At 38.2% G+C, this 55,642-nt stretch overlaps 2 protein-coding genes across 2 annotated transcripts; both read right to left on the reverse strand.

Annotated features, from left to right (window-relative positions):
• Nucleotides 1-1,943: 1,943 nt before the first annotated feature.
• On the reverse strand, nt 1,944-33,370 carry DNAAF11 (dynein axonemal assembly factor 11; the record flags this gene model as incomplete). The annotated part of the gene is made up of 12 exons (XM_080609735.1): nt 1,944-2,130; nt 9,691-9,776; nt 15,651-15,746; nt 16,597-16,666; nt 18,125-18,190; nt 20,421-20,498; nt 23,370-23,555; nt 24,721-24,920; nt 25,599-25,771; nt 27,994-28,071; nt 29,802-29,969; nt 33,127-33,370. 12 exons carry the CDS (start codon nt 33,368-33,370, stop codon nt 1,944-1,946), a joined length of 1,632 nt encoding a protein of 543 aa, XP_080465861.1.
• Nucleotides 33,371-41,664: 8,294 nt separating this feature from the next.
• On the reverse strand, nt 41,665-47,506 carry TMEM71 (transmembrane protein 71). The gene is made up of 8 exons (XM_080611538.1): nt 47,453-47,506; nt 45,964-46,021; nt 44,685-44,897; nt 43,737-43,906; nt 43,082-43,270; nt 42,488-42,563; nt 41,932-41,981; nt 41,665-41,749 (listed from the first exon to the last, which is right to left on the reverse strand). The coding sequence occupies exons 1-8, from the start codon at nt 47,490-47,492 to the stop codon at nt 41,673-41,675; spliced, it is 873 nt and encodes a 290-aa protein (XP_080467664.1). The 5' UTR covers nt 47,493-47,506; the 3' UTR covers nt 41,665-41,672.
• Nucleotides 47,507-55,642: the final 8,136 nt, after the last annotated feature.

A 55,642-nucleotide genomic window follows, 5' to 3' on the forward strand; every position in this document is an offset into this window, starting at 1 on the left:
GTCATCCTTTTTCCCCTTCTTGAAAATGGGGGTTATATTTCCCCTTTTCCAGTCATCAGGAACTTCACCTGATTGCCATGATTTTTCAAATATGATGGCCAGTGGCAAAAAACTATTTCAAATTCATTAGCAAGGTAATGCAGGTGATTCAGCTTGCTTTTTCCTTGAAGTTTCTCTTTGATTTTCTTTTTCTGTACCTGTGGCCTTAAAATTGATAAAAAATCAAAACATATTTCTTTACTGTAGAATTAATTGCCCAAATAAAAGGCCAAAAGACATTCAAGCGCATGTATATCATTACACCAACTCTTTTGTCGACAACAGAGATAACAAGGTTTGATTTCCTGTGGTTTTATATTATAGGACCATTTAGGTTGGAAAAGACCTTTACTTTCATCGAGTCCAACAATTAACCCGGCACTGCTGACTCCACCACTAAACCATATCTCTAAGCACCACATCTACACATCTTTTAAATACCTCCAGGGATGGTGACTCAACCACTTCCCTGGACAGCCTGTTCCAGTGCCTGACAATCCTTTCAGGGAAGAAATTTTTCCTAATATCCAGTCTAAACCTCCCTTGGCACAACTTGGTGCCATTTCCTCTCATCATATTACTTGTTACTTGGGAGAAGAGACTGAGAGCCACCTCACTCCATTCTCCTTTCAAGTAGCTGTAGAGAGCGATAAGGTCCCCCTGAGCCTTCTCTTCTCCAGACTAAACAACCTCAGTTCCCTCAGCAGTTTCTCATCATGCTTGTGCTCCAGACCCTTCATCAGCTTCATTGCCCCTCTCTGGACCAGCTCCAGCACCTCAATGTCTTTTTTGTAGTGAGGAGTCAGTGAGGAGTACTTTTTAGTGCTCAGTGACAATTTTCACTAAATTTAGAGGAGCTGAGTATTTCTTTTACCTTCTCTTCTGTCAAATAGGGTAAAAATAGCAGAACCGGCATTCAAAAGCAGAGCTGAGATGAGAACAGCATGAGCCCCGTTTTCTCAGGAAACCAGACCAAAAAAACCCAATACAAAACCAAAAGAAAACCAAAGAAATCTGGTCTTGCCAAATTGCAGTAATTTTTTAATGTAACTCAGTATATATTTGTTTTTTGATGCTGCCTGTTTCACTCATAGAGCAATCCAGCAGCTCTATGAGTGAAAAATATAATGGAGTCTTTGGTTGCTAAAAAAGGTCTGGAAGGCAGGGAAGGGGAAGCTCATCCCATTACAGCTGCTCAACCCTATTTTATCCAACTGCTAAAAATTAGCCTTGATATTTTTAGGGGATTCTGAAAAAGACTGAACAGTTGAGAGCCTCTGCATGATGAAGAGCAAGAATGGTCTGGCTGATTTCTCCCAGCTCCCATGGTGTCACATCTGAGGTACTGTGTTCAGCATTATTCTCTCCCAAAGTCTTCAAGAAGTGGCATTGTTATACCAGATCCAGAATCCAGGAGCTGTGCATTATGCTGGAAATTTCACTGCTGTATGATAGATTACAGCAATGTGTCTCACTCTCAGAATATATTGTTGTCTTTTATTGCTGCCCTTCATGAAAAAAGAAAACACCAGAAGAATACGTAGAGCTTTTTGCTATCTTCAGTTTAGTGAGAATAATCATAAATCTTGTTACAAGTGCTTTCTTCCTTCCTTTTCTCTTTTCCTACAGTAATATGTCATCTTTCAATCTAGACAGTAAATTCTCTGAAGAGACAACAATGACTGACTCCTATTCTGGTCTGAGACTAAGTAAACAATCTAGAAGGAATTTATATAGCAATATACTAACAGAAAATGCCACAACAAGCACAGATATGACAAAGTTATTGATAAGAAACGTAACAATATTTCCAATTTCAGCTATATTATATTTACTTTACACAGAGGATCATGAAAACACCTCAAGCATATACACCACATATAGAGGGACTATTTCAGAATACTTCAAATTAAGAGAGGAATATCTTCATTATCTTCAAAATCAGCGTAACTATTCTTAGTGTCTGCGGTCTTCTCTGGTTGTAGCTTAATAGGTCCCAGTCCAATTCGTTCCTTTTCTTGGATTATCTTTGTTATATCAGGGAATGAATATTTACTAGGATCCACTTCTAATTTCTCAACTTGTCTGCCCCTGAAACAAGAGGGAAAGAAATGGAAAGAACTTAATTTCAAATACAGCAGAATTATTTCGGGTGCCTGTTTGTAAACCTGTTGGCTTCTGTGTGAGGGTTGTTACTGAGTCCAATTAAACCAGGATTAAGGGTATTGTAACTTGAAAAGTGATTGTTATAAAAAATCTCAGTGTAAACACAGGAAGTACTACAAAATCTCTGAGATTTTATACAAAAGAATCCTTATATTACAAACATCAGAAGTTCATTTTTTAGCTAATTTGCTGTATATCAGAACATGGTGATTGCTGATATCACATTACAAAAGGTTGGCTTTGGATGTAAGACAGGGATGTTTTCATCTAATTGGGTATTTTGTTCTTTTTTTCTTTCTGTTCCTTTTTTAACACAGTTCCTTTCAACTAGCTCTCTATTCATTTCTATGTGACAGATTCGTCTTTGAAAGCAGAAATGCTTTTAAATAGTGAGAAAAAGTAATTATATGGAATTATTTGCTTTTATCTGCTAATTCTTATATTTTAGCAATATGAATCCTCACCATGTTTATGTTATGAACAAAACCCTAAATGAAAGTATAAGACAGGTCAGAGGTATAACAGCATTTCTAGATTCTGTTGCTATGAAGGTTTTTCTTTTAGATCACACTTAGAAACGTGTACAGGCAACTCAGTAAGGCAACCCATCCACAGCACATGATGATCAAAGATATGAAATATACTTTCTGACTTCCAGCATTTAAAGCCACTGCTTTTTTGTAGTAGAGGAGCTCAACAATGAAATTGAAAAACCTAGCCTGTTTTCAAGTAATTTGTAACTGTTTACATGAAAAATAGCAAAGTAGAAATTTAGCTGTATAATAATGTTCTCATTTCTGCAAATCCCAACACTATTCGTACGCCTTCATACTAATTTACATTTTATACTGAGTGCTACTTTGGGTCAAAGTTCCAAGCTCAACGTTATAAAAGACAGTGCATCACTCTTCAAAGATGTGTGAAAACTCCATGTTTACCCAAGAGATCAGAAAGGTGCATTATTAGAACTAGAATTGACAAAAAAGTGGCAAAGTCACTGGATGAAAGGATGCATTTCTTTGATGACAACACAGGTAATGAAAATATGTAAATAACATCTATTAAAAGATTTTTAACTGAAAGTACCCCATCTTCAGCTTTTAAAACAAAGAGAAAGGTTTGCAAAGCAGATTCCAAATGCTGCCAGTGCTTCTCCATCCAGGCTCTGTGATATATGAGCAGACATCCAAGCCCATACCTGTGTGCAGGATCTCTGTCCCAGAGAAGGAGAGATGCAGAGGGATTCCAGTGAGGTTTCATTCTCTCCTTCCATGCTACACTGAGGAAAGCATGACTAACAAAAGAAGCAGTCATCAGCCTAGCCACCTCATTCATCAGCCTTATGCCAGCAGATTTTTCTTGTGCTATGGGAATTATTTGATCATTTTGCTGAGTGGCAAACAACTACATAAGCACCCTGCTTTAATAATCATAGAATCATAGGATCATACAATAGTTACGTGGCACAAATGAAAACTACTCAGAGAATTTTATGGGTAATGAAGACAAATACAAGAAAACTCCTTTTTCCTTACCCTGAATGTTCTTCAATTTATAATACTACACAGTTTACTGAAGTAAAAGTGGATTCACTTTGTAGTAACATTTTATAAAATGTTCATCCCTAAAACATAAGAGACATTTTTGTTTCCTGTGTAATTTATGATATGTGCTGTGACCTGGAATCACTGCATCAGTGGCTTTTGAGGGAAATCACAAAGAATGCACACCCTGTCCATAATCTTAATCTAATCACTAATCTGATGCATCTCAAAAAAAGCTAAAAAACATAAATATGCAATGGAATTAGACTCATGTTCGAAAATATTTTCCTTAATTTTAAGTATTTTAATTAGTAGTGGTATTTTACAACTCTAAAATTGTACAAATTGCTGGTCATGAATATACAATAAACTATGGAGTTTGACTAGATTTTTGCTTAGGAGCAGACTAAATTCAGTACATGAGAAATTAATTAACAGTGACCATTGAAAGTAACAATCCACATCAACATGAAAGGATTATACACATCTGTCATTCTCAAAATGTAATTTGCACATGTTGTCTAGGAATATCTATTAGCAACAGGCAATAGGAAAGACTGAAAATCAAGCACAGGTGCTTTTTCTGCTGAGAATCTGCTCCTGTCTTAGAGTCATCTATGCAAAAAGAGGCTGAGTATTGATGATGTAAGACTAACAACCTGAAACTTCTGGGAAGAAAGAATGAGTTTTAGGTCATCCAAACATTTTTTATGTATAATTCTGCCTAGCGGAATAAAACTAATCATGTTGCTGAAACTCTTCTATGAGCCACGGTAGATGAAAACAATAACACTTCTTGAAGGACCAGCTACAGCACATCTCTGGAAATCTCAGTGTCCCCAGATTATTTCAATGGCAGGTTAAAAAAAAAAGGAAGTTCACAGTTTTTGGCCCTGTTATCCACAGCTGAGTGTTCTCCACTCAAGGGAAAATTATGGCCTCAAGATTAGAGCACCATGCAAAAATAAATAACACTGGATTAAATAATTTCTTTTTTCCTGGCATTTTTTCCCCTTAGGAATGCTATTTCTATCTCCACATAGTTCAGTGATTCTTTTAACAAAGAAAATGAAAAAACTCCACAATAAAGTCAGTCCTTCCATTTTGCATAACTATAGCAGGCTGCTGAACAATCTGGTGTGTGATTGAGCACATATCTGATAATTTGATATTTCTTGATAATTTACACTTTTGTTCACACAGTTCTTAATCCCCATATTTGCTATTTTAATGACTTGACAGTTACATTCCCCTGTTTCAGCTTCTGAATTTCAATAAAATTTAGATTACTAAAGCTTTCTCATATGTTTGATCCAGAATATGCAGTTTTTGACATCTGATTGAAAGTTTCCTTTCTGGCATCAGGATTTCCAAAGATATTTACAAGTCACAGCCAACAGCTTTGGAGAGACACTTATTTCAGTCTTCTAACATTGTGAATGAAATGGCAGAAAAGTCATTATCATATTAGAAAAAGTGTTAAAAAAACTTTTTCTTGAATAAGAAAATAAAGTTATTCCAGTAAATGGAATGATATCTTATTTGGGAGCTTCAAGAAAGACAAATCCTTATTTATGTATGTTGAAAATTGATTGTGAATGTGTGACACTTGCCATAGTCTGGCCTCAGCTTTTGAAAATACAGGCTTAGAAAAATCTACTAGGTAATCTAAGTAAATAATTATAGTTTTATAAATACTTGGAGTATTAATACATCTTTCATTGTATAACAAGCCTTTCAAATCTCCCTACATAGATGTAGTCTGAAATGCAGCTATGGCTGGAGTCTTCAGTCAGTGGATCATTGGGAAGATAGGAATACACAATGACTGGTAGACTCAAATTCTTTTTTCAAGGACTAAACTACAGTCAAGAAGAACTAACAAATCCTTGGTAAAGAATTCTGATTAAAGATAGGCTGATGATATCTAGGCCATTCTGTTCCAAAAGACAAATGCATCTCACAAATAGGATTCATCAGACTGAGAATGTATATAATACTAGCACCTACGTTTCTCAAAGTTAGACAGAAAATCACAGTCACTGTGACATTTTCAATTTCACTGTTCCATCCCTTAGCTTCTTTTGCACAATCACTTCAAGATACTGAATTTTGAACTGACCTTGTCTGTTAGCAAGAGATATGCTTTAACACACACCTGCATATGCAAACTGATCCTGAATTTCTCGGTCTGCCTATAGTATCATCTTATTTTCACTCTTTGATTAACCCAGAAAAATAAAAAGCACTGTTAAATTTGTCGAAGTTGAGTCCCTAATATGTAAAAAATAGTGAAGTTTACAGTGAAAACACATTTTGTTCTAACAAGGTGACAAGACTTTGTTTACAATGTTACAGAGTGTTACAAAGAGACTTTAAAGTATGTCTCTGCCCTCAGCCTGTTGTCCTTTTGTCCTTGTCACATATGCACAACTGGAAATTACTTTAGATTGTAATGATCAAGAGTTAACTGAACAGAATTTGTGAGAATACTTTTTTCCAGAAGGGCATGTTTCTGAAGTCTCCTCACCCTTATTACAGTTATGGATTTCTAGATGCCTTTGTGTGCAAAGTAATTTTTACTCACTTATGAGACACCTTTTGTTCTTCATTATTCAGATGATTGAGATGTATACCCTCTGCTTTGACCAGCTCCAGGCCTCTATGAGAATGTAAATGAATCTATACTTTAACAAGTAAAAACACCTTTTTAATATGTTGCTTAGCTCTACCTAACTCCACTTTTTGGTCAAGAAGTGAACTGATTACAACTCCTATAAGTCCTCCTTTCCCACACAATGTAACTTGCATTGTAAAAATTCTCAATATCTTCATGACAGTTATCAAACTGGCAGCCAGAAAACCTGACACAGAAAAAGGTATCTTTCATGTATTCTTAGGTATCTTTCTTTAGCTGAAGGAATTCAAGTGTGTGTATATTTACAATTAGAGATATTTTTTGGGTTTCTTTCCTTTTTTCTTTTCTTTTTAATTTCCAACATGTTAAAGGAAGAATAGCCTAAACCCAAGGGTATGAGACAAGGAATATTGACTTCATGTAACTGTCACTCTTAAGATTTCCAGTATGCCTTCAGAAAAGTCAGTTCCTACCTACCCCTGAATTTCACCTATGCGACTGTGATGAACCCAACTTCTGTACCTCAGAGATGAATTGTGAGGCCAGTTACAGTAAAGAATGGCATACTCAGCGACTACATAATGGAGGCTTTGTAAGTATAATAAATCAATCTGTCAAATTCCCCCCATAGGAACTTGTCTCTTTGAAGGTTTGAAATACAATTTTTTAAACAGCCACAGAAGAATCTCTCTCACATGGCAGAAGTAATAATAGTATCATCATGTAATCTAGCTAACAAGAGTTAAAGAGATTTAAAGCACTGCATTATGGTTTAGCAGATTATACGTCTGATAGCATTTAGCTAAGACATCTGTAACTGTCAAGTGTAATCACTGTAATGAATGTTCTTCTGTAATCTAAGAGACAACTATTCAAATTTTGAACATCTGGCTAGTCAGCTACTTTACAACTAAAAAGAGGTCAAAACTCACTATTTTTAGTAAGAACTGTAATTCAAAGGACTTTTTTCCTACTTCTATTTTTGTGATATATATTCCTGTAATATTTTAACACGAAGACTTGCATTTTTCCTTCAAAATCTGTGGTAAGCATATTCATAACTACATAAAACTGCATTGAAATCAAACAGAAATTCATGAAATATCACCATGCCATGGATTATCTTTAGTTCATCACTTAGCAGGAAAGGAGACCATTTCACATTATTACTTCCATTACTTCTACATTCCCATTATTACTTCTATTTAAACACTTACTGTGTAACCACAGCTAAAGGCACACTGACAGTTCAAAGAAAATTCATAATCCTAATCACAGGTTACCAACTCTTTTGTTTTTTAGCAGAATCCATTCTGAAAACAAATTATGTCAGTTACTTAACAAAGAAAAGTCTGATTTTCTCCTGGAAAAAAAACCTAAGACTTCTTTTTTTAGAACCGATTTCTTTTAATGTATCTAATGCTTTAGCTGTACTTCTGTGGGAAAGAACTATTCCTTTTGCAAAGTAGATTCATTTAATAAGACTATAGAACAGATTGGGTTGGAAGGGACCTTTACAGGTCATCTAGTTCAAGCCCCTGCAGTGAGCAGGGGCATCTTCAGCTAGATCAGGTTGCTCAGAGCCCATATGCAGCTTTTCATCCACCAGTACCCCCAGTCCTCCTCCTCAGGGCTTTTCTCAATCCTTTCATCCCCCAGCCTGTACTGATAGTGAGGATTGCACCACCCCATGTGCAGGACCTCGCACTTGGCCTTCCTGAACGTCACGAGGTTCATATGGGACCACTTCTTTAGCTTGTCCAGGTCTTTCAAAATGGCATCCTATCCCTCAGGTGTGTCACTGCTGCCTAAGAAAAGGGTACAGTGCTTGTGCTCATGAAGAACCTCAACAAACTCTTGAAGTCTCCCTGTCATTTTCCCATCATCTAGGCCATTCAAGAAAAGAAGTCATGACTGATCTTTATTAAAAATAAGACGTAATAGCAGTATACTAAATATTGAGACCCAAGATCCATGATGCTATTTTTTACTAATAGTTTAGCCTATCCATCAACATTCTCCACAAAGAAATCAAACAAGGAAACAAATACAACACTAAATATAAACGGCTTATCAAAATTTGTTGTTACCTTATCTTATTCTGATATGAATACCATTGCCTATAGCAAGAGGAAAGGGAAGATTAAGAGATATATCATAGTATTTGTACTTAGGTCCAGTCTACAGTCATTTTTAGTACTTCCTAGTAACTGGTGCAGTGCTGTGTTTTGACTTTTGGCCTGGGGATAATACTGATAAAACCGATGTTTTCAGTTGCTGGTCAGAATGTTTACCCTGACCAAGGACTTTGTGAGTCTCATGCTCTGCCAGGGAGGAGGAGAAGCCGGGAGGAAGCAGGGACAGGACGTCTGATCCAAACTAGCCAAAGAGGTATTCCATACCAAAGCACGTCATGCCCATGATGTAGAACTGAGAGTTCCCAGAAGGGCTGGATCACTGCGGGGTGGGCGCAAGGTACCAGTTGGTGAACAGTTGTATTCTCTTCCCTTGTTATTTCCTTTATCATTATTATTGGTGGTAGCAGTAGTGATTTGTGTTATACCTTAGTTATTAAACTGTTCTTATCTCAACCCATGGGAGGTGCATTCTTTTGATTCTCCTCCCCGTCTCTCCAGAAGCGGAGGGAAGAAAGGTGTGGGGGGGGGGGGGGTAGACTGCGTGGTTCTGATTTACGGCCTGGGCTTAAACCACAACATACATCTACAGCAATGGCTAATAACACTTGCTAAGAGTAAAAACAAAAAATAGTGCATCACTGATGTATGATTCTGGCAGTCATTAACTGTGAGACTTCAAGAGCAGGAGTTTACATCATATTTAAAAGGGTAGATCTATGTTATAAAACCTTGCAGAACTCCATTTCAAATGTACTTTTTAGTGCAGTAGCTCAACCAGTAGACTAGTGAGAAGCAATTCACGAGAGGGATTCATAATCATTGCTTTCTAAATGGTTTTCAGACTTGAGCTACACAGCAAGGAGCTCTGCAGATGTAATTCTCAGCAAGTGATTTAGTTTCGGTGTATACCAGCTTAATAATCTGAATAAGCTGATGGAACAAAACTGATAGGCAGAAATAAGTGCTCTTTTGGCTCTGCTGCTGGAGCAGATCGCTTTATAAACAGCACCAGGCAGGCTATTAGCTTTTAGACATAGTTTTACTCTATACAATTCAATATTTTCATACTTTCAACGGTAACATAATAAGAAGCATACATTTTGGCATGTGAGTAACACATGGAAAAAAATAAAATGAAATTAATGCAGAAGAAAAAAGGAATTACCTTCTTGCATTTTTTTGCAGTGCATTGCAGTCAGAATGCTTAACTGAAGTTGTTGCTTTTTGCTTAGGCAGGATTATTTCTTTAGCCTAAAATAAAAATAGAAGAATAATTCTAATAGAAGTTGATACTTATGCTCACAAGCATTTATATAATCTCCCAAAAATAGGAAAACTAAGAGAGTCTGAATAAATTTTCTCTTTTGACATTTACTTTTCTGTCAGATTTTAACACTCTTCACTCAGCATGAAACACATGCATAAGGCAATTTTAACCAAATCATCTGAATGGAATTATATTTAAGTATATATATGGGTCTATATATACATTTTTAAAATATATACATCTATTTGTATTTAAACGTATGCTGTCTTGTTTAGTACCATGTTAACAATGCACACTACTAATTTTCTCCACAGTGACTAACTGGTTCATGATGTGCCTCTCACTTGCATTTCGCTTCTGGTATCCATGTGCTAGATCAGACATTTTAATTAAAAACTCAGCTGCAGTCTGGACTCTTTAAAAAAGGGACAAGTGACCAGAAATGGACAAATGACCAGGAATTCCCTCAGCTCCTTTGCTAAAACAGAATCTCAAGTTCAAAATCCAAGTGAATTCTCCTTCTCAAAGAAAACATGTCCATTGCCATTTTTTGGAAGATGTGTTGTTGACAAAAGGGAATCTCATGGCAAAACCATATCTCTTTCCTCTCTTAACAACATCATAGCAGAGGAACCCCTTAAGCACTTGAAAGGAAGGAGAACAGGAACTACGCCAAATAGTAAATTTTATTGACTATTTCTTAGTGTAATTGATTTGAAAATAGTCTAGGTTAGAAGACCAGTGAAGTTAAAGTCGCTGTTCTGAAATAATAGGACAGAGCCTGAAGCTTCTGTTGTTCATCTCTGAAATCCATTGTGAAGAGGCTGAACCCCTCTGATTCTGTGTTTACTCTGAAGGAAAGACTATTTCTTTGGATCCTACCTCTCTTCTCAGGAGGCCCTTTAGTGTTCTGTTCTTTTAACAATAATTCATTCCTTTGATCCCCTTGAGATTAATTTTCCTTATTTTGCCCTCAGAGCACATCATCAAGGATGGTGAGTAAATTTGCTGATTCCACAACCAACAGAAAAGGTTTCCTTGACAAGAAGTGATCCTGGCACTTAGGGAAGGGTTAGGATTTGCCTACTAAAACATCTATTAACAAGTAGCTTAACATAGAAGTTCTGCACAAAAGCTGTCCTCTTACCTCTATTCAAGAAAAAAAATACAAGTTATATTCTCTAGTTATTCTTCTTTTTGAAACACAACTCCATATAAAACAATGGTATGTGAGTTTCACCACACCAGTAGCTGACTGATTGACATCCCTTAGTGATGGTGATGGTGATCAAGTGAGGACAACTGTTCTGGAAAAGAGAACTACCGTAGTTTCAACTGTGGCTGAAACCAAGATTTTGGGCTTAGCAGAAAGATAGCTGTCTGAAATATAAAGCCTGTGATATACAGGAAGATGGACTAAATTAATATAATGAAGCTGTCTGAAAGGTATTCTATGTAAATATTTCTAATATTAGTATCAATCAGAAAATAGAAAGAAGACCCCTTTTAACATCATTATCAGAAAATTCTAGAAATTGATGTGCTAAGTAGAATCTGGAATGATGAAAAAGAAGGAACAAAAAACCCTAGATTTTTAAGCTGAGTCAAGCTAAGCCATCTTTTCAGTCTGCATCTTTTTCCTACAGTGACTCTTTCCTACAACAGGAATTCCACTGAGCAACAGAGTTTCCCTGAAACATTTTTATTCTGAAGGATGAATAGGTTTCTAGTGTTCCACAGCTGTATATCTCCACATGCCTTTGATGGTAATGAAATATTACTGCATTTACCATACCTAGATAAGAGAGAATTACATAATGTAATTCTATCAAATAACCTTTCCACTGACATGCATAATATATACCACTCCAATTTTTAAATTAATTAAAGAATCTAGCTCTCATTGATCTTTAAATTCCTAAATGCTTTTGAAGGGCCAGGCAATAAAAAGCTGTCAAAATTCATTTGTGACTGCTTATATAACAAAGAATTAATCAAAAAGTCCAAATTTTTCTCCCTGATTCATTAAAATAAGGACAGTGAAATTTCAAAACATGTCATGGAATGTTTCAGAACCCTAAATGAAAACTGCCTGTTAGTAACCCTGGGTTTTGATGCTTTCTCTCAGACATTAATTAAAATGCTATTGGTGCAATCTACTGATGACATTTTACAAAATTGTTGATTTAATATGCCAATTTTGGTCAAAGTCTATTAAAGAAACTCTGAGGTTTTCATTTTCCTGCATCATCTGCAATGATGACACTGCCAGAGCCAAGAGGTTCAAAATTTGAAAAGCTTCATGTCACAAATATTTTTCCCAGAAAATGAGGCACGTCCAGGGTAGTCACTATCAACTCCTTATTCATGAAAAATCTCTGTAAGATGATTATTACAGTATAAACACTACACTTTAGAAGTGTCACTGTATCATTTCACTGAATGTTGTGTCCTTCAGTTTGTCTTGCTGACCTTGCAAGAAAACATGGGCAGATGTTGCCTCAGAAAGACACCCATTCTGCAGCGATTTGCTGTGCAGTAAATAGTACATTTAAGAAAAATGTTTCCAGAAAAGAAGGTGAAAATTATTTGCTTTCTTTTATTTCACATCAAATTTACGATCTCCAGCATTTGTGCTATGGCAAGGTTATCCAAGAGGCAAGGAAAGAGGTTTTTGTTTTCATTTTAAAGGCCAGGGAGTTGTGATCAGGCTGGAAGATGAATGGTGAAAGGTTTAGTAACCTGATCAGAAACTGACTAAAGCAAGTGAAAACCACTTATTGAATTCAGTTCACTTTCTGTTCTGCTACTGAGAGAAATCTTTTCTGGATAGTATTGCAAGCATATTGCAAAAGACTATTTTTAGTTTAAGAGCATTTTTAACATTTTAATTACCTGAGGAATGTACTAGGTCATTTATCTAGTTGCACATAATTTTATTTTGATACTAATTGTTTATCAGAAACAAAAAGGTTATATATGGTGCAATACAGTCATTAAGCTTGTCTTAACACTCATACAACCTGAAAGAACATGAACGCTGTATCTTAGTACCTTAGTAGAAGATTCACATTAAGTTGTTATCAAATTAGTGTTCTCATTATTGATGACCTCAGCCATAATGTTCTGGAAGAACAGTATCTTTTGGCCAGTTGTTGCTAATCTTCATTCATTGCACTTTGTTTCCCAGATTACATCCTATTAATACCAATAAAATTTCTAAGGATAGAAAGCCTCTGAAAAGGATATGTATCTCAAAAATATAACTCAAGCATTCTAATTCAGTCCTGGGGAAAGAGAACAGACTCTCTGATTGTAATAGTTAAGAGCAATAGGCTAGCATCTGCTACATGCAATTGCTGTTATATAGCATGAATCCAACCTTGGTCAGCAAATCCATGAAGTTCACGGGATCACAGACTCACAGAATGGTTAAGGCTGGAATGAACCTGTGAAGGTTATCTGGTCCAAGTTCCCAACCAAGGCAGGGCCACCTAGAGCACAGGACCATGTCCAGATGGCTTCTGAATATCTCCAAAGATGGAGACTCCTCAACCCCCTCCAGTGCTTGGTCACCTTCACAAGTAAAAATGTGTCCTGATGTTCAGAGGGAACCTCCCATGTTTCAGTCTGTGCCTCTTGCCTCTGGTCCTGTCACTAGGCACCACAGAAAAGAGCCTGGCTCCATGGTCTGTGCACCCCCCTTCAGGTATTTACATGCATTGGTAAGATCCCCTTGAGGTCTCTCTTCTGTAGGCTGAACAGTCCCAGCTTTCTCAGCGTTTCCTCATAGGACAGATACTCCAGTCCCTTCAACATCTTCATGGCCCTTTGCTGGATTCTCTCCAGTTTTTTCACGTCTCTCTTGCACTGGACACAGTACTCCAAGTGCATCTCACCAACTCTGAATAGAGTGGAAGAATTACCTCCCTCAACCTGCTGGCAACTCTCCTAATGCCACCCAGGGTACAATTAGTCTTCTTGGCTAGAAGAGGACACCACCTCTACAAGAGGCTCATGTTAAACTTGGTGTCCACCAACACTCCCAGGTCCTTTTCTTCAAAGCTGCTTACCAGGATCCAAGTTTTTGGATCCACTGACAATGAAGATATTAGACCACGCTGTATTTCATTCATGCATATCTCCCTGTGTCCCAGCTACACAAGCAGTTTTTAACCAAACCAAGGCAAAGCTCAGAACATCAACTCAGTTATTCTGTTCTCTCTCCTCAGGTCTCACAAGTATCTGTGAATCATGACATTCTGAGATGAAGCAGGTTTCAGACTCTCAGACTAGGTAAAATATGTAGGTGAAATAGAGGTGAATTATAAAGTTAGTAATGGAATACAGCCAGTTCTCAATCACAATATGAAGAAAGCATATTCATTTTGCTGATTTAGGTATGACTTTCTAGGAAGGCAGCAGAGTTTAATATATACAGAGGTTCTCTGAAACATTTACATTTTCTAATGTACTGATTATCAACAAAGAGACTAGTAAGATGCATGAGTGATAAAAGTATGTTATGGGATAGCAAACTGATAGTACTTAAAACATCCAAAAGGCAATTAAATTGTAAAACTGTTCAGCAACATTTGAAAAAACATTATCCAAAATGGCAAATGTCAAGGCCTCAGTTTCAAAGCAATAAATTTAGGAAAGCATAAATTATCATATGAGTGAATTTTGTACACTAACAAAATATGGGTCTTAACCAAATGAGTACAATTTTCAGCATTATTCAAGCTCCTGGTGAAACTGCGTGCTTGATGCTCGAGAGACAGTTTGTGATTTAATGAGAGACAGTCCATGTAGGGGAAGACAGATGGCATGGGACTGGAGTGTAGAATAAAACATAGAAGGTATAGAACCACAAGTGGAAAAAGACAAAAGCAGAAACCTGTGTTTTCAGTTATTTTTTTTAGTTCAGTTTTAGCTACTAGTTGCATAGTCTTAGAATTAAACAAGAGCACAAAGAACTGACCCCAAATAGTAGCTGAAGGTTCCTCCTTCAGAAGAAAATGCTGTAATTAATACATCTTGGCAAATTCATCTGTGGTACCCTGTCCCACTGCTACTACCCAGCAGAGAAACTTCCTAGAGGCCAGAAGGGTAAGCCTAGAGTTCCAAAACTTTATTTTTTTCCTGGAAACTATTGTTACTCTATTTCTGAAAACCAAAAATATACGATGTAGTCCTAGAGAACTTAAAAGCACCCCAATCTTACAAAGTAAGGGAGGAGCAAGGTGTTGAAGTTGATTAACCTCTCCCATCTTCCACTGGACCAGATTGCTCAAAGCTCAAATCAACCTGGCCTTGAACACTGCCAGGGATGGGGCAGCCACAATTAGATTCTCTTCTCATGAAGATCACCTGAGACATGAGAGGAGTACATCATACCTGTCTTTGACCCAAAATATAATCTTCATACATATATGTGCCACATAATTTTTAATAATTGAGTTGTATTTATTATTTCATAGGTGAAAAAGAAAAGTAGGTAAGTTGCTTATTTTCAATTATTTAAAAATCTTCTTATGCGGTTGCATAACACTGTGTGTTTTGCAGAATCTCTTTTTATATATAAAAAGCTGGTTTTGTTGAAAAGAAAGGAAATGGAAATGGAAATAGTTCTATTAATACTGATTTTCACAATGTTCCCTTAAAGGGATCTTAAATCCTAAGGTTTCACTCTATGATTAATATTTTCGGGAATGCTCCTTCCTTGGAAAATACATCCTGGTGGGAAAGGCTGGAGTGAATAACTTTAGCTAGCCAGATGTTACTTGTAACATTCCCAAAGTATTCACAACATTTAAGTATCTTTGTATAATGCCTCCTCAGATTATTTTACATACCTTTGGCATGCTGATAACTAAATGACCGGTTGTTTGTGATCTTTTAGCAGAGCTGCTGTCTGGCTTCACTTCCTCAGGGAGTACAAACTGAAATGGCTGTAAGAAAATGTGGGGTTGAAGTATATTATGCTACAATATCTGGGTTTTTTTGGTTTGGGTTTTTTTTTTACCTGCACAGAACACATGCAGAAACATCACTATCACATCCTTTGATCTTAAGGACAATAAAGGTCTAAATCCTCTCACTTTATATATAGTATTACTAACCCTAATAAATTATTAGCATGCTAAACAACTTTTACTTAACAAGTGTAGTCACATATATATTCCTGAATTGCTGCCATACCCAAAGTGACATTTCTAAAGAAGGTTATGAAATGACACTTGACTTATATTAGCAATTAAATAAGAAAGATTATCCAGTCTATTTTAGATGTAAAGTACTCCTGAAGTTTTGTTTATGCAGTTGGTACAGTCAAAAATAGGGATTTTGGTTTACTGTTTAAGTAACTTGGATTTTTCAAAAAAATTGATGGTAAAACCAGTGAGAAGGCAGACAAGTAGAAGGACATTTTAAATGCCCTTTCAAAAGAATATACATCCATTTGTTTCTGTCAGCTATGAATTCCAGATTGTGAAATCGCTAAATTCTAGCCTAGGGCAACCAGCAAGCTCTCTTCTTAAGTGAATTATGGTACACTGTGTGGGGGAAGAACAAGAGAAGGAGAGAAGAAGAGAGAGTGAAATTTCACTTCAGGCTTTGCAAATATTCTGGTTAGGACTTCCACAGTTTATGTGTGGTCTAAAATAATGCGAGTATGAAAGAACTTCTTCTTCATAGGTGCACACAGTTGGTAACTCATAGAAGTCAGACCCAGAGTTGTCTGAGTAACTACGATAAATGTTAACTCTTGGTTTGAAATGAATGTAGTAAGAAAACACTAACCTTTCCCTTCACCATTACACGTACATAAGTTGGCTGGACATCAATATCAAGCAGAGAAGTGTCCAAATGTCTTCAGGATGAAACACAAATAAATGAAGCAATTTACACTACAGTCCAGTAAATAAGCAGTGCAGACAATATAGCTCTTTCATGGTGATTTTGCAGTTTATAAGCCACAAACTTCAATTCCAATTATTATGTGAAATATGTGTACATTTCAAAGTGTTAACGTCTTTGGAAGAAAAACCTGATCTTCCTGTGTGTTCTCAGAATCTTAATTAAAATAACACTTGAATTCTGTCAAGTCTACTACATCAACTATTCTATAACTGCAAGAATTCAAAATCTTTGTGGCAAATGGTCTTTTCTCTATTAGTTTCGTGCTTTACATTACTATGAAAATTAATCTATTTATTATTTAAAATTGAAAAATTATTTTGCTACTTTTGTTTCGGAAGGCTTAACTAGCAAATGTATAGTAAGAGACCTTTTATTTGCACAGAATTTGTTGGACAACAATGAACAGAAATACTTTACATTTCTAGAAATCAGAAAATTGCAGGTCTGACAAACACAATTTGGACCTGTTAAAGCTCCACTTTAACATCTGCTCTTCATCATGCAACACATACAGTCATGTGAATGTACAAGTACGTATTCTTTATTTCCCTCCATTTATAAAGTTACCTCTCAGGTGAATTTTTCAAACCTTTTAGTCTGCATGTCTTATTAGTGAGCACAAAATATTATAACATGTCCAATATTTTATTGCACCTGAACAGATTTTCTGAGGCTTCAAAAAAGCTAATTCTTAGAATTCAGAAATAGAAAGCAGGACTCTTTTGAGGGAAACCAATAAGCTTTAAGGGAAGAACACCTGCATGAATTGTGTTTCTGTGCTGTAATACTAGTTCAAGCTTTAACAAACTCCTATTATGGGTAAATAAGCTTTTAGGTTTCCAGACGCTTCCTGAAGTCTGGGCAAGGCTTAGTAGCATATACTAGCAAATAGTGTTCAGGTTTCCTGGTTCAAGCATATTTCTTCCAGCCAATAGCCTGGCACACTTCAGGAAACAGCATGGACTATGGACTCTCTCCAGTAAGGAAGGGAAGTAGGACAAGGATACCCCATTCTGTCATAGGGAGGCAAAGAATTTAGATAGAAGGACATTAACTGTACTGGAGCACTTGGGGAAAAAATCCCTACAACCCTAATCTGCAAATAAAGAATGAAAAAGATTTTACATAAGTATAAAAGGAAAGGTGTGGAGGAAACCTGTCTGTGGACTGCAGGGAACATCAGCTGCAAAAAAACGACTGTTAAGAGTCCCTATTCACAGTGACAGCAGTCTGAAGGGTCTATGGTTTATTCAGATTCATTTCTCCTGCACAGACTTCAGGATTGATTTCGGTACCCTCAATATTATTTGTTTTCCTCTTGAAAATTCCCAGTTACAGAGAGGAATATAATTGAACACTGTGTATTGAGACTTCAGAATGGCAAAAATTAAGAGAAAATAAATCTGACCTGTAAACAGCAAGGTCCAAGATGATCTGGTTGTTTCCTTCATCATCTTTCAAAGAGAAATGAAGCCTAATAATAATAACAAGAAAACCTTCAGGATAAATACAATTGGAGTGAATAAGCAAACATCACAGCATCCTTTCACTGCTAGCACTTCTAGATGAATACAAATACCATTGAGACAATACATCACATGATCATTTTAGAAACAGTTGCAATTTGCCTCATAAACACAAAAATATACTGGCATTTGAACCAAAGTCATTCTTACATTCATTTTTTGTTCTCCTCACCCAACCCACAAGGAAAAGAAGACAAAAATACTGCTGAAGGTCAGTTAAAATTAAGCTCAGTCTGTCAATGCAGAAAGAGAGACATCTGCTGGTGAAATCTGCCTCTTTACCAACATCTTCATAGCAAAAACAGTTCATGAAAAGCATGAAAAGCCTGGAACTTGGTAATTCTAAACATATAATATGTTAAAAAAACCCTGCATCTTTGTTGATAGCAGTTAATTTGCCTAAAGTATACATATCTGCCTGTGCATTTCCAAAGTAATACATGATTCGTACAATATCCTTGATATTGTATTCTGATACAGTCAGAATTTGCAAGAAAGCTTATGAAGCTTTTGAGTTATGGGTATTTTTTAATGGAATACTGCAGAGAATCTTGCTCATGCTTTTTTCTTTTATTGCATCTTACTGCAAATTTTGAGAAATCACTAAAATATGAAGGGTGTAAAAGAGAAAAGAACTGTAAAATTTTCTAGGGGGAAATTTAATCAGAACTGAGGAAGTGAAATAGTCTGCTCTAAGCAGAGTTCTCTTGCTAACCTTCCCAAAGAACACTCAAGAAGCTTGGACATTGCTATGGGCATTAGACTTCTGCACTGAAGCAAAAGCTTTGGAGAATGCTATCTGTCTACTTGTATCTCTTTATTTATGTCTCTCTGATACACTGCCAGATTGCACGAGGAGCAGTGATATTCTTGTTGAAGCCATGACAGAAACTGATCATTGGTCTGGCTTTCCATGGCCACAGCCACAGACTAAATTCTAATCTAGAAAACTTGGGTGACACAAACAGGACTGCTACTAACAGTGAAGTCTAGGGACTGTATTTCTTGTAAAAAGATAGCTAGATCTTTATTCTAAATGCTTCTGCTTTTTAGAGGTATAATCAAATTCTATGAACTATTTTACTTAAACTATTTTAGACTTCTTTGAACTAGAAAATAATTTAAAGTTTTTTTCAATCAACACATTTGTTAAAAAAGAAGTACATCAATACAATGGTAAGTATGTCCTGGTGCAGATGGAATAAACAGGAGGTCTGCCACTACCTTTAGTTTTCCCTAACCCACTGAAAATTATGCACTCATCCTGGTTTTCAAATTCCTTGAATGTGCATGGATTTATAAATTTCTAGGATTTAGAAAGCATTTTTCACACAAATGATGAAGCATGTTCTGAGCCTTGATTTTGCAGCTAGATCGGTCTTAAGATGGAAAATCTTGTTCAGAGGACAGCAGACAGGTACGTGGCCCTTCGTATGCCGCTTTTTGATCACTCTTCTATAGAAGGCTCTTGGGGGAGCCGTTTATAAGGAAGCAATGTTTGCACTCTGTCTTCTGTTCTCCCTTAGAAAAGGAAAGGTTGATTCAAGAGAAACCAATGGTGACACACAGATGATATCCCTGGAAACTCATTTCGTAATACTCAGGTGCCTTTGTCAGTGATAAAATACAAAAAGACTTCTCTGCCTCTGTTGCTAGAGACCTCATTCAGTGTCAAAGGACCTCATGCCATAGAAGCTGATTACATATCCTTCCCAATTCTGAGAGGGTTTCATCTGTAATCAGAGGACTGAATAATTCTGTCCAGAAATATTACTTGGATGTATTTTCCCACATTTAAAGTGGCTACTCATACACATTTATCTTTCTTCAACAGTCAAACTGGTTAAACTTTTTCTGCTGTTAGCAAGATGCTCCAAGAGGGCCTTACCATAGAAGGGAAAAGAGTAAACCATCTTGTATCTTTTACGGAAAAACAAGTTCTTCCATCATCAAAGGCCAAGATGTTAAATTAAACAACCTTCAGCACCTCACTCACTGAAAACTAATTCTTTTACCAGCATGTGAATATAAATTCAGAAGTCAGATTCTACACCAGGAACCTAATTCTGGAACAAGAATTTGTCAGCACCCTTAATTTTATATTGCCACATATCTTGAAATAGTTGCCCATATCAGCTGTAAAGAGGATAGCCTGGTTAACCTCTTAACCTTACATACTTAGGCACATTCACATTCAGAACTTTTCCTTCTGCAGTGACCAATGTCCAAAGAGGCTTCTCTTTCTTTTTTGATTCCCTGAACAAAACAAGGAAAAATGGTTTAAGATTTGACATTCTGGTATTTTATTTCAGTAGCAAAAAAAAAAAAAAAGAAGAGGATGGTAAGAGGTAAGAATTATCTGGTATTTGATATTAAAGCTACAATTTATTTCAGAAACAAAACAGGTTATATAAAATGTCTGATTGCACATCAAAAGCATCATTTAAAGATGAGCAAATGTTTTGTAATGTCACGACTTGCATTGATAATAACTTCTTCTGCATGTTACAGCGTCCATTATTGAACAGTAATATATCAAATTTATCTGTATATCTTAAGAAATCAGTGGTTTGCTTAAACATATGAAATGAGATGTTTTTCTAGTTATAAATGGTCATACTAATTATGAAATATCATTACTGTTAGCTGATTCAATGCGTGTGCAAGCAATTCTAAAGACATTACGTACAGATTATTTGTTTAAAAATATTACTGCATTTTTTTTTGTTGTGTTCTTTCTTCAAATAATACAAAACATATTACTGATGGAGACTTCAGTCTTCACTATCCATGTCCAACTAGCAGCAATTAACCTATAACTGACTTTCATTTGGTGCAAAAATAAGCTACCTTAAATTTATCTGTCAAGTTCATTAAGTATGTGGCACTGGTGTTTTCCTGTATAAATGTTCAAATCATGAGCAAGGAGAGGAAGGGTAAAGAATCTTAGAAAAAGAAAAATCTGCTGGCACCTAGGTAAAAAATGGCTATGTTCTCTTTAAAATATAGCACTATAATTCTTGCTTTGCATTAATCCACTCTTCAGCTGGTCAATATAGTGTGTATGCCACTTCAGCTGGCATAGAAAAAAGTATTTCTCAAAAAGACAACAGCAATACATTGCTTTTTGTGTTCCCAAGCAATTTTCTTACTGCAAGTTCAAAATTAAGAGAACACTAAAGGTAAATCACTAATGAGGGAAATAAAGTATGTAAGATTTAGACCAACTTTGGGGGAAAAAAGGCATATAAAATATTTGGTCTATAAACATGATGGATTTGAAGAAGAAATAAAAACATTCAAATGGAATGACTACATAAAAACAACTTCTATTTAAGAAAGATTCACAACTACCTCTGTGTTCAAATACTATTCCATAGTATAAATCAGAGGTTTAATAGGATTTGTGGGCTAGAATTTTCTATACCTGAATACCTACTTTTGACATTGAAATGCAAAATGAACTTTGCTCTAAAGATGCAGTTTTCAGAAATACTTCAGGAAATTACATCCTGCCACCTTTTAGCCATTAATAATCTGTTTCTAGATGAAATCTGTCTGCTTATGTGAACTATTTCAAGGTAAATTCAGTTATGTCACAAGCATTAGAATTCAAGGTAAGTTCTTTAACTTTGTGAGGAGATGAAAGGCCCTGTTCTGGCAATGAGCAGCTAAAGGAGATCCTGGGCACCTTTCAGCTGCAACTGATTTTACACTTGTCTGAAGTTTCTTTGAATGAAACTGCAGGTACTCACTCATTTGGCAACAGCCAAAGCTGCTCAATTTATTATCAGCTGTGCAACTTTAACACAGCTGGCATATTTGATGTGTGCTAACATGTCATAGATAGGCTTAAATTTAGCACTGGTATGATTAAGGCCATGACCATTTCATACCAAACCCCTCATCCTTTTATACTGACCAACTGACATTAAAGTTACATTTCAGCTGTTGTCCACCAGCAAGACTTGAAATTGTCAGGGGAACTTTTCTGTTCTCACCTTTCTCATGCTACCTCAAAACCAATATAAAATGAACCATGAAAGGAATTTTAACTCCTTTAAATGACTTGGAAATTCAGAATCAAATTCAGAAATTAATTATTCTATCTTTATTGTAACACTATTTAAAATCTCCTTGAATATATTTAAAGGAAAGCATTTGGAACACATTTGGTTTTGACTAGAGTACGGCATCCCCAAACACAGCAAAATTCTAACAAGCTAGAATCTGGGTTTCACAGTAGTTCTTCTGGGAAAGTGCTAGACCTTGAAGTAATAATAGCAACAAGTTATGCAGATTTCCAGACTTCTGGGAGAGTTCCCTGGGACTGACTTTTTCAATACTTAGGCTTCATAAATCTTTTAAAAAGCATGCCTTTAAAAAGAACAGCTAGAAAAATCGCTGGCACAAATGTTGTTATATAAGCAAAAAATTAAAGAAGGAAAAAAAAAGACATTGCCTACAATGTTTGTGGAACTGATAAGCCAGCAGCAATAAAATAACTGATTTTTGCTGGTATCTGCATTAATTTTCCATGTTCAGCAAAACCAGTGACAACTTCAGGAAGTTTGAATGGCTTTTCAGGGGCCACACATCTTCAGATTCCAAATAGCATAGATAGCATGAAGAATCTTATTGCTTGGGATGAACAACTTTGATAAAGCACATGAAAAATTTCTAAGTCACATAGAAAAGGTGTCTGAACTGCCACTTGTAGCGTGGCCTGTAGGGCATCTGTATAATGCAATCTGCACCCTGGATAAATCCTTTCAGCAACAATATGAAACATCAAAATACGCTAAACACATTAACTAGCTGACACAAAAGTGAAAATTCTAAAGTCCATAAAATGGATTTGAAAAGAGAAATTCTATTTAAAAACAATATTTGAGGGTGAAAAAATACCATTAATTTCAGAAAATTAAGCAAAACAAAATGAAGAGTCTGAATATTTTGCTTATATTTTATGAGCATATTTGCACAGGCAGTGCTCAGTAACAGTTCTCAGTTCTCAGCTGTCAGTTCTCAATAACATTTAATGTCAGGCAGTCACCTTCCTCTTTTCTGTACCTTTGAAAATTTCCCTTTTTCCAATTCATAGAATATATTAAAATAAAACCATACCTTACATTCTCTTTAGCTCTCCGTTTCTCTTCAATGTATCTGTGAGTTTCTAATCTAGATTCTGGTGTGTATGGTGTAGGCTCCTCCCAAAATCTTTTGTCTTCATCATCTTCAACTGTTCTCCATGATTCTTGTTCTTCACCTCCTTCAGCCTGATGCTTTTCTTTCTCCTGTAGGGAGTCTGGCCTACACAAGATCACATTGAATATTATCACAGAATCACAGAATCATAGAATGGTTAGGGTTAGAAAGGACCTTAAGATCATGGGCAAGGACACCAATGAAACAAAGGAAGAGTAACAGTACTTGCTAATGAATTCTTGCAATAATATATTTTTTTAACCCAATACTAATAGCTGTATCATTCCTACAAAGAACAATATCTCATATATCTGGATAGATATATCTATGCTTCTTTCATCAATGAACAAAATGCATTTCAACATGTTTTTCATTGACTTAACTGAGCAGTGATACTATGGTTATGCCTAACTCTCTGAAAACCCTGATAGATCAAAGTGTTTAATTATAGGACCAGAAATTTCAGATACCCTTACAACTTACAAGTGAAATAAACCTTACGTCTGTGTGATGTTTAAACATTCCCAATATCAGGCAGCAGCAGATTAGAAATTTATAGGTTAGCAATATTTTACTTGGGCATCTCCTCAAATGCAACCTTAGAACCAGAATCATTTTTCTCCCTAGCCCTAAGCCTCTGTAATATTCAGAAATTCTCTGCCAATATAGAGAGAAAACTAGATTTATGATACAGCTGTGATATATGAGGACAAAGTTCCATAGCCAGCTCTGTGGAATTTAGTCCTTATTGGATAAAAAATAAGATGGATGGCAACTGCAGTGGGAGCTGAGCCCAGACAAAGATCCTTCTTTTATCTAGGTAATCTCAGATATATAAGGTGGAAGAAAAGAGAAATGAACATTCTATACCCTTTTACATCTCAAAAGATCTGCAATATTCCATTTCAGTCTTCATACCTAATAACTGTAAAGCAAAGTAAATTACAGGTGAACAGCTGCTTTCTCTGGAACCCCTACTTTTCCTTAAACGACAGTTTCCATCTGTACTCCTGAAAGAAGCTATCAATTACACTATTTTGGCACCCAGTTTGGAGTTTTGGAACCAAAATTCTATTGTACTGTCTGCAGGTCAGTAATTAATCATGTTTTTAATTAATTATATTTTTCATTAGAGGTAACATGCATGAGGAAAATTAATGCTGCTAGAATCAACAATAAAGACAAACAAAAATACTGAAGTGGAATTATATAAACTATTTAATGAGGAAAAAGCAAATTCTTAATGAAGAAAGAGAAGAGTGGCATTTACCTGTCAATTCCAAGCTTAGATTCCATTTGGTTTTGTTTCTTGTCCTTTCTTTCTTGCATCCTTCTTTGAGCCTCTTCCTTTTCTCTAGCCCTTTTGAGAAGATAAGCTTGTTCCTGTTCTCTGATTTTCTGTTTCACTTCTGGATAGTTTTGAAGTGCTTGAATCCTCTCCGAACGTTCTATTTGTTTACTATCCAAACACTTCCCAAGGGGGAAAACCATATAGATATATGAGAAATTTTAAACATATTCGAATCAATAAATCCATTACACTGTAGGTTAATTTTGATAATTACTTTCTGTATAAATTAAAAATATGCCTTTCCATAGCACTATGTAAGTTATATTGTATTAAAAATAATTAACAATAACTTGCTATTCATATCTGAAAATGGGTTTGTGTGTCTGAGACATGCTTTTTGCATTTTCCAGGAATGTCTATTGGTCTTATCAGACTATATAGTAGAGGAGGTCCTTTTAGGCACTTCTGATATTCAGTCAACCTTGGTTCAGGTCATGAAGTTATTGCAACATTATTTCTTTTGATGTGTTAGTTTATTGCCAACTAAGTGAGTTGAATTTACTCTTGCTTAACTTACTGAGTTAAGCAAGCGTCTTGTGCTTTTCCAAGGGACATTGTGGAACTGCCTGTTTCAATGACAGGAAATCATTACATCAGTGCAGGCATTGCAAAAAACCTCAATATACCAAATTATTATCACATTATTTACTATAGTCACATATTCTTCATAACAGAATTTCGTGTGGACAGTAAGAAAAATGCTACCAGCTTTCCTGTCACAGGCATTCATTTTTAGTATGTTAAGTCAACAATGCTCATTATTTATTTGAATAGACATTTAATTTTTAAAATCTTACTTTTAATTGATGCAGAGTTGCCACTACAAATTGTCTATAACCTTCAAATTCAGTACAAGGGTTACCCACTAGAAACAGTTCATTCAGATGTATATTATGTTTTAGGGCTTCAATACTGGAGAGTTCACCAATGAAATTTGCTGTCAGGTCAAGTTTCTTCAGTTCTTCACAGCCTGTTTGAAAAAAAAAAGCTTAATTCAACTTGAACATAAAATAAACATACATGACATATACACACATCAAACACACACAGGTGCACACACGTAGATATAAAACTTTCTGCATTTGTTATCTTACTACTAATTTCATCCAATCAGAATATGTCTTTTCCAAGCCACTAGTGAAAGAGTGACTCACAGCTTAAGTTTATAAGGTCACAGTATTTGTAGAAAACAGAAAATTCTCAAGAAGATACAAAATATCAAAGCTTATTATTGGTTATATCACTATCAAAATGTTGTGGTCAATGATGGTATACTAGATGAGCTATTGTTTCAGCTATCATTGTGAATCACTGCTTAAATTGCAAATACTGCTAATCATAGAATCATAGGATGGTTAAGGTTGGAAAGGACCTTAAGATCATTCAGCTGCAACCCCCTGCCATGGGCAGGGACACCTCACACTAGACCATGTCACCCAAGGCTCTGTTCAACCTGGCCTTGAACACTGCCAGGGGTGGAGCATTTAACACTTCTTTGGGCAGCCCCACCACCCTCAAAGTAAAGAACTTCTTCTTTATATCTAACCTGAACTTCTCCTGTTTAACTTCAAACCCATTACCCCTTGTCCTGTCACTACAGTCCCTCATGAAGAGTCCCTCCTCAACATCCTTATAGGCCCCCTTCAGATACTGCAAGCTGTTCTGAAGCTTCCACGCAGCTTCTCTTCTCCAGGCTGAACAGACACATCTTTCTCAGCCTGTCTTCATACAGGAGGTGCTCCAGCCCCTGATCATCCTTGTGGCCCTCCTCTGGACTTGCTCCAACAGCTCCATGTCCTTCTTACATTGTTAACCAAAACAATTAAATATAAACAGAAACTCTTAATTAGCCAACAAAATCCTCTGGGAAATCCAGATCCAAAAATTATCAGCCTCTCCTTTTATCATAATCTGTCCCTGAAGCATAACCTTGACTCTAAGAGTAAAAAAAGTTTAGCTAACAGGGTGCTCAACGTCAATGCTCATTATTGTGATCCCTTCTGTTCCTTTGCAGGTCTATTTGTCAAGTATTTTATGCACAGTGGAGCTGAAAGAAAATAAACAACTCCAAACGATTTATTAGCGGATTTAAATAACCCAAATGTTTGCAAGGCTCACTCTTAAAGGTACTGACTCCTCAGGAAATGACAAATCACAGTAATAAATGCTGCAGCTGGATAGAGGAACTTAAAACTTACTGCTATGAGAACAGATGCAAGTTTCTCAACATATTGCCAAATACGTAATGTACTACCTGTTTCTTCAAGTTTTACAGACTTCTGTTTAGCCTATTTGCTTACCTTTTACTTGATTTAAGCCATCCTTTTGACTCGGCTTGTAGACTTAAAAATTACCAAACTGAAAACCCCAGAACAAACTAAACAAAAAATAACCTAAAACCCCAGAGCTTTTTTTATTGTTCCCTTGTCAAGGTGGACATTGTAAAGATTTAGCAACTGACCAAATCAGAATTAAGAAAGAGGAAGCAAGCAAGCCAGAAATTATTCAAGTAATATGGAATGTGTTTATGGGCAGCTCTAAGTCTTAGATTTTGATCTTGGAAAATGCTAGACTTTTGAACACATAATAATAGTAACAGATAAACCAGACAGAACTTCATGTAATGACAGAGAAAAGAATCATTTGAACAGCTCTTTAAAAATACTACAGACTATCAATGCAAACTGTACACAGAGTAGAACCTTCTTGTGTGTAACACTTGACTCCTGAAATGAACTGGACTGCTGAAACATGACACAAGAGAGACTTTATACAGCCTGCATAGCATTAAATAAATAAATTAATAAACAGCATTGCTCCAGTTAACCTGAATAACAGATTCTTATCTCTACGGTAGAGAAATACCAATTTCAAAACAAATTTGGATTCCTATTTTGTAAAGCATTAAAGAATAAAGCTATCATAGCTGGCAACACTGGTGACAGTGTATGCAAAAAGTGAGTTAAAATATGTTTAAGAAAGTTCAATGTCAAAGCTTCAGCAGTGAGAAGCACTAGCTACAAAGAAGCCGCTGTGGAAAGCTGCACACAAAATGGCTCTTCCTGAGCATCAACAAAGTACCTTTACTGGTGGATATACCCTCTTGTACACCCTCTTAAACACTCTTTTACACTAAATCACAACTCAAGTGTTTCAACATGAAAAGGCAAAATGGTTTGTTTAAAACCTGACCTTCCAGATTTTCAATTCTTTCTATGTTGTTCAAAGCTACATTTAAATATTCCAGCTTCTTCAGCTTGCCCACATTTTCTGTAACAAAACAGATCTGTTATTTCAGTTTTATTCACTGGAAAAGGTATTATTTTACTTGCTCACTTTACTTCAATGAAACAATACAGCAGAAAAATAGGAAGGACAAATCAGAATAGGTATCAGATTACTGAGTGTTCATATTTTAGTATTAATAAAAAGAGAAAACCAAAAAAGTTTTCTGAAACACAATCTAAAATTAAAAAGTAAAAATAAATAAGGTTATGAACCAATTTTTTAGCACAAATTATAAAGCACATTTATAATGCAAGAGGACCAGCCAAAAAGCAAGGTGAAACATTCTATCTGTCATGAAACTCAGAAAGGATCAGAACATACTTAGTCAAGCTTTATAAAATTAGAGTTTACACTCACTTATATAGAAAAGATTGGCTTTGGTAGTACATATTTAATTTTTAGAGGTTTTTTATATACAAGGTTAATACAAGACATTTACTCCCTCTGAAAAATTTTCAGATAAGGATTTCTATGGCATCAGTATGAACAAAACAAAGCCCCACACACTCCTAGTCTGGAATCTAACCTGGATTATTTTCACCATGAACTACTGAAATTATCAGGTTGTCATTGTGGAGGATTGTATCAGAATGGCTAACATTTCCTCTTTTGAATATAGAAAGGGAATAGGATTTTCATCTGTCCCCAAAATGTCTGAAAAATGCCAATACTACTTGCAATACATGACATACAGGTCAGAGACATAAATCTGGGACAAGATACACAGTGTAACTTGTGCTACAGTTTACCAATTTCTCCTGAGTCACCAGATGATTTCAAAGATCTGGCTGGAAAACCTTTTCAATGAAGCCATAATGTTTACCTCAAACTCTAATTCACAAGCCACATGGATTAACTGCTGTACAAACTGACCCTGCTCAGACAAAGAAAGTAATTCAAGCAGAGGGAGTTTCATCTGACCAACACAGATCATCTCAGCAGCTGATTTAATTGCCTAGGCTCTTCTATAATCAATAAGGAGAAATAGGCTCTTCAAGGTGCTATTTGTCATATCTTCAATTGTCTGTCTAGAACCAGTGAACCAAATTATGCTCCAAAATACTCCTTTTCTTCATCATGGATTACAAAGGGCGGCTACAGCAACCATCTAAGACAGAGATGTCTAAAAGTTCGGTGACATGAATCCTACCACTTAGTTTGCTAAAACCTTGGAGAAGTATCTTCTTCAGAATTCACAAACAGCTGTTGAAATTAATTTCTCAGCAAGACTTGTGCTGCTTAGGTTGGCTGTTCATTTTTCTTCCAACATTTCTGTAACAGCAATGCCTGTACACATGAAGATGCGAGAGAAACAGTGGTATCCTGAGGGTTTTCTTCCATTTATAGAAAAGAACCAGGACTCATCTGTACAGCAGATGCCTTACAACTTGCTGTTTAATTAGCAGGCAAGTCTGATCTTAAGGGCTGCGTAAAGGTTTACTTTAAGAAGAGAAAAGACACATCCCAATAGACTCAGCATAAACCATTTGACTATGATATCTTGAAGCATGTTTGAAACTGCTGTGTGCTTCAAGTGGACATTCTGGACCAGATGAAAGGAAAGAAAATCTTGTAGGAGACCCCCAAAGAACTTTTCTGTGGTTACTCACACTACACTCCCTTGAAGTATAGCACAACAGATACTTTTTTGGTATTTCAAAACTATGAGTGTAAAAACCATTTAGAAAGAAACATACCCAGAAAACACTCACCAATTTTTGGAATTAGATTATTCTGAAGATAGAGAATTTTTAAATCTCGACACCACTTGTCAAGATACTCTAGTTTTTCTATTTCCTGCTGATGTAAAGAGATTTCTTCCAGTGAAAATATTTCACAGTCATTATGCTCTGCACATCTTCTAACAAGATCTTCAGTGACTGAAAGAAACATTAGATGTCATATTTCCCTTTAGTCATTTTCTGCCATCTGACTTACAAAAAACTTCTAAAATCATTAAGATTTTTTGTTCCACCACATCAAATAGATATCTGGTAGAAACACCAACAAAAATAAAATCTGCTAGAAAAGACACCAAGTACCAAGTGACTTCAGACCAGTCTGCCACAGTAAACATCATTCGTGAAACACACTCACGTCATCTGTAACATTTAGAAAGATCCATATGAAAACTGCTAATGCGAGCGTGATACAACCCTTGCAGAAATTAATCCAGCATCCACTATTTTCAGCATAGCTTGGGTTGCAGATTGATTCATCTAGACAAAGCAAGGGAGTGTTTTATGCTCTTTTATTTCCTGATGCCAGATGTTCACATCATAGATCAGGGTGGGGGGGAGAAAACTAGCTACAGCTTGTTATCATATTCTTCCACCAGGACAGTGTGCACAGAAATAAGCAAGATATGTGTTGAAAGAGGACAGATTTTTTTTTTTTTCATGTTTGAAGCAAAGCAATAACTAATTCATGCTTATAAATGTTTATGCTAGAATGAAATTTAATATTGCATATTTTTTAGGCACTACCAGCTGAATAGCAGCCAGCATAGGAGTTTCAGTGGCCAAAAAACCACCAGAGACCTGGGTTCAGAATTATCACATAGTAAAATTTAGTGCCAGGCAATCTTTCAAACGGTGAAAAGGCTCTGTATGATGAAGGTAAAGAAATTCTATGAGAAACAGTGCTACTCTTGAGCTAGATGTTATTATTTCATTTCCAGTCTCTACACAAAAAAACAAGTGCTAGCATTTTCCTCACCTTGACAAGCAGTGACTTACAGAGAAGTACTGATTAAAAAACTAGGGGTTTATCAATTTGGCATAGGTATTTTCATGATTGTTAATACTGAAAAAAAGGCAAACAAGCCTTTCAAAAAGACTCTGAAGAAAAGCAAGTAGAAGGAAAAAATACAGAGATCTGTGAAAGCAAATTGTTCCTACCATGAGTTAATTAAAAGTATTCTTTCATTGCTTCTTTGTCTCAGGGACGTTCTGTGAACTCATCCAGTTGTATTAGTGGTTCTAGAATGGTTGCACATATTCACGCAGACTGATCTGCTACAAGGTAGGTAAACTATGTACCAAACTAAATCCAAACTCACACATGTCAGTACACCTCATGTATCTAAAGCCTTTGGGAAAGGTGTGAAACTGGTTTTGTGTATATTACATTATTTACAGATGATCAGAGTCAAAACTCCCTTCTGTTCAACAGTTACCTCTACCTCTATGATTCTAACATGGTTTAGAGAATTATATAATGGTCATACTGATATTGATATAAGAGAGGATCTTGTCTGTACATAAAGCATACTGGGAAAGGTGTCTTTCTTTTTCAATCATGTTGGGCAGGTTCGCAGCATCTGAACAACTACCTTTCCTTCAACAGCCCATTGATCAAACCTGATTCAATTAATGGAGAGAAAATGAATGGCAATAATGTGACTAAATATTTTAGACTTCACAGAAAATATTGAAACACTGATATTAGTACTGAGTTACTTGGTAAATCTGCTAGAAATAAAAAATTAAGTAAAAAATAGACTAAAAAGCCTGCTTACTAACATGTTTGGTGGCTGATTTTTCAGTGCCAGTGTTTCCAGTTCAAACAGTGTTTTTGAGCAAGAAAACAATATTCTCCAATCTGCATGCATACACATTGGAGACATCATGCTCTGTACCCTTTATACAAAAAGAAGTCATACAAACTATTCCTGACAGTTTTATTACAGCCAGATTTCCTTTTGCTGATGAAAAGAAAATGGAAGTGATTGTTACAGTGATTATGCAAAAAACCGTCCACTTTCATTACCAGATGGCTTGCAAAGCAGAAACAATTATTCACAACAGAAGCTACAATAGAGCTTTAGAGACCTATTCTGAGGACCTGCTGTAGGAAATGGAGTGAATATTTGTCATTTTCTATGCTATCTGGTTCATTTAAGAGGAACGAGGGAAAGAAAGTTGCAAGAGAAAACAATAAATTTTAAATAAAATCTTTTCGAAGGCATCGACAAAACACATCATAACATTTCTTCTCACTGAGAAGTTCATTAACCAGCTTATGTGTGCAGTAACAGGAGAATGGACCACTGATTGGAGAGATCACAGCTACCCCCCCATGCTCCCATGAACACAGGAGGAAATGAGGGATGGCATCAATCAACTGGACAGAACCGATCTTGAAGCTCTAACAGCTGGGCTGCCAAAAAGTATTGTTTTACTCAAAAAGGAGCAGATACAAAGAAAAGCATTCAATAAATGGAAACAATAAACAGGTAGACAGCTGCAGGTGTATCAAGAAACAGTGGAGGAACCTGCATTTCAGAGAAGTACGCACTTTTAAGGCTCAGATTCAAGCCATGCTGTTGTGGAGATGAAGCCATTCACCTTCAGGCACTGTCTGCTCCAAGCAGACATCTGCCAGCTTCATGCAGAGAGAAGGAGTTCCTTTCCAAAGCACTATTTTACCCAGCAAGGGCCTGGCTGTCCAATGACCGTATACAATCTAAATAGATTACAGGGAAAATAGCAGAGGAAGGGAATTCCTCAGTGGCTTTTTTCTCCTGAGTGATATGCATGAGCACTCAGTCTTTAAGGTCATACTGCTTTAGCTCTAAAAGACTATGGATTCATAAGGAACAGTGTGATGTATTTTAACACCACAGGGGTTTTTCATGTGTCTGCATTGGCTACTTTTACCTAAATAAAATAATCTGGCATTGGAAATGTATCAATGCAGCGACAGGGCAGCAGTGCCCAGACATCAGCCACCCTGTGAAGCATCTCCCCACACACAGGGGGATCCCCACTTGGGCCACCTCACTGCTGTGCTGTTTCAGAGGCAAGAGCACGCCTGGGCTGTGCTTGTTGAAATGAAATGGGTCGTTGTTACCAGGGAGAAGGGAAAACATAATGAAGGAAGGTGAGGAGAGCAAGGAAGGCCGTGGGAGAGAAGGGCTGCCGGGGGAGTAAGGAGTTGTCAAGGAAGGAGGCAAGCGTGGGGTTAGGGAGCATGGCGGGCAGGGAGTGGGGCAGGTCCCTTGAGGGGAGGAAAGCAGCTCTCGGCGACACTCACTCCGCACCATGGCCGCCCCTCTCAGCTTCCCGCCGCCGCCATTACAGGACGCCGCCTCGCTGCCATGGCGACGGGGCCGGGCGGGAGGCGCTGCCGTGGGGTCAGGCCCCGCCGCCCTTGGGCTCAGTCGGGTCTGTGCTTTGTCTGTGCCCGCTGAGGCACTGCTCTGCCCGCCCATGAGGTAAGACGGCTTTGCTATCTTTGCTATAGCGCTTTGACTGCTCCTGACCCCGTGGGCACTCATGTACGAAATGCCTCCTCCTCACTTAGCTGTGTTTATGACTCAGCGCTAAACTATGCAGGAAGCCAGAAAAAGGAACTTTGAAGCAGGCATTAGTCCTAACCTGGTGGTCTAGAGCCCAGGGGGCAAAGCTAGATGCTGAAGTAGAATAATCGCACTGGCTTCTTGTCCTTAAAACTGCAGGCTTTTCAGGGTGAGGTTTATAATCAATGACCTTGATTTTACTGGGACTAATGACATAATGACAAAGTGTAGCATACCACCCGTGAGCATGCAGGGTGTTGTGCGAAGACCCTTGGAAACTCCAAATCTGAGACTGTCACTGTAATAAGTCTGTGCTGTCTTGTTTCTAACTTCCGCTATCCTCAATTCAAAGGCTAAGAGGTCTGCCTGATTGTCTTGTTGCCCTTGAAACACACGGAGCTCCTGATCCCTGACACAGTTGCAGAAACAACCTCCTTTTGAGCTTCATTTTTGCACATTGAAATTGAGATAAGCCCAAATGTTTTTAGTTTCAGCAGCGTTTTGGATTTTACAGAGGCAGAATAATTTTCTGCTGCATAAAGAGTGAAAGAATGGTAATACATAAATCCAGCACACACACACATGCTTTCAGCATGGAAGCCTATGTGCCTTAGAATGGCTTCACTAAGGGGAAATCCTGCCTGACCAATTTGGTGGCCTTCTATGATGGGGCTACGGAACTGATGGACAGGGGCAGAGCAGTTGACGTCATCTACCTGGACTTGTGCAAAGCCTTTGACACTGTCCCACATGACATCCTTGTCTCTAAATTGGAGAGACATCAATTTGATGGGTGGAGCACTCGGTGGATAAAGAACTGGCTGGATGGCTGAACGCAAAGAGTTGTGGTCAATGGCTCCATGTCCGGCTGGAGACCGGTAACGAGTGGTGTCCCTCAGGGATTGGTGTTGGGACCGATCTTGTTCAACATCTTTGTCGGTGGCATGGACAGTGGGATTGAGTGCGCCCTCAGCAAGTTTGCCGATGACACCAAGCTGTGTGGGTGGGTTGGTACGCCGGAGGGAAGGGATGCCATCCAGAGGGACCTCGACACGCTTGTGAGGTGGGCTGATGCCAACCTTATAAAGTTTAACCATGCCAAGTGCAAGGTCCTACACCTGGGTCAGAGCAGTCCCAGGCACAGCTACAGGTTGGGCAGAGAAGAGATTCAGAGCAGCCCTGCAGAGAAGGACTTGAGGGTGTTGGTCGATGAGAAAATGAACATGAGCCGGCTTCAGTGTGCGCTCGCAGCCCAGAAAGCCAACCGTATCCTGGGTTGCATCAAGAAGAGCGTGACCAGCAGGTCAAAGGAGGTGATCCTGCCCCTCTACTCTGCTCTCGGGAGACCACGAGGATGATCAGAGCTCCTTCCATATGGAGATAGGCTGAGAAAGTTGAGGCTGTTCAGCCTGGAGAAGAGAAGGCTGCGTGGAGACCTCATAGCAGCCTTCCAGTATCTGAAGGGGGCCTACAAGGATGCTGGGGAGGGGCTATTCATCAGGGACTGTAGTGACAGGACAAGGGGTAACGGGTTCAAACTTAAACAGGGGAAGTTTAGATTGGATATAAGGAAGAAATTCTTTACTGAGAGGGTGGTGAGGCACTGGAATGGGTTGCCCAGGGAGGTTGTGAATGCTCAAACCTTGGTGGTGTTCAAGGCCAGGTTGGATGAGGCCTTGGGTGGCATGGTTTAGTGTGAGGTGTCCCTGCCCATGGCAGGGGGGTTGGAACTAGATGATCTCAAGGTCCTTTCCAACCCTAACTATTCTATGATTCTATGATTCTATGTCTCAAAATGTTTCATTGAAGAAAATATTTGAAGCTGCACAACATCAACACAATATACATACACAAAATTTGGTGTAATTTGCACTTGTGGTGTTGTACAACTTCTCAGGAAAATTTTGCATTCATTTATTTTCAACTTAAACACAAATTTTACATTTGCATACATTGACCTTATTGTGTTCATTATTTTCATGCGGTTGCTCTTCAGTCACATTATGACTTAAGAGCTTTAAGCAGCACAAGCTCAAGCTCTTCGGATGAAGCAATGTACATTACAGAGGTAAAGAGCCACATCACAGTCAGGAGAATGGAGTGACAAAGAAGAAAAGGGGTACCATCTGGCATGCCCTCCCTGAAGGAATTCACTGCACCACTTTAATACATTACAAGTTTATTTGTTAAATGCGTAAAACAATGCAATATAAAATAGATTTGTCATGACAAAAATAAGCTTTATAACATTATTATTACTGTGCATCAGAAGTACTTTGAGTATGTGCTCACTCCGTCAGTACATACTCATATAAGGTGCCAAAGACCCAGCAAATTGATATTGGATGATAAACCTTAGCTGTTAAATTGCTTCAGGTCAGAGTCTTGTCTGGTGGAAATTAACTGACTAATACACACTCAGAATGTGAACCTGTGTCCTTCTATCTATTTCCTATTAAATAATTATTATTACATTCTATGGTAGTAATAGTTACTTTGTAATAAATCAAGGCTTTCATGTTCACACCAAAGTACCAATAAATCTTCTCCCAAAGAGCACATAACCTACAGGGCAGGATATAAACTCACGAAAATTAATAGAAATATATGCAACTACTAATAATAATCTTCATTATTAACACTCTCAAACACAAGAAGAACTCAAACAGAAACAGCTTTACTGCTATGTAAATACCAAAGGGGGGAAAAAAGCAGCATGAGAAAACATAAAAATGAAATAATATAAAATGAAAAGTGAAGCACCAGTTTTGTTCAGTGTATATTGAAGAGGCTTACAAAACACTGCAGCTGATTCACAAAAAAATATATCAGAGTAGATTCTGCAGAGCTGGACTAAATGGCCATACCTGTATTCTGTACCAGTGTGGCTTATTCCCTATTATTTAAATTAAAAATGTTAATCTTTGTATGGTTTGGCTTCTATGAGTAATGCTTTCATAATAAATACAAAGCAGACTTGCTCACGGATTAGGAACATTATAAGCTTAGGGATGCCATAAATGTTATCATCTTGCTTGCTACTGTTCCCTATAACAGGAAGATTCATGCTATAAAGCACTATGTGATACACACTCAAGAATGACCCTGAAATTCAGCTGAACACAGCAAGCAATAAGAGAGTATAAGACAAAGTGTAACAACAAAAAAATAATAGTTATAAGCAGTATGAGATAATGCACAGGCGTTTATAAACCTGTATCTTGAAATTCTTTGTTGTTTTTGTTTTTCTAAATAACATGCTATATTAAAGCGGAGTAAGAGTTTAATCACTGGGGACAGAAACATAAAATTCTAGTTGTTTTCTCTGTAGATATGTCAGTTATCATTAATCAACAATGCGTTTGCTTTGCTGTAATTACATTTCACAATTATCCTAGGCTTGGTACTCTGGGTAACACAAGCTGCAAATGCTAGTTACCTCTGAAAGTCTGGATTTAAACATTTAGGTTAGAAAACGCTGTCTTCAGTTTTTCACCAGACAGACCCTAGTTTCAATTTTTTCATCCAACATGATTGAACATATTATTATGCCTCTTTTCAGACAGACAATACAAGGCTTGCTTTTATGTCCATTGGAATATATGGAAGGGAACTGCCAAAGCCAACCAGGCTGGTAACTGAATAAAACTTTGTTAATTCATTTCTTTGTTAACAATTTATTTGTTATTCATTTATTTGTTATTTTGTTAATTCATTCATTTGCTAACATTAATATATGGAGGACAGATATCAACAGTTCACAAGCATCTTATTTTTAACTCTTGAACTCCAATTGCCAAATTGTCCCAGAACTTCCCTCTCTCAGGATCAGAGCTATTCTAATTTACAGTTTATATTTATCCATAGAGAGATTATAACAATTCATTTTAGACCAAACTTTTGGCAAGCTGAATCAGCTTTTTCTTCACTAGCTTTCAGTGAACTAGTTTACAGTGAATTCAGGTTTTTCTGCTTTTCAGCATAATCACTTTGATGACTGCAGAGTAATTGCAGTCTTAGAACTTTCAGTATGGCATTTAATTTTCCATCTTATTCTTCTAGGAGATTATTTATACAGTAAAAATCTTTATAATCCTTTAGTTTTTAAAGTGCATTAAGTAATGGACCTATTACAAGTAGCAATAAAATAAGTAATAAAATATGTATACATATTAAACAATGAAACATACTCTCAGTTGTCTCCATAAAGTAAATAAAGAAGCAGAATTATTTCATAGTAACAAAATTATTCAAGAGCATTAACTGTAAGTAAATATGAGGATAAGTATCATAACTACTATTTTAGTAACATAATACATCAGTTTTATGAAGAAGAATATTCTATCATCACCATTTATTGAAACTATAAAACCTGCTCTTGTTACATCAAATGGTCTGTCTTCACATGAAGTCAATTTAATGCACTGGGAAAAAGTAAATTACTACACGTCGATGATTTGGGTAAAATTCCCCTTTTTGAGCTCTTAATGTTGAGCTATTGATGCTGTCTTCAAAATATAACCAGCATATATTCACTCTTTGAAAGAGAAATGTGCATTTTAACTTAATTTCAAGTCCCCTTTTTCCTCATGGCATGATTGTTCAGGTTTTCGATGCTAGAAAAACAGTTATAACGTGCTTGAGCTTGGCTTAACACAGAGCTGGTTGGACAGTGGTGTTTCTTCCACCAAAACCTTTCATTTGTGCACTTTTACTGCAGAGTTGTCAAACCTCTGCCATTATGCCTGCCAGCCTGATTGTACCCCATGGGCACACCTAGCCCTTTCACAGGCAGCATTTTGTGTCTGATTTACCAGCTGGGGCTGTACTAGCATGGCTTTTAGTGCAGCAGGGGACAAGTAGACTAGAAGCAACACTAGTTAGAGAATGATTTGGTGAGCAATAGTATCCTCAGACATTATCATCATTTTGTTGTGCAGGAAGATGAAATCCTTGCTGTCCTAGCTAAACTGGCATAGAGGGAAATATTTCAAGAAGCAGATTATTAAAAGCTTGGAGTCACAAGATAGCAGTTTTTGGTTACCCACAGGTTCTATGTGCAATTTAGTCTGCTGTAGCAAAGATCCAAGCTGAAAATTAGAGCTCAGTGTTTCCAAAGTAAATACCTGCAGATCTTGTATTTTTGTACCTGAATCCAGGTAATTCAGATTAGTCATTGCTTCTCCATATTCCGATTCCTGGTTTTCTGATGAGTGCTTTCCTTCTAATAATATATCTTTTTTCCTCTTTTTTTCTTTTTCTTAATGCTCAGCATAAGGGCCAAAAGGCAGTGCACACGCATGATATAATAAAGCTTCTGAAATATATCACCATGTGTACTCAGCTACTATCCAAATCTATTAAGAGTATGTCATTACAAGGAATTAATACAGAAAGTATGGGTAGACATCAATTTTTATAAAAAATATGGATTACAAAGCACTTTTTACCATCAATTTGTTATCAAAAGGTTTGTAGGACCCCCATGCCTTCAAAGGACTTCATTGACATAAGAGCAATTGTCTTGCATCACTGCTTTCAAATAGCCACTAAGAAATTAAGGCCTCACTCACACTTTGAGCAGAATAAAAGTAAAAACAAAGCTAAAATTAACTGTATTTTGAAGGAAGAACGCTAACAATTCTGTTATTTTTTTCCACAGGAACACGTGTAACGATGGCCATAAGGAGGTGTTCAGTAGTTTGATGCTGAAGAGCTGAGGAAAATAAATTTGAGGAGGAGGAAAAGTGAAAACTGTTAGTGAACTTGTTTCAAAAGATACATAAGTAACTACTCCGCTTTTAGGTTTTTATGAAAAGCAAGAGACAAGCATGTTTTGGAATGCTGGAGATCCTGTCTCTCAGTAACCTGTGCCAGTCTGTATTTAGTTTACTCGTGCTAGGCAACAAAAGCCAAGTTCTCCACTCCATCCTGTAGTACCTTCTTCAGTTAATATTGATACTGGCTTTCAAAATCAGAGTCACCCTTACATAAACAGTTCCACTGACTTTAAGAAGTGCTATATCTGGTGTCCACTGCTTGGAAGACTGGATGAGTAGGATGTATTATTTCATTGTAGGCTTTAGTAAGTCTGCAAAGTGACCAAATGCTGCTTATCATTTGTTGTGGTTTTGTTCTCAGGATGAACGTTCTAGCTCTGAGGGCAGACTGTAAGGTTTCCGAGGTTGTGTCTGCAGCTGTGTAGATGCCTTTAGATCTCAGAAGCTGAACTGCACTGAACAGCAAATTGAAGAACAAGGCTGTTTCATCCGCACTCTAAGAAACAAAAACCTGGGCACAGCTCCATTTAGTTCCCTCCTTTCATTTTTATCTTTTCAAAATAAAGAGATAAGGGAAATAACAGAGCCAGGATGGGGATAGCCAGCTCCAAATACAAACAAATCAGCACTCTTGTTTTAAAGGTTCTGAGTTGCACCAAGACTTAGAAATGCATGATAATCAATAACTGGAAGAGAAAGGTGAGGCTTGGCTGACAAAAAAAATAAGGAAAAGAAGAATCTATAAGTGTTTTCTAGATATTCTGGGCTGTTACATGTTGATGCTGCTTTACTCCTTCAGTGGAATGGTACCAAGTCAGAGCAGTACAGCACCTGGCACTACTGTTCAGTTTAAACTTGGAAAGGGGAAGACTTGCTTTGCCTGTTATTAAAAAACATATTTCCTCTGGGCTGAAGCACAGCAGTTGTTTAACAGCTTACACTATTTAGCAACTGTTGTCAAACAATAAAAAGTATTTCATCCAAATAAAATGAAAAAGGAGTTTTAGACAGCAAAGTGGAGTCATTCACAGTGGAAACTGGCATGTGTCCCGCAGCTAAACCTTCTGTTAATGAGAAGTCCAAGGAACCTTCCTGGCATGCTTGAACCTCATTTCATAGTAGAGGTCACCCCAAAAATTATGGAATTCTTTCTAAACTTAAACATATACACACCAATTATTCTTTTCTTCCAACTATTTTCTGTGGGGAAAATAAAAAAAGCATACATTTTTGATGTCCCAATTTAAACCACAGTTTGTTATAAAGAGGATTTATGTAGGTTCTGGTTTGCCAAATTCAGTTAAGCTGTAGGACTACTTGTCTGAGCAGGTAACTTCTCACTTGTGATGAGCAGAAAAGAGGTATTCTTTGTACACCAGTGACTGAAAAGCTCTCAGAGTGTATTTGTTTTTCTCTTGTGAAGAGCAGCTTTATGACTCAGGGCTAAACTATTTAGGAAGTCAGAAAACAGAACTTTTGAGCATACATTTGCAACACTCTAGTCCTAATCTGTTGGCCTTGATTTTACTGGGACTAATGACATAATGACAAAGTGTAACATACCACCCTTGAGTATCCAGGGTGTTATACTAAGCTCATGGATGCTCCAAATCCAAGACTGCCATTGTAATAAGGCTCTCCAAGCTGGGCCGCCTTGTTTCTAACTTTCACTGTCCTCAATTCAAAGGCTAAGAGGTCTGCCAGCTTGTCTTGTTGCCCTTGGGATACACTGAACTCCTGAACCCTGACACAGTTGCAGAAACAATGTCCTTTTTCAGCTTCATTTTTGCACATAGAAATTGAGATAAGCCCAAATGTTGTAAGTGTCAGCAGCATTTTAGATTTTACACAGTCCAGAAGAATTTTCTGCTGCATAAAGGGTGAAAGAATGGTAATTCATAAATCCAGCACACACACACACACATGCTTTCAGCATGAAGGCCTGCGTATGACCTTCTCCTAAAGATATAATGCAAACCATCTAAATATCTAAGTCTTTTTCTCCAGAAGGATTTAGAAACTACAGCTCTGTTCAAACCTTGGAAATAAACAGTGAAACAACAACAGCAGCACCTTTATTCAACTGATCAGACTGATTTACTACTTCTCTCTAAGACATTTATCAGACTACAGTATATGCCAAAGGCAAAGCTCTGTCCTGAAGCTCATGGAACATTGGGTTAGTGGGGCCAAGCCATATCAATTCTGTAGTCCCTGAAAAGTGGTGATGGGGCTGTCTTTGCTATGGCATATTAGGTTTACCTTCCTTTTCTGCTAAGAAATAGGTGTAACTTATTGCACATTATGAAAAGGCAGCTTTTCAAAATAAACAGAAAATTTCTATGTATACAAATCAGTAACAGAAAAGCCATATCCTCCACCAGTAACTTCAGATGATGCAGTCTATCTTTCAACATGGAAACAACAGAATGATTCTTTCCTTCCTCTTATTAATATAAGATTTCTAAATTCCTCTAGTCATCACATGACACTGGAGCCACTTACCAAAACTTAGTTGTTTTGAAAGATGTGCCAAGACTGAAGAACGATGACACAGCAGCATCTTTGGACAAAAGAACTGTGAAATTCAAATGCCAAATCTTTTAATTATAGAAGGCTACATCCTGTCCCCATATGCCCACATACTGCACTTATTAGCATCAATAAAAGCTGTGGATATACATCCAAGGATAGCTTTTGGTCCTCAGATGTGACTTAGTAAAATATTGTGTGTTGAATAAAAAGAAAGTCTGTACTTACAAACTAAAATTATCAGCAGCAAAGTGGCAGACAGTCCTCCCAGAAAATATCTGAGAACATAACAATACCCATCAAGGTTAGAAAAAACCCAAGGGATGCATATTTGGCTTGATAGAGGTGAAGCCTGAGTGGGAGGAGGAGAGAAGGTTCTTGTGGATGAACCCTCTGAACTCTGCTAGATGAACTACAATGTAAGACTTTAAATTACGTAAGCTTTTGAGGATAATGTCCTAGAAGGAAAGACATCAGCAGTCCCAGACTGAAATACCCATACTGGTCACTTAGAAAGACATAGATCCATTCTGATTCTTCTCAGCCTTTCAGAACCCCTGGTCCAAGCACACTTGACAAAATAGTTTCCATGTCTGCATATGTATTTCTTATTTTTGTGCATATCTGTATAGCTGAGCTTTTTGACTGCACCAGCTATAATGTGAAAATATATTTTCATAATAAGATATATCTAACTTTGAAAATGTGGCCCTTGATTTATCATTTATCCAGCAGTTGAGATGCAGTAAGCATTGACATCAGAAACAAAAGAAATAAAAGTTACCTTGTACATATTGAAATGATTAAACACGTGATCAGTGCAACCATCTGAGACAGGACACTTTGCACTGTCCTGGATTCTAAAACAAAAGCCAGGAAAATAATCCTCATGAGTTTTCAGGAAAGTAAATGTATGACAGGAGGTGTTTGCAAAGACCTTCAGCCTGTGAGGCCAGTCTCTTCGGTTTCTTTTTAAGAGAATTCGCCTAGAGTGATTCAAAGCAGAAACCTAATTTTCATGCTCTGGGTGTCTCTCAAGAGTCTTTTTCCCCCACAGCCATAGAGACACTGAGCCCTGCACACTCTCAGAAAACAAGACTTCCTGAATAATTGCCTGTCTCAGTTGTTCCCATGCCCTTTCCTCCATTTTCCTCTTCACCCCTCTTTTTTCTTTCTCCATTTATCACTGAAAACAGAAGAGGAAAAGATGTGGGCAGAGAGGGATAAACAGTAAATGCCAATTTTTTTTTTTTATTAGTCATTTTAAATGTATGCTTCAGGAAATAAATTCTATTCTGCAAGGGGGCATGTCAATATTTTTAATGCATTTATATTTCAGTCTAAAAATAAGACATATCAGAATAAGAAGGTAACACACCTGCATTGCTCCAAGTCTCTTCATTTGCATTTATCATAAATGGAGAGATAGATTTTGATACACAAAATGGTTTCTCAGGCTGAAGAAACTTGTCATCTTTGTTGAGAGAGACTCTGTTAGCTGCTGGAGCTTGTCTTTGTGGCATGTGGCTGTCATAGCTGTTATATTCAGAAGAAACATTTGAATCACCTACAAAAAGTGTAAATATAACTGAGATTGCACAAATGAAGAGCTTTAAGACTCGTGTTAATGAATTGATCTGGGGGAGGTTAATCATTTAAACACAGAGACGTTTCCAAGTTGTTAAGGGTCAGGAATTGGATGGTTCAATGTATACAGGTGAAAATATGGAGAGTAAAGACAAAACTGAATAAACCATTATACATTAATGACACCAGTATAAACATCACTGGTGATGACTTTGGATTCAAATTCGGTCTAAAAATGTCTTTTTGGCATCAAGGTCTTTGTGGACTCATACTCTTTTAATGCCAGGAGCTTAATTCACCACTTACAGTTCTGTCTTTCATCTAACCTTTATCTGCACAACTTGGCCAACAACCCCTGCAAAACCTATAGAAAAAGATGCCTAGGTCCCACTAAATACAGACTGTAATGTTGTGGCTTGATTACTCGGTGCCTAGTCAGGGCTTACCAACATCACTCTGACTGGCTTCTTGTTCATTGCATTCATCAGGCCAAGGATCATCTAAATGGGAGGAATCCATTTTGCTGGGGACGATGCTGCTGAGCCATGAAGTGGAGGCATTGAGACTGAACAAGCTGGCAAGAGAGCGACGGATTTTCTTCCTTCGCCTGAATACACTAGAAAGAAAAGACACATTGTCAAGGAATAGAGTTAATCATTCTTGTGGAGCAAGGAGAGAGCTCTAAAGCTTGCAGGACTGACATGAAAGAACCAGGTTCTGGGTGCAGTTCCCAGCTCTGTTCTTGACTCTGGGTATGTCACCAAGAATGACTGCTGCACACTGCAGTAATGCCAAGGAATGTATTAGCAACAATATATAGCAATATATCATGCTGTTGTGATACTGGATATTGTGATAACAAATGATACTACAGTTACTGGGCTCTGATACTAATGTGAGTGGTCTCCTGTTACCATATCCTTTTTGGTGCTGCCTGAATCCACTGTGCTTCAACTTTAGATACCTTCCCAAAGTGATGTCCTTCTGAAATCAAGAGACTTTTCCATGAAGACGAATTTCAGGACCAGACCTTTTTATTTTTTCATATACATAATATATATACACGTATGTACTTTTCCCATTTTTTCTTAGCATGGTAACACCGTATTGGCAAAATAAGCTGTAGCTTTCCTTTTTCTCTATTGGACACAACTAGTTACAGCAACAACTGTGTACTGAAGAGGTTTTGGATAGTAAGATCAGACATGACTGAAAATCAAGTTATTTCAATCACAGCACTCTCTAAACTAAATCAATTGAGATGTTCCCATTAAGAAGCAATGGTGATATTATGCCAACCAAAGTGTAGACAGTCACACAGATACCTCTAGATAAGTCCAGAGATGTGGAGGCAATTGCCAACATTGAGTAAAAACTGCATATGGTTCACTTACCGAACTAAATTCTCTTTGTAAGAAACACTTGTCTGGGATGGTGTTAGTGTTATGTTGCCACCTTCATCAGACAGAAAACTGTCTTCTGCCCAAATGTAATACCCATTAGAAAGCAGTCGAGGGCTGCGGCAACATACGGAAAAGGATCCTGGTGGAGTATTTGTGGAACAATATTCATAAGCAGGGTCATCGTCCAAAAAGGCACAAGCATAACTGAAAAGGAGAAATAAACTCTCTAATTTAATGAATGTCTAGACAGAGCAAGCCCATGATTTAATAGTAATGAATTTACATTACCAACTGATGGGGGCTGGTAACGATGCAGATTTAGAATATGTGGCTATAATGATATTACTTTTGGACCTAGGGAGCTTCAAACAGCTAGAGTGTGCCTGCATCACACTTTCCAGAGCTTCAGATTACTGGAGGGCTTCATGCCAGGTGTAGCATTTCACATGAGTGTGGAGCCAGCTTGAATGCAGATGTGCATGATGCATTTCTGTGGCTGTGCTCTTGGCCAAGGAGTCCTGCCAGATGCACACCTACCTGGCGTCTACGGAGGTATTCCAGTATTTTCCGTCTCTGAGTTACTCTGCATGGCACAAGCCTGAGTGCCTCCAAATCAGACATGATTTATTTGCTCTTTATAACCTAGCCATACTTAATGAAGACTTAAAGATACATGACTTCATTCTCACAAACCTAGAATACCACTCAGCTAGAACATGGGATAAAGTCTACCCATGGTGATAACTTCATCCAGCACTGAAATACAATTGACTTTGAGATGAAATATGGCACAGAAAAATATACTATGTGATATTTAAAATAGAAGTGAGTACTGACAAAGGTGAAAGAATCTAAATGCTGTGGACATTTTATTTAGCTCAAGAAAACTGAATTTATGGTTAGTCCTTTCTCCTCAACACCTTTGAGTTCCAAGGGGCTATGCAGTGACATCCATGGAGAGAAAGGCAGACACTGGATTGATTCAGTGACTGACATGGGTTTCAGTAGCATGTTTCACTATCCCATAGGGCACGTCGCTGAGGGATACCATCATTTCAGTGGAGGAAAAAGCAGATGGAACAGAAATACTCCAAAACCTTGTAATTGCAAAGCCAGTGCTTCCAGTCTCCACAGCAGTAGTTGTGAACTTTCATTTAAAGCAGTAATTAAATTAACATGAGCACTACAATTGTGAGTGCCCCCAATAGGATTTTACAAAATCTCCAATGAAATAAAAATGAAATTAAATGAGTAAAATTTTCCTAAATACCTTGGAAAAACACGTTGTGAGAGGCTGTGTCTATGTTCTCCATTAAACTCTGTTGAACCTGTAGAGAGGCAAAGGGCAAATAAGAAGGAGTGTTTATCATATCTACTGACAGCTTAAACAGTTGACAGGTCTTTACTGACAGGTGCCTTGTGCATTTAAAAGGAGATCAGAATAGAAGCTAATAAAAGAAAAGGGAAAGATTAAAGGAGATAAAACAGGTGAAAGAGTCGTGGAAAAGCATAGTGTTTGTAGGAAACTCATCTTAACGCAGTATCAGAACCAATCTTAATCAGATTCTTGTACTCTGCACAGCTCACAACCTTGAGAGAAATAATTATGGCCACAAATGCAATAGTTGCAGTAATTTTAATGGTGTTAGGGTCAAAACCAGAACATGTACTGACAATAGATACAGAGTAGAATGGAAGGACCACCATAACCATTACAATATATTTTTCAGATTAAAATCGCAGACACAGGACAACAGGCTCTGGAATAAAAACAGTGACAAAGGTTTGACAATAATATTGTGACAGCAGACTCAGGAAATAGGATTTGTCTGGATTACCATGGCTCAAGTCTGCAAAATGCCGCCAGATGTTCAGCATCTGACAGAATCAGTCTTATAAAACACGAACAATGGCTGTCTATTGGGAAAAATTATATGTTGTACGTGGAAAGATTAAAAGTGTGATCTTTCCCTATATTATCTTGCTTCTTCTGTATCTTTAAAGCATCATGCTTAAAACACTATCAGTAAATGATCATCATGTACCTATGAGAGGAGACGGGTCCAAGAGAATTCATTTTTTTTATGTTCAATTATGAACAGAGGCACAGAAAAGACATGAAAGTCAGTGTTTCTGCTTTGGAAATCTTGTTTATGCTCATTTGGAGCTCAGGTGCCAGCCACAACCTGGATGTGAAGGCTAACTGAGCCTTGGGACCAGGTAGGGTCCCCAAAGAAGGGAAGTAAAACCTTCCAGTCCTATTACCCTACTCCCATACAAACTGCTGCTCCTACACTTTGAAAAATGCCAATTAAAAAAAATTACCATAAGAAAACTCTGCTCTAACCCTTGCAAAAACAACTTGAGGAAATAACTGGAAGAAACATTGTGGAGGTGTAAAGAGATAAGCAACATGGGTCAGAATGCCACACAGCAAGTTGTACAAGAAGCGAGAGTGGTGGCGTGTTTCAGAGACTGACATGTTGTAGACCTATATTTTTCCATACATAATTAGCTCCTGAGTTAGATCTCATTTTAGGCAGAGTCATGATTCTTAATTGTGCAAAAGTATACTCAGAACCAAGAAATTAATCCAAACTCGAAAAGAAAATACAGGAAGAACTGGACAGGTGGTTTGTAGATCTGGATGTAAACTAAACCTATCAAAATCCTGAATCCTATCAGCCAAATAAGATCCCCCCCACAACAGGTTTGGGTTTTTTTTAATTAAAAGCTCTGACAAATGTGCACAAATTTACTTGTTCTTGGTGTTGGTGCAACGTGCGATACTCCATACATCTTGAAAAGGACTGTTTCACACACCCTGGGATAACAGCTAATGCAGATTGTCTGTAAAAGAGTTTAAAAAGAAACAGAAGTGTGGTTTATTTTCAATTGTTTGAAAATGAGGATGCCTAAGATAGTATCATCAAAATATATCACATTATTAGCAGGTTAAAGGAGGTGATCCTGCCCCTATGCTCTCGTGAGACCTCACTTGGAGTATTGTGTGCAGTTCTGGTGTCCTCAACATAAAAAGGACATGGAACTGTTGGAACAAGTGCAGAGGAGGGCCACGAGGATGATCAGGGGACTGGAGCACCTCCTGTATGGAGACAGGCTGAGAAAGTTGGGGCTGTTCAGCCTGGAGAAGAGAAGGCTGCGTGGAGACCTCAGAGCAGCCTCCCAGTATCTGAAGGGGGCCTACAAGGATGCTGGGGATGGACTATTCATCAGGGACTGTAGTGACAGGACAAGGGGTAACGGGTTCAAACTTAAACAGGGGAAGTTTAGATTGGATGTAAGGAAGAAATTCTTTACTGAGAGGGTGGTGAGGCACTGGAATGGGTTGTCCAGGGAAGTTGTGAATGCTCCATCCCTGGCGGTGTTCAAGGCCAGATTGGACAGAGCCTTGGGTGACATGGTTTAGTGTGGGGTGTCCCTGCTCATGGCAGGGGGGTTGGAACTAGATGATCTTAAGGTCCTTTCCAACCCTAATTATTCTATGATTCTATTAGTTGTAACATATACTTGCTTAAGCTAAAGTTACTGATTCTAGGGCAAATTTGTTTGAAAAGAGATACAGAAGTATACCTCAGCATCAGTTATACATACTACAGCTCTTTAATAACTCGAGTGTGAAACTTTCCAGCAACTGAAACCCACAACACAGTTGTTTTGCATGTGATTTTTTTCAGTTTTGATAATATAAAGTAGCAACCACTAAAAAAGAATAACCTTTAAGAACAGTAGCTTACAGATGGGGAGAGCTTTCATTAGAAAGTGTTGGCACATACTGATCAAAGTGGCAGAACAAACCACTGTCCTTCCATTATTAATCTGAATTGTCTCAGAAATGCACAAGGTATGTGTCTGCTGGGCGCTTGTTTATCTGCCACCTTCCACAGAAATAAAATTTAAGGTCAAATAGAGTATATACATAGATTCATGGTCCTTTCCAACCCTAACTATTCTATGATTTTATGATTCTATGATTCATAACAGAAAGCAAGATATATACATATGCAATGCATTCCTGGGGAGAAGATGACTTTCTCTTTTGAAGAACAGTTAATAGACAGTTGCAATTAGCTTTTAACTAATGATAATTCCAAGCTTCCATAAACAGCCATAAAACAGGCAGTCCAATAGACTTTTTTGCTACCCTTGATCATGAGAATTTTTGTCTCATGCTAATGAAGAGACTTCCTAAAAATCATAATTCAAACAATGCTGAGGAAAACATGGAAATACCATGTTGTAGACAATGCTGCACAGTGTTCTGCTTTCATTTCATATTCAGTTCTGGTTTGGGGCTATTAATAGCGTGAGAAGCTATAGTAACAGTATAAGCAAGCCAAAACAAAGCATCTTCACCACCACTGTACAATGAAGCAGTAGCATTATATCTGTAATCCACAAACTGAGCATCAACACAGAACCTTTAAACTATGGAATGAGAAAAGCCCAATAGCTTTAAGAAATCACAGTAAAAATGAACCTGAGATGAGCACAGAAATATTTTATGTAGAGAATTCAAATCAAAGTTTAAGGCAAGAACCCCCCCTGCCTTGATTTCAAAACACCCAGACCCCTGTGCTGTAATACAGTCACTGTCCAAAGCAGTCAGTTTCTATTACCTTTCCCTTCAAAAATCAAATTACTCTTTCAGCCAATGAAGCCCTTAATTGGTAGCCAGCAATCCCATGTCCATCTTCATGTTCTAAATATTTACATTAGTAGGTACCAAAATATAGTGTCAACTGCTAAAATAGCTGAAGCCCAGGCAACCAGTTTTATGCTATTGAACCTACCAAACACAAGGGTCTACAAAGGTAGTTTTATTTGTCCGCACATATCAGTCATTTCTGAAGAGCAGTCTAGTCTTTCCTCCCTGCAGGCAACGATAACAACAGCCACAGAAACACAAAACTTCCTGAAGAGCAGAACAGAAATGAGTCCAAAGCTTAGTTATTCCTCATCTGACAAATATATTAAGAGATAAATATGTGTAAAATCTTCCAAACCTGGAAAATCCATTTCACTATTAACCCATGTATGTAAAAGAGTTTCTGGTCATCAACACAAGCGCCTGTGAGACGTTAAGTGGAGGGTGCTCCTTCTGCAGCTTCCTGGAAGAGATTAGCTCTGAGGCTTCGGAAAGGCAGGTCTATGAAGTCCTCTGTTTCCTTTTGAAAGCAGCCCGTGCAATCAGCGGCACAGAGGCAGAATGAGGTCACGCTTCCTGTGAAGTAGCCTCACATCAGAAGCGTTCATTTTGAAGAGCAAACTGAAGATTGAGATTAGCCCAGTGAACGCTCTTGCAGGCTGTTGTGAAAGAGAAGATAGATACACTGAATAACGTCTCACTCCAATAATGATACAGAGAACAAAGACAGAACCTTTTCTCATACAGTGACACAGGTTTTTGTTTCAGCTTTACATTTCTACCTCACTCAGAAAACTTTAAAGTCCCAAATCACTCTATTTGTTGAAATACTTGTGAGCCTCATGGGCTTTGATGTAAGAAAATGATCCAGGTACCAAAAAAATCCACATATAATAACAAGGCATTTTGCAAAAGCATTATTACAGGGAAGATGCACTTGAGAGTTCAGGGTTGCTTGTTTCAGGGTCAAAAACATTATTGCAAATATATACCATGCAGCATCAAGATAAATTGTCTTGAAAGGAGAAAGGAGTAAAGCCATTTGTAAACATGCTCATTGTTCCACTCTAGGCTTTTCATACTATGCAAGGTAATTCATCACACCTTGTATGTACACAAAAATAAAGTCAAATCCACATAAGAGAAATGAAAGCCTGAACAAGATGTCCTGGCAATCAAAATGATCTGGCTGTAGAACTCTTAAACACAAAAGTAGTATAAATCAGCTGCTTGACACTGAAGAATTATACAACCTTAGGGAGCAAAACTTCATCTCCAGACAAACAAACAGGTGAAACATGCCAGTAGGTATCTCTCCTGATGTGTGTATGTAGCACTGACAAAAAGAAAGCATAAATCTAGCAAAATATGATTGATTTGATTTAGTGATAGGGTTGTTTTCCCTGGAGAAGGAAAAATATTTCCACTGATAAAAATGAATGTAAACATCTCACCTCACAGAAAAGGACACGAAAATAGGAATTAGGCAATTAGGATGTTACAAAAGACCTTCTGTTAGGGAGCTAAACCAGAATTAGTACTTTAAGGTCCTTTTGCCCAAACATGAAAACACATTCTTCACCTCTTTTACTTTACTGGAATTATGCCAATGAAGAAATTTAATCCAACAGTATTTCCATGGGCTTCATTACAGTAGGATTTCCCTGGCCACCCTCTCTCCCAACAGGCAATGGACATAAATTCCCTCTGGTCTTTAAAACTAGGTCACCTACTGAAGAATTCCTATGCATACACTAATTTACTTCTTGGGAGCACTTTTCGTTTCTTTTAAATTCTTCTCATCAGGAAGCAGTTCTGAGCTTGGGCTGCTGTTTTGAACGATATTGGTATTGCATGTTTGTCTATATAGTTAAAATGTATTGCGCCTATATCATATTTAGACTTAGAGGTGTTTTCTTTTTTAATCGCTACCGTTCACATCTGAAACTCACTGTTCCACAAGCTTTTGATGCATAAACTTTGTGCATTAGTGAATGTTTTATAGGTAGGTGTTAGACTACAGTTTATGTACACACACAGAAAGGTTTGTATACAGCTTATGTTTGTTGCCTTTCCTGTCTCTCCTCAAGCTGCCCATCCCACCCCACCCCATCAGATTTCACATTCTAGGAAATGAATACACCAACAAGCTTGCTGTGCAGTAGTTTCATGCCTGTTGCATACATTACAAGCTCAACCCACAAAAGGAAGGAAATGAAAAATTACAAAACTAAATGCCACCTATCTTCCTACTCTGGTCCCAGGCTTACTCTACTTTTGATACTACAAATAAAAGAGAAAGCATATTACCAGTGGTCTTTCAAGGCTATGTTGGATGGGGCTTGGAGCAACCTGGTCTAGTGGAAGGTATCCCTGCCCAGGCAGGGGGGTTGGAACTGGATGAGCTTTAAGGTCCCTTCCAGCCTAAACCATTCTATGATACACACATCTGTACAAGGTGGGTCCCTCCAGCAGCTGGGCTCAGACACATGGTCTGCCCTGTAGCTGCCCCGGATCTCCCCAGTTGCTGGCACCTGGACATCTGAGCTCTCAGGGCCACAGTCCAACTCCAGTTGCTGGTACAGACCATCACACATAGCTGGTCAGGATTCCCATGGTCCTCAGCAGCCCCCTCCCTATGGCATCACCCTTAGAGACACCCTTGTCTCATGTCCCCAAGCAGCAACTCTCTACACTCCCAAAGGTTCTATGGCATTGACTCATTTGGGTGGGTTTCATTCCTGGACACAGGGGTTGTGCCTCCTCTGGGACAGCCTTTGGAAGGACTGAGGCAGAGCATCCCTTCTTCTGAGTCCTTAATTTGGTTTCCACCTGTCTTTGTGCCCTAGTCCTCCTCTGGACTGATGCGGAAGGACCCTTGGACTGATGCAGAAGGGCCCTTGATGGGCTGATGGCTCCTGGGATGGGCCTGGAAGCAGCTGGGGCAGGTTATTATTTGAGTTACTCCTCCATTTGTTGTCTTTCTGTGGGTGTGCAGATGAGCTGTTAGCCTACACCACAATGCTGCCATCTCAGCAACCCACAGCAATTCAGTGCAGTGTGCTGTTATGCTAAACACAGAGTTCTCAGAAAGGGTATTTTGTGTGGTAGAGTGAATTGAGTGGCCATGATGGAGGGAGTAGAGTGCTTATTGATTGAGTGCAATTGAGAGTAATCTGATCCTTCTCTAACTCTTTTCAGCTCACAGCCTTTAGCTTTCCCACCAGCTTCAGTGACCATCAAATCAAGCCACTCGTCCCATATCATGGCTCTTTGCTAATGCTGTTTATATAGTACTCAACAAGTAAAAATATTCTGAGATATCTGAAAAGTAATTGAAACATTAAAAAAACAGCAGGGGAAGGGCAGATAATGAGAACTTCAGAGCAGCCACACAGGGTCAAACTGAAGGTCTACGAAACTCCCCTGCCTGCAATCTTGCTGCAGGGAAAACCAAGATTCATTTTAATTCACCCTTGTGAATGATAGGATTTTAAGCTAAGGGCATCCCTTTACGCAGGAGAAGCACTTAGTAATGTTTGAGGTACCCTGGCTATTAAAAAAAAGTCCTCACAAATCCAGACATTTTATTTCAATGTTAAGAGAAGCCTGATCCTGCATAAGCTTAGTTTTTCACTGCAGTTTACGGAATGGATGCATCACCCATTTGATGGGTGGACCACTCGGTGGATAAAGAACTGGCTGGATGGCCGCACACAAAGAGCTGTGGTCAATGGCTCGATGTCCGGCTGGAGACCGGTAACGAGTGGTGTCCCTCAGGGATTGGTGTTGGGACCGGTCTTGTTCAACATCTTTGTCGGTGACATGGACAGTGGGATTGAGTGCGCCCTCAGCAAGTTTGCCGATGACACCAAGCTGTGTGGTTCGGTTGATACGCCGGAGGGAAGGGATGCCATCCAGAGGGAATTTGACATGCTTGTGAGGTGGGCTGAAGCCAACCTGATGAAGTTTAACCATGCCAAGTGCAAGGTCCTACACCTGGGTTGGAGCAATCCCAGGCACGGCTACAGGTTGGGCAGAGAAGAGATTCAGAGCAGCCCTGCAGAGAAGGACTTGGGGGTGTTGGTCGATGAGAAAATGAACATGAGCCGGCTTCAGTGTGCGCTCGCAGCCCAGAAAGCCAACCGTATCCTGGGCTGCATCAAGAGGAGTGTGACCAGCAGGTCGAAGGAGGTGATCCTGCCCCTCTACTCTGCTCTTGGGAGACCTCACTTGGAGTATTGTGTGCAGTTCTGGTGTCCTCAACATAAGGAGGACATGGAACTGTTGGAACAAGTGCAGAGGAGGCCACGAGGATGATCAGGGACTGGAGCACCTCCCGTATGAAGAGAGGCTGAGAAAGCTGGGGCTGTTCAGCCTGGAGAAGAGAAGGCTGCGTGGAGACCTCAGAGCAGCCTTCCAGTATCTGAAGGGGGCCTACAGGGACGCTGGGGAGGGACCCTTCATCAGGGACTGTAGTGACAGGACAAGGGGTAACGGGTTCAAACTTAAACAGGGGAAGTTTAGATTGGATGTAAGGAAGAAATTCTTTACTGTGAGGGTGGTGAGGCACTGGAATGGGTTGCCCAGGGAAGTTGTGAATGCTCCATCCCTGGCGGTGTTCAAGGCCAGGTTGGATGAGGCCTTGGGTGACATGGTTTAGTGTGGGGTGTCCCTGCCCATGGCAGGGGGTTGGAACTGGATGATCTTAAGGCCCTTTCCAACCCTAACTATTCTATGATTCTATGATCTATGATTTTAATAACCTTATCAGGTCAGCTGTATGAACAAAGATTAATTTGCTTTAAAAGAGGAGCAAATTACTTTTTGATGTTATCAGATGGAAATCCCACTTCACCCTATCAGAGACCTCGGGCTAGATTTCTTTTCCAAGTTCACTGTTTTAGGTTAATTGCTCCTGCATACAGGCAACAAAGGTTATTTCTGTTTCGCATGGTGGAGTACAATGCACAGACTTGTAAAGCTTGGATTCAGCCCTGAGCTTGCTGATAGATCCACACTGCTTGGATGTCAACAAAAGCTTACCTGCAATAGTGCTATGTCAGCTACATACACAGTCCAGATAGACAAAAAGTGTTTAGAAAGGTTCTAAATCAAGCAAATCTGGATGCACAATACTTCTCTGTGCAAAGCCATGACCTGTCTGTGTTGCATCTCCTTGCTCTTTCCTTATATGGTGTCGGAAGGAAATTTGTTTTGTCTGTAACTTGATGTAGACATGGGAATTTGCTTGACAGGAATTTTGTACAATGTCACATAAGAGCAGTGGAAAAGCACACAGGGGGAAAAGAGGTGCTTCCATTGGAATCTGCAGCTCCCCCACCTTGCATCCCTAAATACTGCTCCTTTAAAAACTATTTTATCATAGAAAGAAAACAAAAGGAAGAGGATAATATTCAAATCCATCTGTCAAGGTGGAATTTAATCAAGGTCCCTAACAGACCTTGAGTAGATCCTCATTAGAGTCCTTGGTACACTTCCTCACAAGATCTGACTGTTACTGAACAAGAAGACAGGAACACTAAGAAAAGCAACAAACACATCTATGCTAAAAGCTGGCTGACTTATTTATATTAAGGACTACAAAAGATCGTGAATTAGCACTCTGCTGTACCTGCAGCGACTGGAAGCATCAGGACAGAGCCAGCTGTTGGCTTACTGTGCTCTAGTAGCATCTTATTTGAGGAGAATAGAAACTTTAATCCACCGATCACTGGTCTGAATGGAGAATGAGTGGGAATGGGATTTGAGGTGGCAGTGGAAACATGGTATGTATGGCATGTGTTCATGGGGCCTAGGCCTGCAGGTCATCAAGCTTCCAGCACAAATCTACATCCAGACTGAGAAGGAAATGACAGGGACTAAACCAGGTTGAACAGTATCTGTTTAACAGAGACTGATCTCTTTAAGCTCTAAAGGGCATAAAAGGGCATGTCCAAACCCAGCACAATGAGGAAAATGTAGGAAGTACCCATAAAAGACATGGTGCAGATGTGTTTGCTCACATTCCTTGTCTTCTGTGTCACTACAACTAATGCTGGATGGATCACCTGCATAGCAGCACCTTGGTGGCTGACAGCTGGATGGGCCACCTAGACAACACACAGCTTTGGGGTAGCACCAAGGTGCTCAGGTCGACACATAAGTTCTGAACATTTGGCTGGGAGTTTCCTTGTTACAGGAGTCCCAAATGGAAATCAGTGTTCCTCTGGAGGTGGTGATGTACTGCTGATCAGCACAGCTGAGACGCTGGATGGCT

This window comes from Psittacula echo (assembly GCF_963264785.1).
Source record: "Psittacula echo genome assembly, chromosome: 2".
Taxonomy (NCBI): Eukaryota; Metazoa; Chordata; class Aves; order Psittaciformes; family Psittacidae; genus Psittacula; species Psittacula echo.

Excerpts from the sequence above, each read along its gene's own strand:
- TMEM71 (XM_080611538.1), bottom strand. The coding sequence starts at position 47,492 with ATGTATGGAGTATCGCACGTTGCACCAACACCAAGAACAA. Across the intron at positions 42,564-43,081 it reads AGAGACTTGGAGCAATGCAG|AATCCAGGACAGTGCAAAGT; the intron begins GTGTGTTACCTT and ends CTTTTGTTTTAG. Across the intron at positions 41,982-42,487 it reads ATCATTTCAATATGTACAAG|ATATTTTCTGGGAGGACTGT; the intron begins GTAACTTTTATT and ends TTATGTTCTCAG.